The sequence below is a fragment of the Buteo buteo genome, chromosome 2 (assembly GCF_964188355.1).
Source record: "Buteo buteo chromosome 2, bButBut1.hap1.1, whole genome shotgun sequence".
Classification (NCBI taxonomy): domain Eukaryota; kingdom Metazoa; phylum Chordata; class Aves; order Accipitriformes; family Accipitridae; genus Buteo; species Buteo buteo.
Window position 1 is genome coordinate 4,883,804 of NC_134172.1, and position 72,089 is coordinate 4,955,892.

A 72,089-nucleotide genomic window follows, 5' to 3' on the forward strand; every position below is an offset into this window, starting at 1 on the left:
TCAGAGGCAGGGGAAAGGGAGATACTGTTCTAAGGTACATAGGCTGGTGTATTTCTGAAAGTAGCCAAGATGATAGAGAGGCAGATGATGGCAATGGGGAGTTACTGAGAAAGCTTGGAAAGAGGAACGGCTGGCTGCAGCCCTACCTACGGGGTCAGACGCAGCTCAATACCGTCCTGCTCGTCTGCAGACCAGTGAGAGACCTCCAGAATTTGGCACAAAATCCTGCCAAAGGTGTTACAGAGGAGGTGGAGGTTAGTCAGTTCTTTTAGTCACCTCATCAGAAAATTAGAGTTTTAAATTATTGCTTCTGTGTTCTGGGAAAGGGGTAGTTCCTTCCTGTGTGCTCTTTTTTCTCCCTTCTCCTTCTTCTGTCCTATCTGCCTTAAAGAGGTCTTGTTTTGTCAAGACAGTTGATTCATAATTTGGCAACAGAGCTCTTTAAGTACTCAGGGAGTTGGATTTAGCTTCCAGATTTCTGGAGAAGAGCTCAAGCTGGTATTTACAGAAAGCCCCTGGAAAATTAACTCAGTCATGCTGCTGCCAATGAAAAATTAAAGACTTACAAAAGGAGAGTCTGTTTACACCTAAATCCCAAACCAAGATTTACAAAGGCTTAAGGACAGAAAAGATCATAAGTTGGTCTCATTTGTCCACTTCCACTTAGCTCCGTAATTTCATTCAATCACTTTTCCAAGGGGCCAAAGAGCTTTTTGTGTCTTGGAATGGACTCTGCTTTGAAGAGTCTCTTTTCAAAACCTGGAGAAATTGCTGCCGTGTTCAGAGGGAAGCTGGGGTGAGGGAAGAGAATAGTTGACTCACAGATTATCTTCCCTCATGATTAAAACTTAACTTTATTGGAATTTACCTTTGTCTTCCTACTGTTGGCCAATGCTGGGCTATCCTTCACTAATACCTCGTTAGGATCACAGGTAGTTACTTTCATAAATCCTAATAGGTGTTATTTCTAACTCAACAAATCTAAACACCAATACAAACGTGACTCAACAGAAATATCTGCAAGAAAGTATACACATTTATTTTAGAATAAAAAACAACCTCGGGATAAATTTGAAGTGGTTTAATTGAGCTGTCCTCTCTTCCTGTCACGGATGGAGTGATGCATTTCACTCATAAAAGAGAAGTAGCAATATGTTTATTGATATAAACCAGTGATTTAACAAAGTTTGATAGTAAATGTGCCAGTGGTTTAACAAGATTCGATGGCAAGGTACACTTGATTATTGACTGCATAGAGGACAGGGTCAGACAAAACTGTCAGGGAGACCCTCCCGTTGAGTCAGGAGGTTCAGAAAGGACCCTCGTGCTTTCTGAACTCCTTCTCAGAGGGGAGTCTAGGTGCAGCTGGATCCACTCCTAGTCCCAGGCTTGGTCAACGGTTTATGCCTAAAGGATTATATACGCACAATCAATCCTTTATATCACTTAGCTAGGATTTCAAAGTTTAGCATGCTATTAATCACTTACTGAGAATCTGTTGCGGCAAGGAATCTCTCAGCCTCTAGGAGTAACCTGGAGAGACGTCCCTACTCAAGGGGAGACCCTGGCGTGCAGCCCGCTGCCGTGCAGTGGAGCTCAGCGGGCCCTGGGCTGTCCACTATTTATGGAGCAAGAGAATTGACTCATAGTCATATTTGCATACCGACTACAGGTGTTCACTTCTTCCAAATCTGGCTTGAGTCGGGCATTGACCAGCACCATGGTTAGGTGGGCGCATTGCTCAAATTAGCCCTTGGTTATTGAGTTGTTATCTGTCTCCCCAAATCCACTTTGAGCCGAATGCAGCCGTCACGACCAGACACATCCATTACAACCACCGCTGGGGGTTATCACCCGAGCAGGGTTACGGGAAATACAGGTCAGTTTGGGGTGGGGGGAGCACACCGACACACTTTACTCAATAGGCAAAAAGCAGCAGCTGAATTCTAAATGTGCCCTAAATCTTCCAAAAATGAAATCGGTCTTTGCCGTTCTCAGAGCAAGCTAAATCCTTCCTTTGTCTCCATTATTGCCCCTGTATCTACCAGATTGTCAGCAGATGTTTATGCCATTCACTGTGTAAACTGGGATCTTTCTCTCTTATGTACTGCTCAAGAACTGCCAACACCAAGCGAATATGACAGCCCTGTAGCTACTGCACAAAAAAAAGGGATGCCAATGACTGACTCAATGTCTATTTTAAGAACAGCAGACAAGATCTCAGTTTCTTTTATGCAGTCCTTACAATAATAATAATAATAGTCTATAGGTCTTTACATGTAGAAAGGCAGAAAGAAATCTACCAATGTGAATATATTAAAAAAAAAAAAAAGAGAGTCAACTTTTTAGGGTCTGCTAAGGCAGAAATACGTGTTGCAGAGATGCCATTGGGTACAGCGACCCATCCCAAAGAGCCATCCCACAATATGAGAGTTCCTTGTTACCCTTGCTCCTCCGGGACTGTGATATGGTCATGAGTCACAAATCTGAAACTCTTGCTGAGGTTCTAGTTTTATGCGTATGGACACCACTCATCAATTCATATATTAAATGAAACAATGAATATCATTACCAAATCATCTTAAGTAATATCCTGATCCTATTTCCTTGAATTTGGTGTGTATGTAGAAATTAAAAAAAATATTAATTGAAATTAGAGTAAGCCTTGACTAATTCAAAGTAAAAGCTGCCTGTGATGGAAGTCTAAGTTACTTATAGTTACATATGTATTTATCTTAAGAACTCCAGCTTTCAAAGAATCATTAACTAGTAGGACGAAACTTGCCAGAATTCTCTCTATCCACAGGTTTAAATCCCCAAATAATTTCAGAAAATACCCCTGTTCTTCTACAAATTAAAATATTAGATCCTGGCATGTTGAATTAGAAACAGACAAAAAGCAAGTGGATCCATTGCCAGAAGGAGCAGGAAAGAAATTTTAAGAAGTAAAATTTATGTATGCCTTTCCTTATATCCCTTTTTCTACCAAAGTGGGGACCTGTTGGTGGAAAATTAGTGTGGATTATCTCAGCAAACTCTTAGATATCTGATAAACTGCTTCATGGAGGAATGATCTGAGTCTGGGTGGCAGTTAAATTATCTGGTCAGTGATTGACTGCAATCCAGCTGCCACGTGATTATGTGAATGCAATTCAGAGTGAACCTTGTTTTAAAAAACTTTTCTTGGTCAAGTAGAGATCTGTCCCTTTCTTTCAAGCAATTGGGATCATTCTTGTTAATAACATATATGTTTGTTCATCCTCTGTATGCTAGGCATCCTAGGCACTTTCTGTTATGAGTTGAGTTATTCCTCCTCAGAGATGGATCTCATTTTGTAGACTAAACCACGTCAATTTAATTGTTTAAATATAGATATCTACATGTGTGCAAAGCATCTAAGTGTTTATTATGGCCAGTGAAGGTCTGATCAATACTGTGGAGCTTGAAGAGCTGTCCCACTCACCAGATGGAGGACAGTGCATTAGGACGTAGCTTCTAACACCTCTCACAGCAGGTTGGTTTGGGTTTTCTGTTGGTTGCTTGGGGCTACCAGTGAGTCACAGCGTGGATGACTCAGACATCCTAGGGCATCTCCAGTATCACTTGACACTTATCACAGCTGAATCAAGCTCTCCACTGACAGTAATGGAGGCCTGGACACAGAGTACACGTGTAGACAAGATGCTGTTTATATAGAGAGAGTCCAGAAGTACAGCCTGTCTGCTTTCAGCTGGGAAAATATTTGCAGACCATTAGCCTCTTTGGAGTTGAAATGAACAATTTCCTTCTCCACCACAACACAAAGAACAGGTCACTCTGATTTTGAGGTAATGGCTGCTGTTATCTACAAGAGGGATGCGATGTGAACGTTGAAGGTCTTGCTTTGGGTATTCCAGACCATACCCTTCAGATGGTACATTATTCTGAGAATCTATTACTGTGAGGGATACAAGATTTCTCTTCTCTCATGAGTAGTGAAGGAAGGCAGGCAATGTAATAGATGAAAAAATATTTGAGACAAATAAGATGCTTAGAGAACATTTGTCCTACTCTCCCAGCCACTTTCAGGTTTTCACTTTCTGGTTTTGGTGGCTTTCTTTTTGGCAACTGCTCCTGAAATCTTATACTTAGCACTAGCATCTAATTCTCATCTCACTTCATCCTGCCTCACTTTTTTACTCTGGAGAAACAACTAATCATACTGCCAGGGATTTACAATTCATTATGTCTCTGTATTACAACAGGATGACTCTCTGGACAACTGGGTTTGATTCTTGCCTCTGACATTGAACTGTGGCATGTTTTGGGGTAAACCCCCTTTTGATTACACCTTGGTTGGTTGAAAAGTTTCATTAAATTTAATTTACTTTGTGCCCATATTTCTCTTTCCACTCTTAGGTGAGATTTAGTTATGTAAGGCAGGTTACCTGTGAAAGCCTGAACTACTCATCCTTATCTTCACTGGAGAGAAATAAAAACTGCAATAGGATGATTTGTCTAAATCTAAGATAAAAATTAGCTCCTTAGATGCCTAGTTCTCTCCAGTGACTATAAAAAATGGGAGACTACCTTAAACTGAGAGATGTAACTCTTAAATATTTATAATTAGGTGAAGTGAAATGCATGTTTTATAAGTAGCACCTCAGGCAAAAATAGTTTAAGTATGTTGTTTATTTAAGTGGCCTGAATGGAGAGCTCTCATGGCAAAATTAATTGTGATCAATTAACATACCAACCTAAATCATTCTGTAAAGCTTGAGGAAGCATAATAAATGGTGGTTTGTATTTAGCAGCAAAACTGAGGAGAAACAGAAAAAAATACAAATGTGAAACTCTTATTTTTTGTCAGCTTTATTTTTCATCATTTATGCAGTCAATTTAAAAAAGAACAGCATAACACAGAAGTATTTTTATTTGGCGCCTTTTTTTTTTTTTTTTTTTTTTTTTTTGTGCCTCAGCTGTGCTGCTCTCTCTGGTGTTTGGAATTTTAATCTGTAGGATTTTCCAAATCTGTCTGTTATGTTCAGAGTAGGAAGCCTGTATAAAACAAAAGAAAGAATACTTACTCCCTTGCAATTACAATCCTCACACAACACTCTTTTAAAGATATAAAATGTGTCTGTCAAAAGGAAAGTTGTATGTTCATGTTTGCATCTACTGTGGCTGAAAGAAACAGACAAAAAGACTTAAATCTCAGCAAGAGGTTTTTCAGGTAATTATAAAGGCATTAGTTATAACGCAAGAAGTATCTCCAGACAGATTGCAATATTCTCCTTTCTGGATTTCATTAAGAGCAGACTTATAAGTACCTAAAATAATTCCTTAAGTAAGCAGGGCCTCCCTTGGAGAAAGAATATAGGCTAGGCAACACCTTGAGGCCTTTCCAGCTGTATTTTCAATGATCTTTTGGTTCTGTGCTTAGCTGCAATGAAAAACTAGAGAGCATGTCTATCAGGACATGGATTTCATTGAGAGAAAATTGAAGAAAATCAGGACACAGGCTGCACAGAGACCTTCAAAACAGAGCCAGCTGAATTACTTGTTATTGATACATGACTCAAAATGCACAATAATAATTTTGGAGGATTATTGCAGCTTGAAATTTCATGTTCATGTGAGCTACCAAACTCACGTTAATATTCTTCCGCTAGTCTCTTCGATTACTTAACAGCACAGAACAAATAAATTGGCTCTTTGTAGACTACTTGGAAGATGATTGACAGAGAAATGCTTGATTTACAGGAGCAGTACGTGCTATAGATAAACATGCATGTAAATGGCTCCTTTCTCTCATGAATTAATAGCAGAGGGAAAAGCTTTGCTGCCATTCCAGAATATGAACAATCACTGAGTTTTTCTTTCTGCTCTTTGGCCACCCTTACACTGAGAACTGTCTTCTTCCACAAAAGACATTCTTGAAGACAATTGGTCTAATAGGAGTGGCAGAAGTAAGGTGATAGAAAGGGTCCCTTCTGAGCAGAACTCCATCCACTTAATTAATGGGTGGAGAGATGATTTATGCAATATACTGACAGAAACAGCTGTTGGCAATGATATTTATTAGTGACTGCATCTGTAATTAAGTCCTGATCCCAATGAAGAATAGAGTGCTTATCTTTAACATGTAAAACCTTCTGGAGATGGGAAGACAGAGAGCATCTCTCCTATGCTTGGTTTCTGTTGTACTTCTTTGATTCAACTGTCCCTGATTCAGCTCATCTGAATGCTAATTACTTTCATTTTCATGCAACTTTCACTCTACAGAGAGGAAATAATACTGGGATCACCCATCAGGGAAAGGAAACTGCTGATGCTTAGCTGGTTTGAATATTTCTACATTTCTACTAGCCGAGAACATGTCTTACAAAGTAGTGACTATTAGATGATAAGTAGATAGATATTGCTATCTAGAAGATATTAATAGGTAGAAAAATAGACAGACAGGCAGGCAGATGAATAGATCTGCTGCTCCTTGATTGTTTCAGATGCCAAGATTGCAAGTCTAACAGACAGACTGATTGATTATCTTCTTCCTAGATACTTAATGGTTATAATAATAGCTGGGGTCAATCTGCCAGTGGTTGCTCATGAAAAGTAATTAATCTGGTTCATACCCTTACCCAGAGGAAAATAAATTATGTATGTATCTTCCTTTGGTTGTCCTTTGCAGGCAGAAATTCCCAGCTTCTAAAGCACTCTCAATCTAGATACAGAGGAAGGGTTTCTTTATTAAGAGCAATAGAAATTTAAGGTCTGTGAAGACTCAGAAGAAAAATGTCAATCAACTGAAGGTGAAAGCTACTCATAAACTTAAAGTCATCTGTTCATCTCTGCATTCATCCTCCCTGGTACGTAGAAGGAATCAGATTCTCTCTGTGTGCCACTCTCATGCACTATGAACTGCACATGTGGATGAACAATAATTTTTGGAAAAAACACCTTCTTGTTCTGGGCAGGCAGATGAAGCTGGGTTCATCTTATCTAAAAGCAAAGTGTCTTTTGTCCTGAGGTGGTGAGGCGGTAGGACTAGATGATTGTTGTAGGTCCCTTCCAATGGAAAATATTCTGTTCTATTCCATTTTTCAAGCTAAATTTGTAGGCAGTCAATGGAGACACCCAGACACTTCCAAATGTCAATTCGGTCTTCCTTAAGGTGTGAGTAGCAGAGGTTAGATTAATTAGAGGTGGAAAATTCTGGACTTCATTTCACTGGATTTCATTTTATTGACTATAGAGATGGTCAACACAGCCAGCTTAGATTTGATTTCTAACTTCTGAATAGCTAATAGAAGGTAAAAGAACTTCACCTGTTTGCTTGTTTTGTTTGGACTAATTTATTTTCATCACTCACTAAGTCTTTAATCTCTGTGAAGGCTTCCTGCACATACTCCTCCTGTTCCCATTTCCCACAGCCTCCCGTGAGGCAATGTCTAGAAGGTACAATGCAATCTAAATTGAGGATTTTAAGCTTGCCCACAGCAATTAGCCATGTAGGTTTAATTGCCATGTAGTCAGATTTATGCATCAAAATCTGTTACGCACCTTTGAAAAATCTCTCCCTCCACCTATGCAGTAATACACACAAAGACTATCTTTTGCTTTCAGGCCTTTTATCATCTAAGAGGACTAAACACTGTAGTGATGCTCTATGGGGCCATGAATTTTGATTAATTCTTCTGCAATTTGCATGCCTAATTAAACAACTTGCCTTCATGTCTGAGCACTGCCATCAGCATTTGGGATTATGTTCTGTTCTCTTTACAAAGCTGCATTTTCTTTGCATAAATTTTAAAAGAAATATTTCACAAAAGAAGATGCTGTTTCTTCAACTTGCCTTATCATATAGCATGGTTGGAGGTCAAAAACATCTACTTTGTCATAGAGCAAGGGTCAGTAGTCCCAGTCAGTACCCAGCCTCTCTTAGGGTACTGTTTTCAAAAGGAACCCGGACACCAAGTAAAACCTAATGCCTAAATTAGTGGAAATAATTATAATTATAGCTAAGTTTCAAGCTGAAGTCATTATGATCCACAGAATAAGTTACCACAAAATCCAGCAGCTCAAGAAACTTGTGCATTCGTCCTTCATCTTCCATCAAATTCTTACCGCACTATGCCTCTAGCAGTTGGTTCAGAAGGACACAGGTTTTCCATAGGACCTCAACCACATCTGCCACATTGAGTAATCCAAGGCATCTCAAACAATACAAGAGTCCTGAGTATGGACAACTGGATCAAGCCCTTGATATTAATATTCCCACTTTTAGCATGGAATTTAGCTTTAAATACAGGCACTTAAATATAAGTGTCTATGGTATATGTTAGTTACAATGCATGAGTCAGCTGTCTGTGGAAGTGAAGAATTTTTTAGATCTGTTTTAAGATGTCAGTTGTCTGACCTGGATCCCATCTGTCAGTCCCATACAACTGTCCTGGAAACCCTAAAGTAACTGAGAAGATGAGCGTTTCATATAAAGTTCATCGTAATAGATGACTGCGGGCAACAGAACAACATCTTACCACTACCTACTTAGCTCCTCCTATGAGATATACCTCCACTTGCCCTTCTTGTCACAAAGACACAGGTTTCATGCAGCTCCTACGTTATATTTGTCAGCATCATGTGGGCGTATAAGATATTTCAGGACATCTCAAACAGCAGTAGGCATTTGTGAACAATTGAATCTAGCTGGTTTTTACAAAGTTAGGTTTAGCTGGCACCAGTCCCATGTCTCAGTAATATCCAACACCTACACTCCTTTGTGAAGCTAGGTATAAGTACTAATAACAACATAGTATTATTAATTAATTAGTAAGAAGAAAATTATCTGCAGCTCTAGAATGCAGGACAGACTTTGTCTCCTTTAACATAATATTGAACGGCTGCTGTCTCAGTCTGACACAGGTGTCCTCTTGGTTGCCTTCATGGATTTAGAGAGAGAAAGGCATCACTAAAGGACAATTTATTTCATTTCAGGATACCGCACCTAAGGTCATGAGCACTGCTCACTGAAAGATGCCTACTTCTCTCCATCATATATCCAGGGAGCCTTGTTTCACTAGTGGAGATTTAGAATTCTGGTGTTAAGCTAAGTAAGTCCTACCCAAAGTATCTGAATTGCATATGGAAATTACTTGACTATGGGTCAATACAGTTCATACTTGAAATATATAGGAAAGTTGGTATGAAAAAAAGCTTGCCCTAAGGCAAGTTCAGTGTAGAGCATAACAGAAACCACAGAGCTGCAAATCTGACACTTTTTCAAGTCTTATTTCAAAACTGATCTCCTTAAGAAATAATAAAGCAGATTATAAGGTTTTTGTTTGATTGTTTGTTTGGGTTTTTTATGTAAAACTTCACTTCATGAACACTGACCAAGCAGAGTTGTATAGAAAAGCAGACAGGAAAAAACAATTCTAAGGACCATATTTCAGATCTATTTGATATTTTTAGGTTGCTTTCTGGAAAAAAATCAGAACATGAACCAGCAGGGTTCTCTTCTTCAAAGCCCTAACATCTGAGAAGTGAGGAATAAATTAAACATTTTACCTGTTGAAAGTATCCAGGGCTGTCTCCTGAGTTTCCTGCAGAGGACTGTGAAATAGAGAGGGGCAATTGAACAAGCTTTGACACTTCTCAGCAAGTTCAATTTGTTTCATCCGCTACGGAGCAATTGCCCTGACTTTTTGTCTAATGGATAGGAACTGTCCCTTCTGGTTTTCTTTTGTGGGCAGCTCCACTTACTTACCATCTTTTTTCACCTTCCTTGTCTCACAGAGCACCTCTGTTCTTCATTCTGCTTCTCCTTTAAATTTCCTTCTCAGTCTCAGTAACCTTCAAGCCTTTAGAAAGCAATGTGATATTAAAAAAGATTCAGCCCACTTTCAGCTGAAATTCAGTTAAAACCAGCATGCTTACAAATACATGTGACACACACCTTGGTTTGGATCAGATGAAATCCAGCCATAAGGAACAGTATTTCTGATCCAAGATGATTTTTTTTAAAGAATTATTATTAAAGGTTAACATAGTTTAGCCATTTTAGTTTAGTTTTACCAAAACATTGTCAAGAGAATCAGAAAAGGGAACGCATGAATCAGGAGACCTTAGATGATAAGTTTTAAACTTTATGCCCCTACAAAAGGAAGAATAGCGAGTATTTTTCAGCTACCTTATCAGGCTGACTTTTACCAGAAGGAGGTCAAGTTGCACTCTGCTTCTTAGGCTCAATCTCATTTATATTTCATCCATCGGCTCAAAGCTCAAACCTGAACCTTAGAGTTTAATTCGTGTGATTTCTGATGCACCTGTACTGAAAACGTGAAGGCAGTTTTCTTCAGACTTGGATTTCTTCCTAGAGGTTTTGGTGACAGATCTCAGACAGAATTTAACTTGATACAAGCCCACCTTGCAGAAAGGGAGCTCCTCACCACCACTAACCATTTTCCTTTGGCCAAATCCAGCCCATGTGCCTCCTCTGCCCAAATCCCTCTTGCTCCACCTCTGCAGCGGATCCCATACCTGCCCTCCAGCTGCGCATTTACAGCAAAACCATTCGTGACTACTCGCCGTGGTTGGCGATTTGGGCTGCCGTGTTGCACGCACCCCTAGCAATAGGCTCTCACTTTTTGTTTTTGCCCGGCACGTGTCAATTCCTGCTACTCCTTTACTTACAGGGTAAACACAGACCAGCCACAGAGGCCAGGTACCCCCCTGCTGCCTTTCCCTCTGCACATTTACCCGACGTGAAATCAGCTACTTGGTGTTTGTCCAATTTTGCTGCTAAAAGCCTTGGTTTTTTCTCAACAAAAAAAAAGCTTTTTAGCACTCTGAATCTCAAAAGCCTGTTAGAAGGGACATGTTTTTTATGAGAATCTTTTATCAGACTATATTCCCGTGTTGCTTGTATCCCCTCTTGCTGATGCCACACACTGGCGCAGACTCTGGTTACAATGTCTTTATTGAGATATTTCCAGTGGTTTCACTTCCCGGAGCTATTTTATAAGTGCCCAGGTAAACAGACATGCAGGGGAACAGTCATTTAGAAGAGGTGGAGCTGTATGAATACACAGGGAAAAAAACCATCTTTATATAGGGAAAAACAACATAGGTACTGAGCAAGATGATTCTGGGAAAGTGTGTATGTGTCTGTGTGTTTGTGTGTCTGTGTGTGTTCTGGAATACTTTTATATAGTGCTAATAAAAGATTTCCTTGAGGAAAAGGAAATTAAGAGTTTAACATTTCTCCAAAAGTCTTCTCCTTGTAATTACGCTGTAGATCAATGTTTTCAAATAGTTTCAATAGGTTAAGAATAGCCTGTCTTTGTGAATTGTCATTGTCATAAGCAAAAGCAATATTAAGCAAATGCCTATTCCAATAGCTCATAGGAGCCCTAAGGAAAATGCAAAAGTAAAACATTCTAAATTATTTCATGGAATTAAATTTATTGAAAAAGTCAGGTCTGATATTTGGGTCTGCCTTTACATTTTTCAGATAGATCAGACATTTCAGTGTGAATTTGATAATCAATAATCTATGCACAACATCTTGTTTTCATTGAGGAAGGATTTTTGACACACATACTAGCCTCCAAAACCAACCAAGAAATCATTAAAAGAATGTTCCAGCCAGCTGTAATGGAAACATTCTTCATTTTTCTTTCTGTGACTTTAATATATGATTGCTCAAATATGTGGCTATAAAGAAAGACAAGTGGAGTACTAATAGAAATATAGTATATGACCAAATGCTGAGCAGTCACCTGTGAAGCGAAAGAACAGAAAAATTAGAGGAATTTAGCTTCCTTTTGTCTCAATGTGTCATTATATGACTCACCAAATGTTCTTCTCCATCACATATCAGAAGTCAAAGTACCAATGTTCTGGCAGTTTTCTTGCTGGGTACAGAGGTAACCACATCCTGCTAAAAATTATTTTCAAATATCTGATAAATGTAAGTGCCAAAAGGAAAGTAGGGGGAAAAGAAAAAGGGGAAAAAACTAATAATAAAGGGAGAGAGAAACAGAAAGAACCCAGCATTTTAAATGTGAGCTGTGAATTAATCAAATCAAATTATATTCTCCACTGTGTCTCTGGGAGGGAAGAAAATTACTGGTGTTCCAATAGTTGCTACTTTATTAAAAGCCACTCTGTTTTTTTCCCAAAGCTTTTAAAGCAGAGTCAGACCGACATTAAAATACAACCGGTAGTTAAAAGCTACTTTCCTTTTGTTACTGAGCTTCTGAAAGGGCACTCAGGAAAACAGATGCATTAAATGCTGAAGGATGAGGACAGATAACACTTGCACCTTGTTGCTTTAATGTATTTTGTCCTATGCCCATGCAAATGCCAGAAATAGCAAAGCAAATGCCACACGCCAGCAAATTAGGTAAGCACCTGATTAACTTAAGTCCTGGAAAAAACTTTGGGATTTTCTCCATAGTTTAGTGAGAGAAATCAGGATATGAAAAGGCATTGGGTGTATTTATTCTGCTAATAAGCCTACAATTGCACTGGGGACCAAGGCTGGGCTATAATTTCTTTTTTAACATGGCCAGGAAACCTTCTCCAACACCAGGAGCAGACTAGAGAGAGAGCTGGGCTATCTCTTTGGTGATCCGTGACAAAATTGCCTGCCACAAGAGATGGTTCTTGAGCAGTCATGGACAGCTAGCAAGGGGAGTCTGCAGTGCGATTCATCTCGTCTTAAAACAGAATATCTAAACCAGATCGGGTAAATCACATCTCAAAATGATCTATTCCTCTCTTATGACTATAAAGTGAGCCTGAGTTGCCTGGCCCGAATTAAGGCACCTACCTCTTGGACAACAAAATAATGTCAGACGAATGCCATCTCTTTGCACCTGACCAGATGATCCCACTGGGACTGCATCCCTAATAGTAAAAGCTTTCTTTCTTTGTAACGGTCTCCCGTTATGAAGACGGTAAGACACGCAGTTCCTATGGCAGACACCTCTTCAGCAGGAAAAAAAAAGCTGGTCCACCAAAGGGAACCCCATGATACATTTCTTAGGTTGATAGGTAAGGTATTTTAATTTTTAACGGTGGTAATTGTCTGCATTTCCTGCTCAAAGATACTAGAGAAAATTTTACATCAACAAAGATTAAAAAAACCCCGTGCTTTGGATTAATAGAACCCTTGTTCCAGGAAGAGACTTAAGTATGTGTGCAGTTTTAACCATGTGAGTAGGTCAAGCTGGTTTCCACAGCAGCTGTGGACTTCTATCCAAGGATGCAACAACTCTTCAGAAACATTACAGAGATTGTAAAATCAGTATAAAAATGATCATTTGTCAATAAAACATTTAAATTTCCAAAATATTCCGTGTAGCCCTGGTTATGAAATGAATAGTAAGTTAATGTTTCCGATTCCTTCATTGTTGCAGCCTTTTCTTTCTCAGAAGGAAAGTGAAAAAGCTATTTTCAGTCAGAACTGGAATGGTATTTTTTAATCCCCTGCATAAAATATGTCAGCTCTGTAATCTGTGATGGTGGCGTGTGGAAAATAATTCTGTTAACATTCATCTATCCATAAAATTTTCTTTTTATTCATTCTTTCTCTTTTACCTATCCACAAACACTCAAAAAACATTTTTTTTTTTTAAATGAACCCTACAACTATACAACCACTGACCAGAATCAGAATCCATCTGCATTTCAGGTCTAGCCCTTTTATCAAAATTGATCCTCACAGAGGTCACTACAAGCTTACAGGGTTTTCATTCTAAAATCCATTAAAAAGTATTAAACCACCATAAATGCACTAGTAAAACAAAATAAAGACAGGGAACTACTGAGGTTTTGTCATAGTGCTAGAAAAAGGGACCTGACGTGATTTTTAGAGCTGACTTTGCAAACGCATCCATAACTGACACAACCAAGTGACCAAGCCACCATGGGGACACCCATGAATGAGTTTCCTACAACTATGAACAGCCAAGCAGCGTGGCACTAAGCCCACATCAGCTGATAATTTTTTTTTCCTTGGCATCTCAGGTGGATTTTAAAACTCGAATTGAGCTCTGCACAACCACAGCAGTACTGCTGCCTGTGCTCAAGGTGCGGGTTTTTGCACCGAATCCATGTTTGCTTCTTGATGGGGTATAGCCAAAGAGAACGCTGCTTCTGGCAGGAGTTGTTTTCACTCAAACACTAGTTCCGAGGCACTGATTAATACATCAAAATGATTCAGCCTTTGCTTTGTCAACTTTGCCATCTGCCTGCTTCTCCATCATCTGTCCGAATGGGAGGGGAGAGCCCTACAGAAGTCCATCTCCTCCCAGACGCTCCCACCAGTGCGGCTGTAAAAATGAAGTGATACATATTCCACTTAGCTGTCAGTCAACAGTGGCCTTGCAAACAGCTTGTAGGCTGCTCTCCAGTCGTGGTCGGTGGTCCGGGAAGCCTGTAGACCATGTTCAGGGATGAGTATGAGCTTCATCCATGCTTGAATCCACATTTACAGTCTCACAACCTAGGCAAAGCTTAACAGGTTGGTCTCAAGGGCACCTTGGGCTTGGTCTAAGGGACGTCCAGTGTAAACGCACGGCACTACCCTGCCGAGAGACCTCCACGTACCTTTATGATCGTTTCAGCAATCCAGGGCGAGCAGAAAGGAAAAGATGTAACGTCCCAGCTGTAGAATGGCTGGTGGATTCCATTGGTGCTGTACTGAATGCTGAGAGTCTCACTGGAAAGACGGTGAAATAATTCATCCATCCAATAGAACATCTTCATTGGTATGTGTCAAGGGAATCCGTCAAAAATATAATCCGGTCTCAGTGGGATGAGATCTCTGAAGATCCTGGCTGCCATCTAGTGGAGTCGTGATGTGTCTTTAGATTAAAATAAATATATAAATAGTACATATGGGAATAGCAGACAACTAACCTGTAATCTGTAGGTTAAATAGCCTCATTACTTGAGAACAAGTCATATAAAAGTAGAGTAGCCTAGACACCAATGCAACTGAGGACAGAACCACATCATAGTCACTGAAAATAGGGGATAAAGGAACGCTAAAGTTGTCTCACCCACTATTTCTGAAACAGTTTGTGTCTTCTCTCTCACCTCAATGGAAAACCACACAAGGGTTTTCGTTCCCAGCTAAAGAAATGTTGGGCTGTTTTCAGAGTAATTATATGGTATTTTAATTCCCCCCACCCCAGCTTGTTTTCTAGCATGTGCACTTTGCAACACAACTGTACCGTTTTTGCTAGAAAAGGCAGCAGATATAGATATTTTCACTGAAAGTTCACTTTACAACTTTCTGACCAGCAGTGTTTGTTCATCCTCCCAGCAGATCAGAACATACATCAGGTCTAGCCTGTACCTCGTCACCGATGGTGGCCAAAACTCACATCCAGGGACAGAGCAGGCAAATACTCTGCTTCCCTGAGAACCTCTTAAACTCCAACCCGCTTGTGGCTCTGGCATTTTTCAAATTTTCCATTCATATCTCCAACCTCGTCTTGAACCCACGCAAACTTTGCATGCTTGGCAAAGCTTTCAGTGTTGTGCAGGGGGTAAGGGAACTTTTCAAGGGAAAAACCTTTCACCACCACACTGACACTGCCATTTTCCTTTAACATGCTTTCATGCTCCCTTCTGAAATTTTACCTTGCTTCTGTAGACCCCACCAGATACAAAGGCACAGTTGGCATAATATAAACAGAATATCATGTGTTTTTTCCCATCAAGCTGATTTGGACTCAGTGTTCTGTTTTACACATTGTTATTATCTGTTCAGTGAGGAGACGGAGAAAATCCTTAACCTGTTAATGCACTCAGTGTGGATTAGGTGTGGATATTTCTCTAGTTTCTAAAATCAGAATTCAATACTAGTATCAAAAAAGCTGTTTCTACAATTTCTTGTGTGCTGGTAGCACTCTTGTAGACATAGTCCATTGGATCAAGGAACTTCGTCTGGCTGGAAACCAATCTGAGTTATTAAAATAAAGCTAGTACATGGGCAGAGCAGGGGAGGCACTACCTCACCCTCTCATCATTTCCTAACCTTGGCTTAGCTACAACAGCTAGAGGTGAATCCTATTCCTAATTTAATGATGTGGTCCTGGCTGTTTGTCCTGATCATGGGGAATCCACCTTAGTCATTTTGGCTTCATCTATTGTTACTGGAGAAAGGGAAAATGTTCATTTCAGGGTGCTTCTTCCCACCTCCCTAACACCCCTCTACCAAGTTTCAAGGTGAAATTTGGCTCAGTGAATATTTTCCACCTGTGGCGTAACAGGTAGCTGTTATAAGAAGGAAATAAGTTTTCTAGCATTTTAAACATGCAAAACCTGATGAGAGATCAGTCTGATTCATGTCAAATTTGGGAAAAGGAAATGGATAGCTATAGCCCTTCAATTTGGAAGTGGATTGACCAGAAGAAAGGGTTATATAAATAAGCTTGGAGCAAGGAATGTCATCGTCATCATCTAGACAGCTCTGCACATGACCAACTATGGTACAGATAAAATGGTCTGTCAAGACAAGTGAGCATGATAGGGGAAATAAAGAAACACAGATTTATTGCAGACATTTGTGTGTAACTGCAATGTTAAGGATTTATTGTATTTGTTCCTGTTCCTTTAAGAAAGGTATTTATTTGTCCACTTTGATACAGCAGTTTTGTTCAATCACATACAAAATGAGAGGAAAATGCTATTGCTACATAAAATTACAAATAATCTTTTCACTTTCTTGCCTCATATGCTAAAATATTTATATATGTTAAAAATTGATAACATTTGAACCAAAATATAGTAGAAATAAACATTTACAGTCATTGAATATTATGACATGAAATATGAACACGATTTATTTTTATTTGCAACTAAACAACATTGATGTTCTGCAAGCATAAAAATCATGAAATATTCATACAAACTGCAATTCTCTTCTTAAGCTCTTTAGGTATAAGATTTTCATAGTATGTTATAAATTCATTTTCACTAACCAAAAACCTCACCATCATTCTGACATATTTTGCAGTAGGCAAGATCTGATTAAAAGCTTTATTCTTTGTGGATAATTGCAAGACATTCACCTTAAGGATACCGTATTAATATCTTAATTCGATAACACGAGAGCACAATTCTAGCTAGACAGTGATTGTGTAGATGTAATTGTCTCTCTTGCTGATGTGGATTACGCGTGCCTGATCTCAGTTTCAATTTCCAGACCTCTCCCTGATCATCAGGGAACAGTATCATTATAATTAAAAGATGTTTCATGCTTGTTCCCAATCTATTATAGATAGACAGGGACATCTCCCTTTTCCTACAGATACATACAGGCAACACAGAAGATCTTGGATCTTAATACATGGAAAGATTTCAGGTACAAATTGGTTTAGATATCAAATTTTGCCAGTAGAGTTTTTATTAGAATAATCAGTTTAAAGCTTACTAAACCCTTTGGGCCACTTGTAATATTTTTGTGTTTTCTTTTCTCTACAGTGTCCCACAATAAGGTCAATGTCATTATCACTGTAGGACATCCCCTGGTAGAGGTACCTAGTGTTTACTGTGTTACAGGTTGAATCATAATTCAAATAAAGCAAAACACTGAAAAGCTGCCCTTGCTTCTCTCAAATCTGAAATTATTTTTTGGCATAAAAACAATAATAGTAACCTCGTCTTCATGTTAGATAAAGACAGAAGAACCACAAGTGTTCACTGTTAATCATTATATGATGCACCATTTCATTTTGTTAATATAAAATAGATACTGTTAGTAGGAGAGACTTTGCCATTGCTATTGATTGCCATTGAAGTTATTAAAAGTTATTATGTGTGGGGAAGCAATGTAAGGCACTAAGCTAGAAACCAAAAACAAAAACAACAAAATAAAAGTGTGATTGCCTGACAGAGAAATGATAAAAAATTGAGGACAAAACCAGTGGACAAGAGCCTAACAGAAAATGCTACCTGAATGTGTAATGTAGAAGAAACTAATCAAATAGTCTACAGTGAGATATTTCCATTGAAAAGAATAAATGGAAGATGGGGTCTTTAGTGATGCCATGTTGTCAAAAATATTATTTATTTTGGGGAATCTGGCAGGTGTCTTTGAGGGTAGAAGGAGAAAAGTTAATCAAAGTCATACAATTGTTCATGATGCAACATAAAAGCCAAGTCCAAGTGACTTAAGTTGCACCTAAGCTTGCAGAAACCTGTGCCTAAAACTGCTGGTCTTTTTTTTATTTCTGCAGCCTGCAGTGAGATCAGATCAGCCATCATGCCTGGAAGCTTTGTTTAACTTCTGTCTTTATTCATTGCAATGTAAACCCTGTAGCAATTTTTGTCTATCTTCAGGTCAACTTTCCATTGCTCTGGGCCTACTCCAAGCAAAAGTAAATCATACTTTGCAAAATTCATTCTTCAAAGGTTAAGGAGTTTCTGCTACTTACACTTTTCATACTTGTTTTATCAAACTTTGCATGTGACAGGCAAGAACTTGCAGAAACATAATCTTATGCGATAAGTGTGCACGTGCTCCTAAGCTAGTGTTAAGCTTGGTAAAAATTATCTAAATTCAATGCAATCCCCTTCCTGAAAAACTGAACTGCTTAAGGTTTAAAATTCTGCGTAACGATTTATATTCAAGATTGAATTTGCTAAAAATGCAATATAACCTTAATATCCATGCCATGCCTAGTCATAATTGATATTAATATTCTAATTAAATAGTTAGTCATGTCTTCTGATTTTAGCCACTTCGGTTTCCAGTTTCAGCTATCCCACAGGAAAATATTCCCCCTGTAGTAGCTATTTCTTTCAGGAAGGAATGAAATGCTCTCTGAAAATTCCTGCCTCTGTTCATATTAGAAAAAGCTGAAATGCCTAGAAAAGGACAAAGACCTACTGTTTGATAGCCCTATTTAGGTGAGAATGCATGCTGCAGATACTTTAATGCAGCCAAATAATTGTCCCTGTTATATAAGATACAAAGACAATGAAAATTATTTGGACAGACTGCCAGTATTCTCTATTCAGAGGGATTTGGTGCCAAGCCCTTAATGCAGGCTTCTGTAAAGCAGAGAACAAGAGCCCTGAGAAGTTCATGTATTCATGTGCCTTCATAACTGTTATTAACTTGTCCATTTAATGTCAGAGTCATCATGGTAACACCATTTCAGAATTGAAGGACTTAATTACAAGCCAGAAAATCCATTTGATACAGCCAAGACTTACAAGAGTCTTAATATGAGACGTTATATCACTGCTTGAGACATGGAGATAAGAGAATGCCATCATACATTCAGAAACCAGCTGAGCCAGACAATGGTTGATCTGTTCAGCAGAAGAAAGAATAATATTTATTTTTTTATCACCTCTTCTTTTATCTTCCAGTTATGGAGCATGATGGTCTTCAGAGTAAATTTGCCACTTCACATTTAATTATACAACAACAGAAATGCAGCAGCTATAGGAAAATGTCTATCTAAGCATGTTTGGGTAGAGATGGGTAAAATTTAGATGTCTTAGTTGAGCTAATACTCTGGGCTCCGTCCTAGCTGATAGAGACCATGTTCTTTTGGATCCTGAAAAACATCTAACTCCAGGAAAAAAGACTCATTCAACTGCCTCAGCACTCATGCTTACAGGTTATGCCACTTTTTCGCATTAGCTGGATGCTGTATGACACTGAAAGCCATGCAAACTCATCTCTCTCTTAGTCTTTTACTTTCAACAGATCGACATTCAACACATGCTTCCATCCAGCTGACCTTGAATCCTTCTGGATAAAGGAAAGAAACCAATAGAAACAATATCTTGGGCCCCACATTGTGACTTGTGTTCCAAGGAGTCACTGCAGAAATGGAAATAAACACCTTCCTCCCACTGCTCCCTCAGACTCTTCTCCCACCCTCAGATCTGAATTCAGCCACTGCTGTATTTTTCACAGACAGAAGAAAAACAAGGAGAAAAAAAATTTTTTTTTAATTGAAAGAGGAAGACACCTCCTTTATGTAACAGCAGTCAGCTTTTCCATAAAAAACTAGATGACATAACATTCCACTTCTTCACTTGTAATTACCTGGATACAGCAAAGGAAAAAGGAAGACAAGTCCACTTTTCTCTGTTATCACTTCTGTTGTTTAATCAGACTTGGCAGCTCACTGAAACATCCAGAAGAGCAGGGTAAAAGTGAATCAGTGTAATAGTCCTCACTGTTTGCTACAGTTTAGCTTTATTCACTCCTTTCCAAGTCCTGATTTTCCAATCAAAGAGGTTTATCAATCCATTAATCTACAAGTTACAACAACCATTGGGAAAAAGAACCCAAACCAAACCCCCTCAAGTACAAACACTGGGAATGCAAGTTTATTTTCAAGCTTCTGAATGTTTTACAACACTGGGGAGCAAAACCAGTCACACATAAGAAAATGCTTAGCAGTATTCCTAGCAGTCTCCTAGTCTGTCTCCCGTGGGTGTCATTCTCGTTCTGTGCAAAAGTTTGCTTTTCTTTTTAACTTACTTGCAAAGAGCAGTTAATCCTTAATGATTATCTTATGGAGCTTTATCCTTTCCAACACCTTGGCTTTTTGCTACTTGGCTATCTGAAATTTTCTAACCTGTAGCTACTGAAATAACATAAGAATATGAGAGTATATTGGGTTTTATTGTGAACTTTGAAACTTTTTGCTTCTAGAGACAATATAAAAAGACAATATAAGAGGACTTTTTAGTCATTGTGTTGCAGTTTAACAAGACATTTGGCTTTTTGTTTGCATGTCTACTTAATGAAAACAAGGAACAAAGCTTGAACAAGCTGGATAAACTCCAGCTCCCATTGCACGAGGATTGAATTCCAGTTTCCAGAGCTGGTCATCTATGGTGTCACTGATGGGTACTACTGGTGTGCACTCCCCAGACACTTTAAGTATATGGTTCATTAACGAAAATGTACAGGAAGTGAACCAAGAAAAGGTGATTTTTCTGTTTGCAGTGATGCATAGCATATCAATGAGAGGGTTGTTTTGTGTTTAGAAGACGAGCCAGTGTTTAATCTGTCACTGCAATGCTTGTCCTGCAAAAGACATCCAGTGGGCAGAACTGCTGTAGAAGTGGATCCTCCTCCAATTTGTTTAGTATAAACTGCAATCGTTATGTTTGATGGGTTTTTTGGTTTCTTTGTTGTTTGGATTTTTTCCTAATTAGGCTTCTATATGTGATTACTCCAGATCCTGAGGCCATCTTTAGCACACAGATGTGGTCATTTTTACTCCAGAACTAGATGGCACAGTCCATCTTGTCCTCCTCCACACTCTCATAAGTCCATATCTCTTACCGTGCCACCTCCGGCCAATTTCCGTTTGCACCTCAAAAGGAAAGGAGAATGCTATTTTGTGGTCAAATACTGCTTGGGAGTAGACCGGTGGGAAACAGGAAAGACAGAAATAGTGGCTAAAGAAGGGTAAAATTTAGACATCTCTGTCCAAGTTAGTTCCTCTGGACTCCCTTTCTGGCTGAAACAGAAAAGTAGGATATTCCAGAGAATATTTCATCTGGCCTGTCTCAGCATGCCCATCCCTCTGCACTGATGAAAACATCTAGTGTGGCTAGCACGGAGTTGGCTGCCCATGCTGAGAAGACTAAATGAGCCCCACTCTTCCTTCCAAGAAGTACGGACATACTTTATGTGAGTCCTCTCTTCCTACTTAATGACAATGGGCCCAACAATCCAAGTTTAGTATTAAAGCTGTCACAGTTAAGTAAACAAAAAAAGTCCCACTTTCATTTTTAACTTACCTGGTTTCAATTTCTACCTGGTCTTCCTCTGTCCACCTTCCTCTGCTGAACTGAAAGGTCTCAACACTAAGTAACTTTCTCCCATCAAAGTAGTTATACTTTAATATCTTTATGCATAGCCAAGTCACCTCAGTCTTCTTCTGAGAAATGAAACAGCTTGAGGTCTCAAACTTTAGCACTGTAAAACATTTTCTCCACCACTACAATATTTTATCAGCTTTTTTTAATATCTTTTTCCATTTTTTTTAAGTATTCTAGTAAAGATCTCACCAACATTGCCTACACAATTAAACACATTCGCTCCCCATCACTTGCTCTTCCTAAGTTGCTAAGGGATGTTGTCTTGTTTCCATCTGCTTCTAGAAAAGTATAATCTGCAGCAAGTTGCTTAATCAACATTCACCAGTTTGTGGCTAAGAAATAATACTACTTTGCTATTTAAGGCGGTGAGGGGAAAGCCATCAGCAATCAGGAGGCATTTGGTTTCTGTTGTTGACAGCTATGTGTACCATGCATTGGCATATTCACAGAAACACACAGTGGGTCCAGACCAGCCACTAAAGCCTGTTTTCACATCTGATTCTTATTAGAAATATGCCTTCCCAGATGTTTAATAGGAAGGAAATTTCTAAATTGATGTGCTGTATGTCTGGGACGTCAAGCTGAATGTAAAGCTATGGTCTACAGAAGACATTAGGATTATTAATAGACTAGTGAAGAGGACTGTTAACTAAATGCAAGCATCATTAGAGCAGTCAACAATTCGTAGCCATAAGCTCAACCAAAAGATTAAGAAGTGTTAATATATTTGAAGATATTTGTTTTACTATTTCAGAAATTTCTGACAAAATTAAGGAAGTGTGGACTGTGGCACATGTAGATAATTAAATACTGTTTGAAAGCTTAATTAGCCCTAGACTTTAATCTTGGAAAATGGAAATTTAGTCAATACACCCCATGGAGTCTAGAGAGGGTTAGCTAACTCTAACACAGACAGCTGTACTTGGTCCTTTGGATATTTCACTGACTGTGGTGATTAGGGACAGGATTGATCTCCTAAACACACCTTCGACACTCTAGGGGATGCCCGGTGGGGTGGTTTATATGAATCAGGACTCTCCCTTTTTAGGAGCTGCAGGTAGAAACCAGCTGACTCTTAGTTTAGTCTGACACTGAATCCCAGTCATACTCTAAAGTAGCTATCATCTCAGCTACCCTGCAGTCAGAAAAGGGGGAAATCCCAGGGTTTGAACCCATTCTAAAATATGAAGGATAAACTGTTATGTTTCCTATATAATTTATTTAAGATGCATTCTTATCACAACAACTAGATTGTATAAATTGACCTGGATACTAAGCTAAATGGAATGATTCCTGTCCTATCAACAGTAAAATTCTGACTTATCTATTCTAAATGGAAAAACAGACTTATGAACATGAAGATATACTGGAAAGCTTCATAAGCATATTAAAAGTACTATAAAACAATATTTCAGTATTGGGTAATCAGCATAAATTTAAATTCTTTCCAATTTAATCATAGACCTTTAGTAAATGGAGATCTCCCTTTAGTAAATGAAGATCTCTTTGCACCACTGCAGCAGCTTGTACTTTCAGGTCTGGACCTAGCATGGGTTTTCTGAGCCCTGCTATAGTACAAAAATGTACAGGAAGGATAAAAAATGCTTGATGGAATAGCAAAGTAGTAAAAGTTCATTTCTCCACTAGATGGCTTCATTCCCACGAAGATAATTGAAATGAAATTCAGCTTCATTGATCCCCATGTTAACAGACAATCCTAAGGAACTAAAAGATTTGATTATCTGCTTGTATGAAACTGATTATTAACTCTATATATCTGCCAGTGAAAGCAATATTGTAAAGGATATAGTTTCCTTACCTCTTGGTTCAGGAAACAGTAGAGAACTGCTACAATAAACCCCTAAAAAAGACCAAAAAAAAAAGTGTTGAGTGTTAGTACAATTTGAAAAAAAGCCACTCACTATCTGACTTCATGATGGTACTGTGTATGTGAATTAATGAGTATCACTATAGGTTGGAGGATTGTTATAAATTGGAAAATTCTTTATGTATCTCCAATAAAGCTGATCAGCCAGATAATCAACTAGTTAGTGGCATTTCACCAAAGTCAGTAACACGACATGAATTCACAAGAACAGATGATATGACAGCTGAAGTTCTCCCATATTATTGCTTACAAAAGTATGGTCCATTCTACAGCCAAACACACTGTGAGCTAATCCTTTACACAGTGTAAATCAGTGAGGAATCATAGACTTTGTAAGGAGATCCGTGTATGGAGCTCATACAGCTTTCCAGTCAACTTCTGTGTCTTTGCAGTGTATCAGATGAGATCAAATTCTGGCCTATTGAACATTTCTGTTAAGATTCTCAATTGAGATAAACCCAGGAAAATCCTAGAGGGGTCAATGGACCTGTGTGATCAGATACCATATAAACACCTCATCCTTTTATTCAGTTAACTTATTCCTTACATCGTTAATTAACTCAATGAAGGCCACCTCCAAGTAGGGCCAGGATTAAGATGTGCAGGGTTTACTGGGCAGGACTGACACAAAGGATTAAATCCTCAAGAGGACTAAACCAGCACAACTGCTGGATTTTTGGTGAGGCTCACTGACAAATGATGCCATGCAATCATTCAGAGGGGGGGATGCTCTCTTGGGAAGTTTGGTAGGATTGCCCACAGCTGCTTCTTGTCGTCTCTGAGGTGCAGCACAGGGAAAGGGAGGAAAGCAAAGGGCACCTGGGTGCTGCCTTGCACGTAACCCAGGTAGCAAAGCCACCTGGAGGGTATGTCAGAGCAGCCCCAGTGGCTGTTCTAGCTGGCACCAAGCTCCTCAAGCTGTCCATGCCCTGTGTCCCAACTCAGAGCAGCTGGGGACATCCATAGTACCCCAAATATTTTGCTTACCCAAGAGGGAAATGCATGTAGAATTCCTCAGGGCAGTGGTCTGTATGTGGCTGATATGTGCACCAGGCAGTATTCAATGTTTATACGTTTGCCTATCAATTTATTCTTTGCCAAAGAATTAGCAAGGGGGCTGCATCTATAGCTCGGATTGCCTCTGGATAACTTAATGTCAGCCCAAATCACCCTGATCTAGTCAGGGAAGGTATGTGGATTGCCACTGGTAGCAAAGAAGGTTTTCCATACTTGACTTTGACCCACCATCCAATTACACATGCATCTGAAAGCCTTGGCCTTGTATTTGCAAAATCTGCAAATATACAGACTAGCCTACAGCCAAGTAGGATGTAGGTCACATCTTCAGATATTGTAACTCGGCAAAGAACCATGAACTCTGTGAGGAGACACTAGCTTCAGGATCCAATGATTTTTTGTGCAATACTAGTTGTCATGTGGACACTAGATTAAATTAGAAAATCTGCTAAGAAGAAACTGAAGCCTCTGCAGTCATTTTACCTGAAAAGATCCAAAGCAAAGCTCTAAGTAAAGACGGACCCCCAGGCTGGTATATTCCGGAAGAAAGTTGAAGACAATATAATGGGTTCCAAATAACGGAATTAGAAGCAAAGTTGACCTTGAGAGACGTCTAGGACATGAGAAGAAGTACGGTAACATTATTTCCCTGAGTAAAGACTAATGCATGCAGTATGCCACAGTAATGAATAGAAGTTAAAAAGAGGATCTAAATATCTATATGTGAAGTTCATTTCTTGGGACTACAGTGGTGCGAAGAAAGCATGACGAGAAACTAGCTGGAGGTTTCTGATGCTTATTGCCTTACTGGCAATACTACGTTCATGGCTTTTCTTATGGTACTTTGGCGTTCTGTCTTTCTGAATGAGATTACAGTTCAGGAAAACACAAAAGAGTAGAACATATTTTGCCCCATCAGAGCCCTTGAAAATTTGACATTTACTTGTAACTAAATACAGAGAAAGTAATATGCAGTCTCCCTTTATAGTCCATGCACAGGAAAAGGCATCTATAAAGGGTAATTTATCCTGCCCTAAATCAGAGATCTAATGTGGATTCAGTGGATGGTTTCCTAGTCTCCCCATTGATTGTAAGTGGAAGGTAGGCATCCCAACTAATCTGAATACATCATGTTTAGATGGCCAATATTAGGTGAGATGAGTCTCATCCTTTTAATAGTTTTCTTGGGAAAGGGATAAAGTTGGGAATTTCTAAAATTTAATGCCAGCTAAACTGAGCCTCTCTGTGACATAGGACAAGTGCTTCCCTGTTTAGAAAAGATAATATAAGTTTTTATTATTAAAATACTTTATTTTTTTAATTATTATTCCATACACTACCTGTACTGAGAAGAGTTATTGAAGTTGATTTGTCTAGGGTCTAGTTTTTTCAGCAAAATTCTGATGATGTTGATAAATAGGACAAAATTGACCTGTTGACAATATTTGGGGGGAAAAAAAAAAAAAAAAGAAAGGTTACTTTCTAATGTAAAACTTTGCAATGAAAATCTGGGGATTTTTACTTCAGTTATTATGTAATTTGTGCAGTTGCAATGAGACCAGTGTAAGATTATTAATGTCATTCCTGTTGGCAGCATTCAAGCATCTAAACAGGTTGCATTCCCTCTTAAAGAAATAGCTGAAGATAAAAACTTGAGAATTTGACTTTGTTAAGGACACTATTTATGTCAATAGCTTGTCTGATTCTTTTAATTTTTGTAGCTCATACCATTTTGAATCTCTTTTGAGAAGGCTATTGCATTAATTTCTGCCTAATATCTTTAGAAATTATTAGTAGAATTCATCTGACTAAATATAGGTATCTACAAGAGATGCCTCCATCTGAGCTAATCACCCTGTTCTCCCCTTGTAGCCAATGGAGAGCCAGCCAGGACAGTCAACAGAGCCTCAGGTGGAGTTGGGGACGAGTCATCTCCTCCAAAGTTAGACATCTATTAAAAGTAAGTCAGATGAATCACATAGCAAAAGTGCATACTCCTCTTTGTTGACTCCAAAGAGAATTGAGCTCAGCTCCAAAGCTAGCTAGGGTCAGTCCTAACTTGCAAATCAAATTTTTTATAATTGCAATTTGGCACAGCTTTACCAAAGACTGTGAAGCTGCTCAGTTTTCCACAATCAGAGAGTTTCTCCCTACGCATTTTTGTGTATCCGTACACACCAGGTCTTCTTTAGGTGAGTCTGAATGCTTAATTTTGCCTAAGAAGACCAGCATTTTGCCAGACAGTCCAATCTCATTTTATCCATCAGTGATGCTTTAAGTACATTGCAGCAGAAAAATCATCACTGGAATCCCCTGAATTTCTTGACTTCAGATGTGGATTTCAGATGAGCAGTAGTAGAGAGGAAAATAATGGAGACAGAAGGAAATGTAATATTTTATTGAAACATGGCAAACTATGACCAGAATTCAACTTGAGATTCTTCATTCACATTGTTTGCCTATATATGCCTTATTTGTATGTATCTGTCCTCCAGTTAAATTAATCTTTTAATAGATGGTCTTAAGGTCATTTGTTAGCTACTTGCTCAAACACTGCTTGGGTTTAATGACATGTGGGAGTAATCATACATGATAATAATTTAAAGCCCATCAGTTTATTGAATAAATGTCAGGCTCAAGAGCTATTATCATAGTTATCACCTATGAACAGAAACCTATTGCCCTTGAAAGTTTGTATTAAAATTTATGGCTGATTCTGGACTCTTAGGCTAAAACTTTGTTTTCAAATATTATAAGGATGGTTTAGCTACTCACCTGCTATTATTTTCAACCAAACTGACAATTCTATGAAAGATTTAATTTGTTTGAAGTATGTTTTCTTTGGCAGGGTGGCAGTTCTCTGCCTCTTTTTAGTTTGCATTGGACGTAGGCAAGTTTACAGTAGAAATTCTACCATTCCTCTTCCTTACTTCAAACAACATTTCAGTAACCAGATTTTAATTTAAAAGTCTTTTTTCTTGTAATTAATACTGGCAAACTCAGAAGTACCTACCCCAACAGAAATTATAATAGGTCCTTTGATTAGCCACCAGTAAGGAGAGCCTTGATTAATATCCCAGCATCTGAGAAAATAGCAGTAAGTTTAGAAAATGACGTGTATGTAATCACTGCAATCAATTAAAAATACAACCCAAGAATATAGAATAAAGTAGGAAACAATTACTTACGCCGTGTCTTCAAAGTAGAATTTTGCTAATATCCATATAAGGGTGAAAAATGTTGGGAAACCTGCCAGACAGTTAAACAAAAACTGTGGTTGTCTCGTTTCATCAATTAATCCAAATCTTGTCACTGAAACTCTGCTGTGATGGTACAGATCACTCATATTCAGAACTGGAATTACCCTTTGTGGTATTGGTGTGTGGAATTGGAACTGTGGCCTGTTCATGTAGCAGGAATTGCTTTAAACTCACAGTATAAACGTAAAAAGAAATTTCCTAATACCCATGCTGGAATGAAACAAGTTATGGCATTGACTGGTGATCAACGCACCACTATGAAGATACAAAGGGACACAGAAGCTACTTTGCACATGATATAGTTCTGCCACAGAGGCCTGAACTGGCGACTTCTTACTAACATGAACACAATTCACCGCAAGGTGATCTCACCTTGCGTGCACTTCAAGTCTCCCTAAAACACAAAAAGCGATTCAGTTTGCTTAATTGTCAGGCGTGCCTTAACCTTTGGTGGCAGCATGCATGGATTGCCCCCCTGAACTGACCAAAAATTCCCCTGGGCAAGTGCGTTCACCTGCCATATAGGAGTGCTCTGCTTTTTCCTTTACACAGCAACTTTACGGGGCAGTCACTTAGTTTCTGATTTCTAAGTCACCGCAAAAGTCTGAACAATTAGATTTATTACAGACTATGACAAAAAGGAGTGGGGATGTTGCTGTCTCACGCGTGCACTGCTATTTAGTGGATAGAGCTCCTTTATTTTAACAATTGCCCAATGCAAAAGCTGAGCTATAACTATATCAGGACTACAAAAATGCCTGCTATGACTTCAGATGGACCCATTCTCAGAAGAAGACTGTGTAACTATATTCTGCATGAACAGGAGCAAACACCTAACTTTGGTGTTTGTGATAACTCCTTAGAGGTGTCTGTGTTTTCAATGGGGAGAAAAGGGTTAAGTGGACTAGATCTCTCTTTGGGGCTTCCCAAATGTACTAATTTTCCACTTATTTCATAGAGACTTTAACACCGTACTTTTAAAAACTTGATTACTCTTCACTAGTATGCATGTAAAAAATAAAATCACAGCAATGCCCAAGTTAGGCACTTCAGTTAGGCAGATTAGATTCCACATCCAGTACTTTTAATGGGATGGATAAAGCCTTGTTTAACATCTTGCTTTTTATTCATTTTATGTAAAAGCCTTACTTACCCCAGCCAAAAAGGACAAGCCACCAAAAATATCTTCTCCCGTGAGAAAGGGATGAGAGTAGTAGACAGTTTAGGTAAAGAGCCTCTACTAGCAGCCACATGAAATTGGTCATCATGAAGTAGTGACAGAAAACAACTGAGATCTTGCATTCGGTCTAGAGAACAGGGAAGTCTAGTTTAGGCATTACTTGTGGATACATGTGTGAGATTTGCAGATGTAGTAGGCATCTGTAATTCTGGCTGAGATCCACAAAGAACAAGGTCTCACAATTGCATGTATGCTTAAAGGGAAAGCTTCAAATGTAATATGGCTTTCTGAATAGTAAGGCTTTAACTGTCATACTACCTTGGAATCTCCACTGTATTTTGCTTTATATCTCTATGTTAGAAATATAGTTTGGTCTCCCAAGCATGTGATTTCTCCCACAAAAGCACTGCCTTCATGTACCTTATATGAGTAGAGTTAAATGTCCTTGGACAAATGTTCAAGGACCCACTTTCCTACTTATGCTCAGCTTTAACTTTTTGTGTGGCCATGAGCAATGCAGAAGAATCATCCCATAAACCTCTGTTTGAAAACCATTGCTGTGTTGCCAATATTTGTGGCTTGATCAAAGCTAAGTTGATTGCCTAGGACCTTGCGTGTCTTACAACTCGGAGCTTCCAGTCAGAACATGAAATCCAACATTTCCAGAAGAAACTTCTTTTAAAAGTTGTGTTATGAGGTACTCAGAGATCTTCAATTTTAAGCTTCAGAATATAGAAGCGTAACGGTGTAATGATGCTACTTTTTTCTATGGTAAAGGCTGTATCTGATTTAGAGTAATACAGGATCACAAACTGATGCATTCAGAACATAGAAGGGCATCAGGTACATGCTTATGGAGGTAAACCATACTGAATAAAAGAATTATATAATTTTCATTACAATATTAGAAGGAAAAAAGAAGTAAGTAGTAAAAAAAAAGCCATGAAAAGTGAAACCATATGCAGATGGTGTGCAAAATACATCAAGTAGGACAGTGTCCTGCTTTTCATGTGCTTACTGTAGAGAAGCTGCAATGATCAATGTCTTCCTCTTGGAAAAGGACAGCATCCTTAATGAAAATGGCAATAGCTTTTAAGATAAAAGTAAAAAAGAGTTGTACGTGGATATAATTTCTGGGACAGCGAAGCCTCCTGGAAGAAAAGAAGAGAGGTCCTTCTGAGGTAATTAACTGACTTAGGCTGGCAGTAATTAAAATATGCAATAAGCCCTTGTTTCATCTCAGGTACTTCCAGGCATGTATAGGAAGAACACTTGCACCCAGTGAGCTCTCTCTGCAGGCAGGCAGAGGTAGAAACCTACCTGAGATAAAGCAATTCACCCCCAGTCTACACCTTAATCTCCTTCCTTGTTAGGTGGTGCCCTGGTGATGTTTCTGGTCTGCCAAATTTCAGAAGTCTCGGGTTTAGTTTGTGTTCAGTATACCTGAGCCAGGCTTTTGGTTGGCATTATTTCTGGGCCAAGAGAAACCTGCATTTGAGGAATGATCTTTACCAATATAATTCTGATTATGGCTGAACCACTCTCAAGAGCAAGCATGCAGAGATATCCTGGCATAACTATACAGTTTTCTTAATGAACTTGGTAATGATTACTTAGCAAGACCTTTTATACCTTATGCCGTGGGTGAGTTAAATTGCATTAAACCCCTGTGTAGACAGCCTTATCCAAAATTAAAGAATTCTTCCTTAGTTTACCAAAATTACTCTTATGAATTAAATGAATGCAGATAAGAGCCTTAAAACAATTTGGCACATCTACTGTAGATTCTCAGAAAATACAGAATAATTTTTTATTGTTATTAAATACAGGTTATTGGAGGAGTTATACAGCTTCAACTTTTTTCAACTTTTAAACGCTGAATTCCATCCAGATCCAGTAATCTCAGGGTCACCTAATCTTAAAGCTCACTTGGAGTGTGCAGAATATTATTACTGAACTCAAGTGCTAACCCCATTGTTAACTATAACATTTTCCTCCCTATTGCTAAGTCTCTTTATGTCCATTGTTTCTTTCTTTCCCCTCATTTGGGCTGGTTTGTTTTCCTGAGGTCAGAGTGGATGTCAATAAACATATCTGTTGACTTCCAGACATGAGCTTGGAACCAACAGAGGTCAAGAAACTTTCCCCAGAGAAACCTGATTCTCACAGTATAATAATAAAAGTCTATTCTTTTTTGTCTTGCAGGAATACAAGAAATAAACAAAGATTAAAAAAATAAACCATACGTGGCAGCAACCATCAAATCTACATTAAATGAGAAACTAAATCATCAGTTTTACTCTAGGTACTCTAAATTATACCTGAAAATGCCTAATAGCAGGATAGTTCAGTAGGAAAGAAATCTTACCAAACATAGCCAAATTCAGAGCCTAACTTTCAAAACATGTCTTTAGTTGTAAATGTTTCAATAGTTGTATGTACATTGCCATAGGAACAATAATGATTCAGGATCCAGTTCTTTGTGTATATTCTTCTTATTAATATAAAATTCACTGAAGCCATAAAAGGCAAGCACACATAGTTTATAAAAACTTATCTTCATTCCAGCTAAAGGAAGTAAATTTATCTATTGGTTATTTAGGATCAAAGTGAGTTGCTGAGTTTTGCCAACAGACAGCCGGGATTTATTTCCTAAGTTCTGATTCTTCTCATGCCTGGCTCGCTCTGATCACTTTTCATCTCTAGCCTTAATTTAATATTATTAAACCAATATGGCTGGAAATTTTTATTTTTATTCTTCTGGATTTCTATCTATATTACTTTGTTATGCCTAATGTTGTCTTATACAGTCTGAGACACTAAGAACTGTTAAAAGAATCGAGTTTAGAGGATGACTTCACGTACCTGAATGCAATAAGAACTGTCACAGCGATGATGAGTGAGGTGATCGATACACTGTATCCTACAGTGTAGATGATCTTTATAGTAGAGAAGTAGGATTGCTATAAAAGAAGAGAATTATTTGTCACATAACTTGCAGCCAAATGACAGCTGTTTTATTGATTCTGGCAGTTTTGCTTTGTTTGTTTTCCAATCTGTTCACATCCCTGACTGCCTTTTTTTTCCCCCCTTTTAATCCCACAGCGAAATTCAACTGAAATCACTCATTATTGGTTTTTTTTTGTGAAGACCCATTCCATAGCTACAGGGATACAGCCCAGTCTGGTAAAGAAACATGTATTGATCAGAATGGTTTCAAGGTCATTCATAACACCAGAAAAAAAACAAGCCAGTCTTCCATGAAGGCATTGTAAAAACTCTAATGTATTTTTATGAGCACTGCCTTTTATACCGTGTTTTCTCCTCAGCAGGAGCAGGACAATCCTGCCAGCAGCTGGCTGCATGATGAATTCAGAATTCTGTCAGTCTTTCCCTATGTTTCTCCACTTTCCTTTGCCCTGCTTCCTTACTTACAATTTTGCCGTCTATTCTTCCTTTTCATTTTTATTGTGTTGTGGGTTTTGTTTTTGTTTTTTTCCCCCCTGGGGTTGTTTTTTTTCTCTTTTTTTCTTGCTGCCAAACTCAATTGTTACTCAGTCAGAATGTCAATCAAAATTCATTTCAATTTAAATGGCATCTCTGTCAGACATGATCTCTGAGTGAGCATAAGCTGACTTCAACTATCACACATGGAAGCAGAAAACAGAATGAAAAAGCTCTAGGCTGCAAATCTTTCCTTTCAATCTAATGTGGTGTGTCTCTTGGGTCCCATTTCAATGTTTTTATATCCTAAAATCTACACAGCTACGCAGTGCGTTGCTACAGTTCACTGTGGGGAAGGGCAGATGCTTGTTTCGAGCCTGAAGTATAACTTAAGGCATTATAGGGCTGACATTGGGTAGGATTTATTTCATTTATTTTAGAATTATTTAAAATTATTTTAAAAAATTAGCTGCCTAACTATGAGCAGCTGAGTCTATAGTAAAACAAGCAGTGCGAGAGCACGGCCACAGTACTGTACTGTTTAATTGTTAACACAATCCTGTTTCTCCTCATTCTGTTTCTTTCCTAGTTAATGAAGGGAAACCAGAAGACAATTCACCTCATTGTGAGATGAGACCTTATCACTTTCTGTTAGCAAGAAAAAGGATCTATCACTTACACCTGCCTTAACTAATGTAGGTCGATAGGTCTGGTTTAGTAGAGCAAAAACATTTGGTGCTGAGGACCCTACATCCATGTTGTGTGTATTTCTGACTAGCCATAGTCTAATCCCATGGGCTGAAGTTTTATTATGGGTCAGAGCATACTAGGTGCACCCTACGTTTGTCTTCCAGGATAGTTTCATCCGTAGGAAGCCAGATTATCCTTCCTGAGAGCACCCCTCCTTGTAAATGCAGTAAGTGGGGATAACCAAGAGATTTCCTTGAAAAGCTCACACCTGATCCCGATCAAAGCACTAATATAGACCCACTGTGTAGTGATTAGCTTAGACTTACACAATAATTTTTTGAGACTGATGAAGTTAAATGATGTGGAAACCATGTATAGTGGCCTTTTCTGTCTGATGGCTGAACTGTGAGCTGTGTACGATTACCCCCGTACCCAAAAATGCACAATTCCAGCCAGAGCTCAGGGAAGTCCCTCAGAGCTACAAAGCCACCCATAAGTCTGGAAGGGACCACTCCATAAGAAACGTGCCAAAGCTGGGCTAGGCTGACCTTCGTTGACAGCCTCCACTTACAAATCAGAGATGAAAGACACAGAAAACAATCAAGTCCTTGAGTGGATAAAACTACAACTGAGGACTTTACCTTGCGGTAAAATGTGGGCTACTACTAAAAAAAAAAAATTCCATAGACTCATTTAAGATTGTTTTTACACCAGAGATGTAAGGGAGCGATAAAAGAAGGAAAGAAAGAGAACTGCATTTCAGTGTGTTTATTTATGCAGAGCAGCAGGTACTGTGGCTTAGAGGCTGGAAAGGAAGTTTGAGATAAACAGCATGATAGTAGTCAGTACAAAAAGTAATGGGAAGACAAGAGAAATCTCCCCAGGATGATATAAACTAAATTCTCTCCAGCAAGTTGAATGGACTTCACCAACTACAGTATAAATGTTATTTTCATTCTCTCTATAGAGGACAAAAATGTATAGTATTCCCCTGACTTGTACAAATAAAGACAAAAGTGCAGTGTTTAGCCTGTACAAATGAAGGCCAGAGTTAGACTAGATAACTAATTTTTAATCATTTAAAGTGATTTCTACCTCCTTTCTATCAGTTTTATCTTAGTGGAGGTTTCTTCAGATTCCACAGTTACTCCTCATTTTCTCCACACTAGCAAATAAGACAGCAAAACCTGATCACAAAAGAGGCTTTATGTAACCACGATAATTTTCAGGATTGTGATATTTTTCATTAAAATATGATATAGTATTTTGGCTTGCCTCTTTTCTCTGGAAAAGGAGTTACGGGAATCTAAGCACATCTGTACAAGAGGTTTGTATCCTTATTATTTAGAGATCAAGCACTATATTTGCCCTGTATGTATAACCTCTAAATATCAGCAATTGTGCAAATCTAGCCGAAGAAATATGTCAAATTCTCATCTGTATTACAGAGATGTAGAGTTTGAAACTTTTTTTTTTTTCCTTATTAGATATTTTATGCTAGGCATAATGAGAAACCAGAAACCCCTCTTGTCCTTAGTTACTACTGAGTTTGGAATAGTGGTTTTATAACAGCATGTTTGCTGTACTGATGCTGTGATGCCACAAAATCATCTTGCTGACTGATATTACTGAAATGAACATGTCATGATATTTCTCTAGCTGTTATATCTGCGAGCAAGTTCAACAGAACTGCATGATTGTATGGCATTTGCAGCTGGCTTTATTTTTATTGCACTCTTACACCTGGATAATAAAACATCCTTAGTAATTCTCCAAAATAAGTGATGAGTAAAATTTGAATTGCATTCCATACTTGGTAAGAAATTTCAGCTTCAGCTGAGTTTCCCTCCCCAGTGGTCTTCAGGAATAGAAAGGAATCCTGTAACGTCAGCACACCACTCACATACTTATTTAATTAAACTTACTTCTTCAAGCGGAATCTCATCTTCTACTGGACAAGCAATATGGTAGGGAGGGAATGGGTCAGACCAGCCTTTCTTTGTGCAGTTCCTTTTTACTATTCCAGCTGAAACAGAAGCACTTATTTTTTTTCTGACTAAAAGCCACATAACAGAAAATAAAAACCACAAGACCTCTTGCTGATGCAAAGGTTATACCAGGAGAAGAGGATCATCTCCATCAGAATCTCACAGAGCTGCTAGGGCATTTTGCATGTGTACATTCAGGTAGTCAGATACAAAACTTTTTACTTCATCTGGATACAAACAATGGGAAGAAGGGAGAGTACCAAGGTGACAGAGGTAGAGGTGGGAAGGAGTAAAGAAGAAATCATATCAGGGACAAGGAAGTCCACTAAAGAAGATTGCGAAGCACTGCCTCGTTCAGCACTCACTCCTCTAATGTATCCTTCTCACTCCTACCTTCCTTGGGTCTTACTCTCTTTACAGATCAGAGGCTGGAATAAGCAGTTTGTTCTATGCGAATTGCACATTTCCTTAAAAAGATTTATGAGTCAGATGAAGGATAAGTAAGAGAATCCCAGGGCAGGAAATGAATCTGCACAGATGAAAGGGATTTTCCTTATCCCTCATTTATAACTAGCATGTGTTGGGTGAGGCAGAAGTTGGGCTTTACAGTTTCTTTTTCTTGTGGAACTGCCAGATCTAGGTCTTTTCTGGAAGGTCATTTCCTCCTTATAGGCTTTCAGTTTGTTCCCAGCCATATTCACCCAGAGAGTAAGCAGTCACAAAGGCATCAGTTTGCACAGTCTTTGACCCAACACATATGCTACTTCAATGACAAAACTCTGTTTTGTATCTCCAACCTTGGTCTCAATGAACAATCACATTATTCATTCCTCTGTCTTTCATTTCATCCCACACTAATCAGCATAAATCTTATAAAGCCCCATGCTTAAGTTCTGACCTAGACAACCCCCATACGAGCTCTGTAGGAAACTCACTCAACAAGCCTATCCCAAAGCCTATGGAAACCAATGGAAATCACTCTACTGATTTCATGTTCTTTGGTTCAGGGCTTCAGCACAGACTATGGGATTATATCCAGTTATGGATAACACTTAAAATATGAGAAGAACTGCTAAGCTCCCTCGAATCCTACTGAAATCTTTGCAGTAATACTCTGATCCAGCTAGAGAGCAGAAACTTTCAATATTCTGTCTTCACCCCCATTTTAAAAATGTTCTTGCCAGACATGCAACACAATTGGAGTACAACCATGATAGTATGTCACCTGGCTCCTTCATGAAGTGAAAAAGGATGTTCGGGCATGGTAAGGCAAGAGTGTCTCCAGCATCTGCCTCTGGCCAGCACAGTAATTTGTCCCAAGTTCTCTTGCAATCTCAGACAGAAAGCGAAATATGTTTTTAAGCATAATTGTATTTCAGCAAAATGAAAAAAACCCCTTTTTAAACTTTGCCACTCTACCCCTTACATATCTTATAAAAATAGTTTAGCCACAATTTTTATTCTATAGTGAGAAATAAACACCTCCAGAGGACTATTTAATCTGCTTTAGTTAGACCCCTTGTGTTAGATTGGGGTGGTTTTTCAGACGCGATGCAATAAATGAAAATGTATTGTGGAAATGGGAGGGAAAGTGCTGCTGGAAGAAAGACCAGGTTACAGTACTTGTTAAGGGGTTACCCTGTTTTTAAAGATCAGCACACCCTCACATAACAAGCATGATGCCATGATATCATGTACTTGGGGGAAGAATAGGACAAGGACACAAGGGTTCACTCAGATACATTGACTATCCATATCTGAATGTGAAAAAAAATATTGGAGAAAATAATTAAAAGGAATGGGAGTAGATGGAAGAAGAGCTGACCAGAGAACAGGGATGTGGGACAATAAGTAAGACACTCAAATGCGCACATTGGCAGCACGGCTATGTCCTGACTCTGGTAGGGTGTCAATTCTGTCTCACTCTTTTCATTCCTCACACAAGGATACCTGCTGGTGTTGCATTTCCACGCTCTTCTGCATCCTCCAGACATTCAGCCTCCTTTTTCTTCAGCTCTGTCATAAAATCACATTCTGGGTGGACATTCCCAGCAACCTGCAGGGAGAGGAGTTTCAGCTGATTAGTAAGAAAGGGCTGCGTATGATCTTACGAGCCATTAAGTCCAGACTCACTTTTGCAACCAACAAGGCTGTGTTAAGGACATAGAACACTAGCTTCGGGTTTAGCAGTTGCACCATTTTGGGCAGATGAACCCAGCTGAGCTCTGCCAAAGGCAGTTGAACTGTGCTACCTTACACCAGAGCAAGTCATTAGGCAGTGAAGATGCTAGTGACAGCTCCGTACTGGAAAGTTTATAAGAATTCTCTGGCTGTGTTCATAATGAAAGACCTCTTTGCCAGGGCCTGGGTTTGAGTGTAGGACCCATTTGCACCCTGACTTTAGCCCCTGCTAAATCTGAGCGCAGGGACACAGAGTGCGCTTGGGCAGGATCCTTTTCTTAACAGTGAAGGGCCCAGCACTGCAGGGCATGCTGTAAAGCCACCTGCTCCTCAGCATAGACATGCCCCTGTCAACCTCCGAACGAAGAAACATCTTGAAACCGCAGACAATTACTGCAGAACTGTCTTCTGAATGAGCTCTTCACTCCAAAAGGAATGAATCTGTTCTCTCCCTTCTGCCATCTGCCTTTCTTTACACAGGGTGGGAGGCAAAACTCCTTTCTTTGGAAAAAAACTCTGCAGTAAAGCATTTGTTGTTGGTATGCTGGTGTAAAAAAAAAAATAAAATAAAATAATTGGCACCCAGTGTTTTAACAGCAGGAACTTTTTAGTTGCTTTAGCCCTTATTTAGACTTGTGCTTACATAGATACCACAAGAGAATTAGAAGGCATCCAGAGTACCTTGGCCACCAAAGGACAAATTCTGTAGCAGGCTGTTGCACACCACAACTGCTGTGGGTGTACCCACTGTGCAGAAGTACCCACATCTATATTTCACAAAGAAAACAATATGTGCCTTGTCCAACCAGGCATTGTCTCTCAGCTCTATGCCCTGGCAACTGGTGCCAGTGTGCTCTGTATGTGTGAATATACATATAAAGACACAGATACACACAACAGAAAATAAACTCAGGATGAGATTTGCATGGTGAACAGGTGGCTGGCGTATGGCTCAGTTTTGTTCCACCCAGGGAAGATTAATATTCAGGGAATTTGGAAAATAAATAGCTGGCTTTCAGTTCATTCAGAGGGTAGATCTTATCTGTTCCAATAAGCTGGTGTTTCCCCTCCATGTTAATGTCCATATCTCATGCTGGTCTGCAGACCATTTGAACTGCATATTGGCTAACAACCTGAGGCTCTCAGGCTTCTGGAGAATACCAGATTAATTGCACAGCCTTTGCTCTTCTGTGGTTTGGAGCCTGGCAGTTGAAAATGGCACGTATCCACATGTATGCCCTTTAAGGAGATAGTCTGCTTCCCATTTACTGCACTTTTAGGAGGATGTGGTTTTCCTGTCAAACTGACAGACAACACTGCCATGGATCAGTTTAAGGCAGCAATGAAAAGTAGGGGCCCATACTCGAGGCTGAATGAAGTTTGGTGTATGTGAGAGGAAGGAAATTATGAATGGATGGTGCAGAGGCCAGCCATTGCCTTAACCCCAGGAGGTGGAGATCTGATATTCAGGATGCCTCAATGATGTCAGCCCTGATCAGTAAAAACAGGTAGTCTAGGGAGCCCCTCAGCTCCACTAAGTTATGCAAAGGTAGGCAGGATGACAGAAAACTGATGTCTGTCTTGAACATCTTTGCTCACTTGATACCTATTCTCATGTCAACATATATTCTTCCCCCCTTATACTCACCCTGGATGATGAAAGTAAGCTAGGCTGAAAAACTCCCTACCCATCATGTACAGCAGCTATTGCAAAAAGTGGCTTTATTAGTCAGTAGAAAAAACAGTCAACCCATTTACTGAAAAGATATTTTACAACATTATCCTGGTTTGGTGAACTGTGCTCAGAAAAATCTCAGTAGGCAGGAGATGTACCCATTTGCACCGTCCTAAATTACTTCTCCTGGCAAAAAAAAAGACTAGATTTTGCCTGTGAAAACTGTCTTTGCTGACTTAAATGGTCATGGAAAGAACAAAGCTTGTTTGGTTTATTCACCAGTCCAGGAAACCTTTTTTTTCTTTTTCTTTCTGTCTCCAGACTCCCGAGAACTCTTTACTACATGCATCTCAAATAAAAAGGTGAGGCTGATCAGGTGCCAGGTATTTAAATTATTACCTTTTCCTTCAAGAATACCTGACCTTAAGAGATGCTCTCACAGTTTATATTCAAGACAGTGCTAACCACTGCTTGAATAAACACTGAGTGCAAGATCTGCTATGACAGACACCCAGGTAAAATAAACTAAACAATTTATTCTACTCCCAGGCTGTGTTCTAGATATATTCATCCCCCTAGCGCATTTGACTACATCTAGCAGACCCTTATGCTTTCTGAAAGTCTCTGAATACTATTCCCAAACAAGGTGTAGAATCAGGTTCCAAACTACTTTGAAAACATCTATAGACTTACTTGTTTAATCTCATTTTCTACCTCCTTCCCTTCTGCCCACTTCTGGAAGCATCAAATAATAGGATAGGGGTATAAGCCATTCTTTAAGACAAGAATAAATGTCTGTGTATGTGATTCAGCTCCCTTTGGTGTCTACATCTACAGAGCCATCATTATCTGCTCTAGTCATCTTAGGTTCCTTTCATGAGGATAACAGAGAGAAGTTAGCATTTTTGTGCAGAGATCAGTTGAATTATTTTATACATTCACTTTTGGATGGAATGAGCTACGGTTTAGACTCAATTCAGTAGGATTCCCCTGACTGTTAAATCCATGGTTACTTTCTAAATTTGAGCTTCAGCACTGAGTTAGATGAATACTACTTACAGCTACTGACATTATGCAGGCTTGTGCGCAGATCATGACAGCAGAGCTATTTTGCCTGGCAGCGCAGCTGATAATAATGGTTTGTAGGATCCCTAAAGAAATGAAGCTCCATAAAATCTTTTAGTTTGCTACTTTGGCAATTCACTTGTCTTAGGATCCTCCCTAGAGAAACTCCCTCTGTAGTTCACAGATCACAGAATCACAGTGGTTGGGTCTAGCAGGAATCTCTGGGGATGATCTAATACGACTTCCCTGCTCAGCACAGGTTCAAGTAGAGCAGTTGCTCAGGGCTGAGTCCAGTCAGGTGTTGGATATCAACAAGGATGGGGACTCCACAACCTCTCTGGACAGCTTCTGTTTCTTGTGTTTAAATGGAATTTTCTGTATTTCAGTTTGTACCCATTGCCTCTTGTCTTTTCATTGCATACCACTGCCAGAGGACCATTCAGGTTCCCTAGGAATTGAGATGTCCTCAGGAGACATGCCTCTCTCAATGGACTAGAGGGAAAGTCCTGGATAACTGCCATCGTACTTTGGGGTCTTCAACAAAATGTTTAATATTACGGTGGATGAATGTGGGTCCTTCCACCACAGGCAGCCTCTTGTGTTGGGTACATGAGGCAAAACAGGAATCCAAACTCAGCTTGTTTCTTTTTCCGAATTCTGGTAATTAGTAGAGGAAACATGAAGCAGAGGTTCTAGCACTTTTCATGGTCATTTACATCCATGAAGATGGACAGATGTAAAGTACCACTTCCCTGATAGCCACTTACCATAGAGCAGGTGAGATCTGCAGGCATGCCTGTTCCGTAAACCTTCCTGAGTAGCTACAATGATTTCAAAAAGCTGAGCAGCATATGTGTCTCCTTTTAAAATGTGCCATCATCAGTTGAGTTGCTCACATTTTTAAGAGTCAATTGTTTAAAAATTTCATGTGGAGTGCAGTAAACCTAGATTTAATTCCCTGCCAAACCTGAGAAGTTTCAAGTTTTTGTTTCCCATTTTTTTGAGGGAACCAGCATCCCAATAAGGCTTGTTTAGGGAGAATGTTCCTAATCAGGCAGCATAAAACTATTCTGCATCTGCACATGCAACTTTCAAGTAAAAAAACGGGATGTGCTTTATGAATTTTGGTAACTGTTAGCAGAACTTGAAAGGAGAGGAAATGGAACAAGAAAACAGATGAACGGCAATTTTGGAATGCATCTTCCTAAGTCTGTGCCAATCAGAATATATCAATTTTGGACCAATCTTTTAACTGATAACGTGATAAATACTCTTTGGTGTTACCAATGGGCAAACAGGGCCTCTTAGTGGGCCCTGATTTTCCAACAGCTTTGCATTCCCAGAACATCCATCACAATTCACTAAGGCAGAGCAAATATGACAGCAAACTCACTGGCTACGAGATACCTTTAAAGGACTTCGACCTGTGGAAGTCAGCTACACCTTTGTGATGCTTCCACTACCGTGAGACAAAACACATGAATAATGGCTTAACTCCAAACTGAGTTGCTGTCAGGGTCCTGAGGGACCTTAGTGGCCATGGTCAGCCTGTCCTGGGGTCTCCCACTACTCTGCCATTGGCCCAGGACCCCTTTTCAGCTCAGTCTCTGCCCCCACGGTGCTGTAGGATGGTGGTTGCAAGATCCACCGCAGCCCTGCTCTGCCCAGCCATGGGTTCGTTGATGTCTCAGCTTGGCCTCAGCCCATCCTTGTCCCCGTGGCCGTGTCCAGTCAACCTGGGCTATGTCTGACCCTGAGTCCCCTCACCGGGCCTGATCCTGACCCTGATCCTGACAAGCTGGTATGCAACCCGGTCTGCCCTGCCCCTTCACTGGAGATGGTGGGATGGGCTCTGGCTGGCAAGGTTCTGCCCTGCTGGTCAGGTTATCACTTATAGAATAAGTATAGCTTAGAAAAAGTATAAGTGCTCTCCTTGTGGTCATATTTGTACCTCATTCGGAGTTAAGATAAGCAAACAGGTATTTCCCCAATGTTCTTTTTAGAAGGGCAAAAACGATAGGAATTGTGCAACAGGAGCCAAAACAGAAAATTTTTTTGAGAGGACCATAGCTAATATTTAAGGTTGTTCTCCTGAATAACTTTCGTACAAAAATCTTCTTGCGGATGAGGAAAACTAAACTAAAAATGAAATAAACACTGATATGTTCCAAATAGAATATGAATTTGCAGTTGCTATATCCATCAGTTAATGTATTACATGGAGCTGTGGGTTATAATAACTACCGAAAATCAAACAAATCTTTACCCTTGTCAGAAAGCCCCTGCTGAAAGTCTTGTTAATGAGATAAAAATAAAAAAAACCCAACAACAAAAGAAAACCATCTCCCAGATCAGGTTCTAAAGAGGGCCATGAAATGCAAATATAAGAAAGTAAACGTCTCTTTTTTTTAATTATTCTCAGTGTTTTCATAATGCTATGCAAGATTTGCTGCTTGAATGATGCTTTTCCTCTATTTTCTCTCATATACATCAGAATGGATCAATATTTGCATTATTTTCACATTACAGTAGACACCATACAAGCAATGATAGCAAAAAAATCTCAGTTTATGGCAGCTGAAAGTCAGCCTTTTAAGCATTTAAAACATCTCCAAAAGTTGAGTTCAGCTCTTCCAGGGAAAACATTCTAGGAATTTACACCAACAATGAAAACAGATAGCTGTTTTTCCATCATTTTCTACTCAAGTAAGAATTGTTTACCCATCCCCCAATATAATAAGATACGCAATACACGCTAGTAGATTTTTATTATACACTTATGCATAACCTTGGTTTTGATCAGTGCATAATTGTATTATAACCAATCCAACTTTATAGAAGAAAGTGCTATTTCTCTTGGGTAAATGGGACATGTTCTTACAGAGACCTTCAGAGATATTTTTAACTATTACTGTTGGAACCTGATATTCTACTTATGAGCATTCATACTTACCTGCTCCCACTACAGGGAAGCAGAGTTTGTCACACAGATGATACAAAAGAAACCATAGCTTCACATCAGTAAAAAGTCCTTCAGAGAAGAGATTCATGGAGAAGAGGAAAGGATATAGCAGAAGGATCACAAAAGGAAGATGCTGAAATTACTCTCAAAGGCAAAGAAAATATCCTTCCCCCTCTTTTCACAACCCTTTCCTCACATCTATGTGATCCTGAATGCTGGTTTACCAGTCATTGTCCAAAGCAAAATATCAGCAAGACCTCTAGGCTTTTTAATGCATTTGGATATTTCTAATTCTGTCGTAAGCATCCCTGCTGGTTCGACTCAGTTGTTACCTGTAGCATCTCAGCTGCTCCCATATTAAATAATATTAACGTTACCAACAAGGCAGATGAAATTGTAACTAATAAGACTGCGTAATCTGAAATTTAAGAAAACTCTGTCAAAACTCAGCTGCTCTGAAGTAACAGCTCTCATCAAGTTTCTTCTTCTTTGTCACTGTCTTTTAAAGCCTACACACAAAAACCAGGGGGTTCTGCCAATTATATTGTTTCTCCTTAGTGAGTATGTGGTAAGAAAGCAGCGAAATGCATTGAGATATAAATCCTACACGTCTCCCTTCTGCCTCTGTTCACACTTTTCATAGCGTCTTGCCTTGTTTAGCTGAAATCCAAAGCAAATAAAGAGACGAGAGGCTCACGCAAAAGTAAAACTGTATCTGACCATCTGCTCCAAGAAGAAAATGAACAATTATTGAAAAACAATTAAGTAAAAGCTTTTTTTCATGCAATTACTTACAAGCACTGCCAGACTCAGGGCGTACAAAGCAGAGTGGTATAAAGCACTACAGTTCATGTTCCAAAGCAAGAGTCAGACTTCACTTCTTTAGCCTTTCTTAGCATCTTTCACCTGCTTTTTAACTTCTCTTTCTCCTGTCAGCTGCTGAGTTGAAGCATTTATCTTTTTGCACAGAAGTGACGTAACAGTACAGTGAAGTGGGAAATAAATATTAACAACTCTCTAAGCTGTATTTACCAGCTTTCCACCTTTTTGACTTTGCTGCATGCTCAAAGACTGGACTGGATGGATTGAGTGATAGATCCAAAGATTATGGGAATCCTGTACCCCCTGGCAAGATCCCTGTTTCTTTCTTTAGAACACAAAATGATTTTAGGAGGGATGGACAGCTCTAAATGTTGCTAATCTGTATTAAAACAACATGGCTGGCATAAGAGAAACTGTCTCCTAATAGCCAATCTTAATGTCAATTTATTCTAATAAAAGACATTTCATAGTATGGCTTCAGAGTATCTGTGTGGGAGTGTGTTTGTATGGAGTATAAAGACCATGGTACTATATATTAAAATACAGGATCAACTACAGCTATGAGGAACTGAAGTTGTACTTATGGAGGGCTCAACTACGTTTGGAAACTTCTGTGGGGATGAAGTCTTCAGGGTTTTGTTGTAGGTTGGATCTGCGAGGGAACTGAGTATGTGCAATGCAAGAAGGTGTCTTTGGAGAGCTGAAGTTGGCAAGCTTTCCTTTCAGGGTGTGCATAAGGATTTATTTCATTTTTCCCCAAAGCCTTATACCTTGCCTAAATTAGGCAAGTTTTCACAGGGCTGTTTAAAACAAAATTAGAGCTGTGTTCCTGCCAATTTTCATCATCTAGTTCCAGAGGATGAAGTTCTAGACCTTGTAAATGAACACTTTTAAGTGTATTTATCATGGGCAAATTCTCATATTTTTCCTAACATCATTTCAGAAGCTACAGAATCTCGAGAACTGAAACAAATCCCTGCAGAGAGATATAGCATGGAAAAATTTCAGCTCATAGTGTTAAATTTACTTTTTCAGCTGTTAAAGTTATGAAAAAGGCTGGTAAGAGAACTTAAACCTGCAGAGTCTTAATTCATTCTGCCACATGCCTTCAAAACAATGTCTGAAAACAGTATTCAATTCTTACCAATCAGTGTTTTGCTGATTACCTCATATTACCATTTGAGCTAGACAGCCTGAATATCTACCCTACTCAAAGTTCTTTCAGTAGTAAGACTACAACAGGGAGTTTTAGCTGTCTTACAAATATTTAATATTGTTATATTCCTTGAAAATCTTATAAAACCATAGTGACTGGTGCTGTCATCACAAGCTCATGCTAGCAGAGGCTGTGTTACAGTGCTCGAACACATTCCCTCTCCTTTCCTTCCCAAAGAGATTCCAGATTAAAGAAAAATCTTTGGCTGAGCGTCCATCAGGTTTCCTGTAATGTATCAGTGCTATTGGGGTTAATAGTCTTTAGGCTACCCCACAAATATACTGTGATTCTATGATTCTATAAATGATCTAACAAATCACGCACCCTACAGTCATTTCTACTAATGTTTGAAAAAGAATCATAAACAGTCCTGTTTCAAATGAGTAACACCTCACATTTCATGGGGATGCACTTATTTGGTCCATGTATTAGAAAAATATGTTGCCTATGAGTAAGCTTTTGGTGCATGTATTAGAATTTTCCATTTCAGCCACCACATCTGAACCATTATATGTGTTTATTCAGTGCTGTTGAATTCATGCCTGTAAAAACTGCAGAAGGCATTGCTTACCACTTTTCAATGTACCGGAGCACAGAGAGCCCATGTAAGACATTTGAAAAGGCTTTCATCTTTCAGGGAGAGTGAGCATTGGTATAGAGGGGTCTCAGGCTGAAATCCACCACGTAAGAACTTTGAAGACCATAGGTCATTTTGGAAAACCTGGCTTTTTTGTATTTTCAGCCTTATTCTGCCAATCTGCAGCACAGACATTCCATTAAAATGAGTTCCTTCCTACTGTCGCTGTTCTGTGCAAATTTCCAGCTGTTTGTGGTTAAGGAGAAGGACATGTCTAAAAGAAAGTAATGGGCTTATGGGTCTTTTTTTTTTTTTCCTGAAAAATAACTATTTTTTCATTTAAACAAAAAAGTTTCCTCAATAACTTACAGAAATTTGAGCTTCTTAGTTTCACCATAAAAGCACATCTGAAGGACCAGTATTCCACAGGCACAAATTTATCACTTCCTACCACTTCTATCCAAGTTTTTCAGTCCTGAATACCACCACCCCTGCACGTCCGCTCCCACACTTCTCCTGAGCAGAGGCAAGCATTTGATAGATCACTAATTACTACATCTTCTCTCCACTCATCACCTCCATGATCAACACATTCCCTGTTGCATGCAGCTCCTTTTCCAAGTTGTTTCTAGTGGTGGCATCTTCCCTTCAGGATGGCAGAGCTGCAGAGGAGACGTTGAATATGCAGCAGAGGAGATGTGCTTCTCCCCATGGGCTCTCCTAAGTTGAAAGTCTGACATTTTGACAGCTTTCTCAAGGATTCTGCTTTTTGCAGAACGGTTTTAGCTTGTACCACCAACTGGCGTAGTTTGTAAGATACTGGCTGATTTCACAACAGCTTGTTGCCTCCTCCCAACCCTGCACTCTTCTCCCTACACATAGAAGAGCATCCCCAAACTTATCTAAAACTTCAGTATTTTCTGCCATTTTTTCTCTCTCTGTAAGATCCCCTCCATTATTGTAGCTACAAGGATGTTTACATGCAGATTAATCTTACGCAGTTGAAATGTGGCTATTTATTTTATTTTATCTAAACACTTTGTGAAAATGTCTATGGAAATCTGCATTGTTTGGACCCACTTAATCTGATTGGGTTGCTGGAGGTTATGATTCAGTGAAAAAGCACAAAAAGAATAAAAGCAAAGTACCAAAGATAGATGGCCTCACTGAACAGAGGCGTTAGATTTCTCCAGGCAACAAGAGCAAGAGTGTATTTATTTTAGACTGCCCTTGTCCTCTCTTCATAACCTCGAGAACTCAGTGCTCATATACACCTGATTTGCCTTAAGCAAGACTCAGGTTTATATTTTTTTTTTACATTAACCACCATGTTACTGCCATTACGTGTAAACAGATGAGAGTAAATTGTTTCTTCCTCCAACACACATGGCTAAACACTGTCTGCCTCCTAGAGCACAAGGTGTTGGGTGGTGGTAGGACTGAATTTCACCCATAGTATAAAACATTAACCAGCACAACATAGTTCAAAATTGACGAAGAACATTGCCACAGCAATTAGTAATATCTAGTCATCTTATGGTGATGGAAAGCTGGAGGAAACCTGTATTGGGTTTGTGTGGCAAGGTTTTGGTAGTGGGGGAGGTTACAGGGGTGGCTTCTGTAAGAAGCTGCTGGAAGCTTCCCCTGTGTCCCAGAGAGCCCATACCAGCCGGCTCTGAGACGGACCCGCTGCCGGCCAAGGCCGAGCCAATCAGCAATAGTGGTAACGCCTCTGTGATAACATTTTTAAGAAGGAAAAAAAAGTTGAGACGGAGAGAAATAGCCACCGGAGCAAGGAGTGAGAAGATGTGAGAGCACCAGCCTTGCAGACCCCCAGGTCAGTGCAGAAGGAGGGGAGGAGATGCTCCAGGTGCCGGAGCAGAGATTCCGCTGCAGCCCGTGGGGAAGACCACGGTGAGGCAGGCTGTCCCCCTGCAGCCCAGGGAGGTCCACAGGGGAGCAGATCTCCACCTGCAGCCCATGCAGGACCCCACACCAGAGCAGGTGGGTGCCCGCAGGAGGCTGTGACCCCGTGGGAAGCCCGCACTGGAGCAGGCTCCTGGCAGGACCTGTGGCCCCGTGAAGAGAGAAGCCCACACTGGAGCAGGTTTTCTGGCAGGACTTGTGACCCTGCGGGGGACCCACGCTGGAGCAGGCTGTGCCTGAAGGACTGCAGCCCTGGGGAGGGACCCACGCTGGAGCAGTTCGTGAAGAACTGCAGTCTGTGGGAAGGACCCACGCTGGAGAAGTTGGTGGAGGACTGTCTCCCATGGGAGGGACCCCACGCTGGAGCAGGGGAAGTTTGTGATGAGTCCTGCCCCTGAGGAGGATGAAGCGGCAGAAAATAACATGTGATGAACTGACCGTAAACCCCATTCCCCGTCCCCCTGTGCCGCTGGGGGGGTTGGTAGAGAATCCAGGAGTGAAGTTGTGCCCGGGAAGAAGGGAGGGGTGGAGGGAAGGTGTTCTGAGATTTGGTTTTATTTCCCATTATCCTACTCTGGTTGATTTGTAATAAATTGAATTAATTTTCCCCAAGTTGAGTCTGTTTTGCCCGTGACGGTAATTGGCGAGTGATGTCTCCTGTCCTTATCTCGACCCACAAGCCCTCTCTTATATTTTCTCTCCCCTGTCCAGCTGAGGAGGGGGAGTGATAGAACGGCTTATTGGGCACCTGGTGTCCAGCCAGGGGTAACCCTCCACAAAACCTTAATACTATAAATAAATATTTCACAATCCTACCATTTACCTAAAAAAGGCAGTAACAACAACCTATTTTATTGACATAAAAAACCCCAGGGAAATTCCAAAGTTAAAAGTAAGCAATTTGACTTAAATAGTCAAGGCTTCTGAGGTAACATTGCTACAGCTTCATATTTCCTAAGGATCATGCTCAGAACAAGGTATTAGAATTCAGCATTGAGAAAAGGGCTACAGTTAGCATTTTGTCTTGGACTTGTTAATCCAATCGGCAGGGTCAAAAGGGAAAATGGAGTCAGGACTGCTTCTGTAGTCTACCAAGGTCAGACCCACGGGCAGACACTGTCATGATGAAGTTTGTAATACTGAAGGCAAATCTACTGTGGAATAAAGGGAAATTTCAGTCTCTACCATTGTCTCTCAGAGCTCTTATTGCCATGACAATTCTTTAAAACTATTGAAATTTAGACGAAAGGTGTGGGAGGGGAGGGGGGAGGAAGGCTGGGTCTAAGTCGTTTAACCACAGCTCCAAGAATAGGCAATTCTGTTGTGCAGACGTGACAGATAAATGTTTAGTTTCTGAGGAAAAAGGGAATGTTTGAAACAGGGCAACTTTAGACACTCCAGAGCTTCAAAAAGTTTTATAAATGGGGCCTTGAATTATCATGTAAATACTGAAGATCAAAAATATGCAGTCATAATTATACAGTGGAATTAATTTTTTTTTGCACGCAGAGTAAAAGGGTGATCATTTTGCTCGCACCATGTATGAAATGAGCAGATGGATTTTAATTAAAGCTGTTTAAAAAGAGCGCAAAATGTAGAGCATTAACTCTTGATCACATTAAATTAAGTTAAATCTCTTTAAGCACTCGTATACTAGGGGTTTGCACCAGTGTGCTTGACTCATTTTGTTTCCACTGGGATGATTTTTCTAGCTTGGCAGTAAGGCTATGGCACAGTTACTTGACCACAGTGCTAGCTTCAGCACTTCTTTCCTTTCCCCCTACAACTTTCTTTGGGCTGCTTACTCCCTGCCAGAGCTATTTGTGGGCATAGCAGGGAACTGGAGCAGGGAGCTGACCCAGACTAGAAATAAACATTTTTTTTTTTCCCCCAGGAGAATCGGTTCCCCAGTCCAGCTCCCCATGTCCCGTAAATGCTGTCAGTGTAACGGAGAAGGCAGCCTCTGGTAGAAGAGCCGGGGCCAGTTTTAGGAGAGGGCAGGCGCCACCGAAACAAACCTGAAACCATGTCTTGCGGCTACCTAGGGCACATCAGGTGATGTTTTCAGACACGTGTCTTGTCATTTGAGTGCTGTATTTAAAACTTCTCTTAAGGGGGGGGAAAAAATGAAACGCTTTAGCATGCAGAAATAGGAAAACATAAACTCATGCACATGATCTGTACAAATGATCGAAATAGGCTGCTTAGCTTGCTTTTTTCAATGGCAGCCTGTTACTGAAAAACTATAGATTTAAGTGGATTCTCATGCACATTTACTGCTTTCATCTTTAGTATGGTCAAAGGTTTAATCGGTGATATTTGACTTGATTTCCTTATGTACAGGTAAAAACATTTCCTTTCCATCTGCTTGTTATGAATAGTTGAGGCTGTGATTCAATGGTAGGGCTGTTGTTAGTCTACATGCAGTTACGTAACAAGAAGTTTTTTATTCTGTCAGCTAGTCCACAAAAGTCCTCATTTATACAAGCACATTTCATAAAATTTATGTATCAGATATTTCTACAATCACCCAGAGCTATATTTTTTAATAGGGCCAATAGAAATATTGGAGGATGGTAGCTTTCTATTCCAGAGAAAAAGCAAAAGGGAAAGAAAAAAACCCAAAGCAAACAAAGAAAAAACTAAACCAAACTGAAAAAAAAAAAAAAACAAAAAACAAACAAAAAACAAGTTGAACATAAAATGAATTTTTTTTTTTAAATAGTAAAATCCCTGAACATAAACATAACCCAAAAACTTTAGGTTTTTTTCTAATGGTAAGTAAGAAAAATTAGCATATTGTTCAGCTTTAACAGGCTTATTTTGGATTTTGAGGTGGGAACACCATTCTCCTCTGAAACAGTTTTGAATGATCATTTGATTGACTTGTCCATTGATTAACTATTGTCTAATGTTCATCATTGCTTGTCCTTCATACCATAAAAATTGCCAAAAAGTTTAATTTAAATTCTAATAAAAAAAATAATTTTTATTGAAAAAAAGTCAATAAAAATGTTCTTTGAAGCATCTCCATGTATCTTATGAGTTTTACAGAAGATAATTTTCCAATTTCTGGTATAGTCCATGAGATATCTTATGTCTTGAATTGTTTTCTGATTTCTCTTGATTTCTGTTATTTGGGCTTGACATGAATAGATGAATGCAATAAACACTCATTTCCAAAGCTAGTTGTCATCTGGAATCAGTATAAAAGGCTCTGAAATTTTTCAGTTGAGGAAATTTTATTTCCTTTTTAAGTGAAATGTTGTCTCAGCCAAACAGAATGTTTGTTTCTAACACAAAGTAGATAGATTACTTTTTCCAGAAACATGATTACTGTGTGGTCCAAAATGGCTCTCTCTTAGTTCTCATTTAATCAGTTGCTCATTAACTCCTTGCAAGATCTAAAAATGGTCGTTACAGTCATCACGCATCATTATCTGCTGGTCACAGTCCACCAGTGCCTTATATCAGAGAAGGAAAGTAATCCACTTTTTACATTAATAATTTCAGGATATAGTATAACAGAAACAGCTGCAAAAAGGAATCCTGGGCTGGAAAAAGTCAAACACACAAACACAATCCATGAAGCTTCTGTTTACAGAGCAGGCCTCCAGAAAAGCATCTGAGGATCAAGGTGGCTAAATGAGGTGAGTAAATGATGTCAGTGATGTTACAGTACTGGAGAAAGACAAAATTATTGGGTGTATAAACAAGGGTATTACTTATTTCCTACATGAAGCAATACTTCGTGATGGTAAGCAGTCAAATTGCCAGAGCAATTTGCCCAGTCTATGATGAGGACTATTTTTGAAGTGTTTTTCAAGAAAGCTTTGGATCTACTGGAAATAATCGAGAGGCAAGCAGAGGGTTTAAGGAGAGGCCAGGAAACTGCAGCGTAAGGGGAAGAGTCAGAAGGAAAGCAATGGTTTTGCCAGAAAAGAAGATGAAGGGGATACACGATATGTCTTGTGTTATAAAAAGACCTTTGGAAAGGAGACTGGAATAATTTTGCCCATGTCGGATAGGACAAAAAGACACTGGGTAAGCAGCTAGAGGAAGATTGTGGATGGGATGTCAGGAGAAACCTTTCTAGCAGTAAAATTGGTAAAGCCTTTGATAAACAAAATGAAGAAAATGTGGAGTCTCCATCTTTGGAGGGTTTTTGAAAAAGATCAGACAAACATCCATGGGCGTGATGACTGAGACTGCCTTGGGGCTGGACAGTGGGTTGGTTGGTGTCTGGAAGTCTCTTCAAGTCCTGTTCCCCTGTACTTTGATGGACTTCCAGCAGTCACAGGAGATAGATCCTTGAAGCGCACTGCCAACAGAGTTGTCTTCAGGGGTGGGCAAAGTAAATGGCTTTTGAAACAAATGACAATTTGATGGGAGAAAACAGACAGTTTAAGTGTAATATTTTCTTTTCCATACCAGTAATTCATTTCCTGGTCAAATTGGCAAGAACAATGGATTTAATTCTTCTACTTTCTTCTTTCTTGTTGTTTTTTTGTTGTTGTTGTTGGTTTTTTTTAGAAGTTCAGAAGCTAATGGGAGAAAAAAGCAAATTTTCTTCCTTTTTTTTTCCCTAGAAAACAGATTAAAAGCTGCCACTACCTCCCATGCCTCTGAGATGAACTTCAGTATGAACTTTATTGTGCAGATGATTCTTATTTATAAGAATAAAGTATAAACGTGATACTATTCTAATTTAATGGAACAGTTCCTAGCAAAAAAAGCGCTGGTCAGGGGGAACAAGAATGTGAGTCATGCTCTTAGTAAGGAGCAAACCCATGTGTGCTTGATACACAATTAATCTGAAGAGCAGCACCCTGTCCTTAGCTATTCCCTCTCCCAGAGTTGTTCTCTCATATGGAGTCATCCAATCTCTTTGGTGTAGTGAATGTGTATAAGGGGACCTTGGCTGGAAAGGTTCAGTGGGACAATATTGCTAATGGACACAGAAGACAGCGATGTTCTTGGGGGATTTCTGCTTTTTGGCCATGATAACATGACTTTTCTGCATCCTAAGAGATCTTGTGGAAGCTCAGGTCGATATACTGACTGAGCTTGCCCCTAAACTCTTACACAGGGGACTCAGGCAGCTATCACAAATATCTGTGCCTCTGTTCTCCCTTTTAATAGTGAGAATAACAGTGAAAATGAAAAGTGTAGAGGAGGTACGATGTCACATTATGATAAAGAAATGTCTGTGTTAATATAAGCGGCTTATTGATTCTTTACATACATTACTAATAGAAAATGTGGAAAATAATAAGACAATTTCCATAGATTTAAGACAGATTCAGGAAAAATATAATTACATTAGGCTTTTTGGACTAATGTTAATACTAAATAATAGCAGAAGAGCGTGCAACAAAATATGTTCTATGTATTGTATGCTAAATAGGACAATTTATTAGTACAGTCACATACAATACAGAGAATCACATATAGCAGTAGGATATTCATAATACACAAAACATCCCCATAGAAACAGCTACTAGCTGCCTTTATACTTCATTGAATAGGCTAGTAGTGAAGTATTCTTTTCCTAACTATGCTCTAATAAACTGCTGCTGTCCTGACCAGACACTAAGCAAAAATCACTGATGAAGGAACATTTGCTTTTAATTAAGCAGGTGGATAGTTATTTCATTACCAGACTCTAATCACTATTAAATATTGTTATTACTTTTGTCCAGGAAGAAGTTTCAGCCATTAAAGCTACATTGAAAAGTATAACCTAAAGTATAACCCACTGTTTTACAAAATTACATTTATTTCTTTCGAGTCATTGCACAGCCTATTTTTACCTTGGGAAGGTTATTGACTGTTCTTTTGATTGTATCATTGGCCAAAGATTAAGATAAGTAAATCCTTGATCATCCTAATCATGGGAGAAGTTGAGAAAAAGTGGACCAATGACCAACACCTGGGAGGCTCATTTTTTTTGCCTTTTTTTTTTTCCCCTCCCTGACAAATGGCAGAACCTGAGTACTATACGTGCAAAAAAGGGATTTAGTTAACCATGGCTGCTAGGAAAGGCAGGACTCGGTGGTTGTCCTCTCTCTGCCCATTAATAAATCTTATTCTTTTTATTGCGAGCACACAGAGTACTGCTGTCTCATGATCTGGAGTGAACAGCAGTGTGATCGGACTCTGCCTATTAGGGATGGATGAATATCTTTCTCTTGGCAGTGACTTATTTTTTCCCTTCCTGATGGAAAATTGCCTCCTGACACACTGAAAAGGTCTCCATGGACTTTAATGAGTTCAGACATCTGGAACAGGATTCAGTTACCTGAACATATGTGGCTATTGATAGCCGAGATGTTTTGGTTCATCCTATTTAACTTCCACCTGGTCAGGAATAGTATAGGTGTTCCCTAGATCCATCAACATGGGTGTCTTCAGTACCTGAGGTTTCTCGAATGTCAATAGACATCATGTTAGGACAAGTAAATTAAGCACCTAGGCCACAAATTTCTTCCCCTGCATCCATGTATTTATATACTGAAAAGAAGGTGTCCAAATTTCAGTCTGGATCTTGTCCCTAACTCTATTGGGTCTGGCTGCGATGGAGTTAATTTTCCCCATGGCAGCCCTCCTAGTGCTGTGCTCCGTATCGGTAGCTAGAAAGGTGTTGATAACACACCAGTGGTTTGGCCAAAGCTGAGCAGTGCTCGCACAGCACCAAGGCTGTTTCTCCAACAGTTCTCACCAGGAGGCTGGGGGTGGACAAGATCTTGGGAGGGGACATAGGCAGGACAGCTGACCCAAACTCACCAAAGAAATATTCCACAACATATGACATCTGCTCAGCAATAAAAGCTAAAGGAAGAGAAGGGGGAGGGGGGGCATTCGTTATTACATTTGTGTTCCAGAGCAATCACTGCACGTACTGAAGCCCTACTTCTCGGGAAGTGTCTGGACATAGCCAGCTGATGCGAAGTAGAGAATAAATCTTTTGTTTTCCTTTACTTCTGCATGCAGCCTTTGCTTTTGCTTTTGCTTCATTAATCTCTATCTTCATTCACGAGCTTTTTCCCTTTGACTTTCTCCCTGCTCTGTCCTGCTGAGGAGGGGAGTGATAGAGCAGCTTGGTGGGCACCTGGAGTCCAGCCAAGGTCAACTCACCACAGTCCTTTTTGGCACCCAACGTGGAGCATGAGGAATTCAAGATAAGGATAGTAATTGGGAGAGGTGACAGGCAAAACATGGACTGAACACAGCTAGAGAGTGAAAAGTGGAATGATCACAGGGAATTTCTGCTGTAATTCTGAAGGGACAAGGTGGGTAAATTGTTCACTTTCATTCAGTGTTGTGATGACGTTATTTTGATTTTGGTGGGGGGAATTCTTTTCTGTTGGTGTGGGTGAAGTTTGTGAAGATCGTGTGATGAATGTGGATTTTAATGATAATTCTTAAATATATGATTCACAGAGGCAAGGGATGGAATGTATTGGGTTTGCGTGGCAAGGTTTTGGTAGTGGAGGGCTACAGGGGTGGCTTCTGTGAGAAGCTGCTAGAAGCTTCTCCCATGTCCAACAGAGTCAATGCCAGCAGGCTCCAGGACCGACCCGCTGCTGGCCAAAGCTGGGCTCATCAGCAACGGTGGTAGTGCCTCTTGGAGAACAGATTTAAGAAGGGGGGGAAAAGTTGCTGCATGACAGAAACTGCAGCTGGAGAGAGGAGTGAGAAGATGTGAGAGCACCAGCCCTGCAGACCCCCAGGTCAGTGCAGAAGGAGGGGAGGAGATGCTCCAGGTGCCGGAGCAGAGATTCCCCTGCAGCCCGTGGTGATGAAGACCACGGTGAGGCAGGCTGTCCCCCTGCAGCCCAGGGAGGTCCATGGAGGAGCAGATCTCCACCTGCAGCCCGGGGAGGACCCCACACCAGAGCAGGTGGGTGCTCGAAGGAGGTTGTGACCCCGTGGGAATCCCACGCTGGAGCAGGCTCCTGGCAGGACTTGTGACCCCGCGGAGGACCCACGCTGGAGCAGTCTGTGCCTGAAGGACTGCAGCCCGGGGAAGGGACCCACGCTGGAGCAGTTTGTGAAGAACTGCAGCCTGTGGGAAGGACCCACATTGGAGAAGTTGGTGGAGGACTGTCTCCTGTGGGAGGGACCCCATGCTGGAGCAGGGGAAGAGTGAGGAGTCCTGCCCCGAGGAGGAAGGAGCGGCAGAAAAATAACATGTCATGAACTGACCACAACCCCCATCCCCTGTTCCCCTGCCCTGCTGGTGGGGAGGAGGTAGAGAAAATCAGGAGTGGACTTGAGCTGGGAAGGAGGGAGGAGTGGAGGGAAGGTGTTTTTAACATTTGGTTTTATTTCTCATTATCCTACTCTGATTTGTTTGGCAATAAATTAAGTTAATTTTCCCCAAGTTGAGTCTGTTTTGCCCGTGATGGTAATTGGTGAGTGATCTCTCCCTGTCCTTATCTCAACCCATGAGCCTTTGATTATATTTTCTCTCCCCTGTCCAGCTGAGGAGGGGAGTGATAGAGCAGCTTTAGTGGGCACCTGGCATCCAGCCAGGGTCAACCCACCACACGAACTTAAAAGTCTACTTATGATATGCTGCGTCTAGAATAAATGGAAAGCAATTCACCTCCAGAAGAAGGGTCAAATTTGGGGTGGGTTCAATGACCTGTTCTGCTTACTCTGAGATTAGAAATTATTAGCTGTATTTATACAGTGCCTAGCAGAATGGAAGCTCAAACTGGAAGAAGAGTTATCCCTGAGCACAGACAAATAGTTAAGTCAGTGACACCCAAGTGGAGGTCATGGCATTGACTATGCCACGTTAGCAGTAGCACAAGCTGAGTTAAAAGTCAAGTGTTCACCCTTGGTGGCCCATGGACCATAGATAAGCCTGTGCCTGTGGTTATTCTGCAGATGGTTTAACACTGTAAAATGTTGGGCCAAAAAATAGTGGTTCTGGTTGCATTGGTTACAGTAGTAATGAGAAAATTATGAAACATATTATTATTTTGATTACACAGTAGTAACTGAGTAATTACACAACGTGGTAATTCAGGAATGACTAAAGAGAAAGGGGAACCATAATTAACTACTCAATCTTGCAACATAGACCCTTATTTGAGGAAATGACATAATAACATGGAAGTAATCTCTCCTTACAAACCTAAGTACTATAGAAATAGTTCTCAGCTCAGACAATTTGTTCAACTTAGGGAAGTACTGGCATAATAACTTTTGAAGGAAAACAACAAGAAATATATACATATGAAAGTATAGAGGAGTTTGTAAATGGGCTAAACTATGATGATTATGATACATTTTCAAGTTTTTTTTGAGAATAAATTCTGACTGACTGTTTTCCAACTAGCCATCAGATTCAATGTCTTTTCATGTACAGGTTTGAACTGCCTTTCTAGAAAGCTCAGAATTTTATTTTAATTTTGAATACTACATATTTAGAATCCTGGAACCATATTCAGGGCTCGGTAAAAAGACCAGAGATGAGATTAACCCAGTAAACAAAACCTTTGGTTTAGCCATTCCAGCCTCTTCAGAGAGTCCAGGGTATCTGTGATCCAATTGTTATACTGAGTCTGACCCCTGACTACCTCCATCATTTAAGCAGGACTCTACACAGACTCCAGGGTTTTCTTTGTAAGAAATTATTTTTTTCTACAAATTCTCTATTTTCCCAGTCTCTAGCACTATCTTTAAAAATCAGAATTGATCAACATTGGTTTTTTGCTTACTCCACAAAGTTTCCAGTACCTTCCAGGAGTATGTATCTTCCTGGACTAAAGCCCTGACTAAGGAAAAAAACCATCCATACTTGCAACAGAGAAGAAAGGAAGAGGCATCTGTCAAAATAGTGATACTTGTGAAACTAGCTCAAGAAATTTACCCATGGACAAGTTTTGAGCCTTGTGTTTTTCCCACAAAATTGAACCATCACATCTAAGAGAATCTCCTCAAAAAGAAGTTGTCCCACACCTGATGAATCTCTTTGAAGCAGCTCTTAGCGCGTTGCTATATCAGCCTTATAGATCCTAATTTTCTATCATCTCACATATATATCTTGTCTCTTAAAACAGTGCCAAACTGTGACCATTTGGACAATACTGGATGGTAACCACTGATAAACAGAGAAGGGACACCTCACCATGACATTTCTTTCCACTGTCATTTAGATTGACAAGGCATATCTGCACCTCTTTTCCTTACAAGGGAGTATCAGCTTACTTAGCTTACCAGCATACAAACAGATTTTGGAGCTTTACTGAAATTACCACAAGATATATTCTCAGCCTACCCCATTATATTTGCCATATTTTAATGACTTTTAATGATGGATAAATAGGAGGCAAAATAAAAAGTACCAGTAGTTTTATTACACAGTCCCTCATAGAAACACGGCATAACAAACAAACAAAACAAACAAACAAAAAAACCCCACCACAACAACAACAAAAAATCCCAGACAAACAAAAAAAAGCAGGTTTCTCTTGGATTATACATAACTACGAATACCAGTTATGCAAGACTCACTCTAGCTACAATAACTGAGGTATTTTAACCCTAATCTAACACTACAGCAATAAGGATTTAATTCTGTGACAGATGGCTGTTTAACCACAAAGATCTGCACTGATAGTGATTCACATTTTCCCTTGGCAACCAACTCCACAGCCTAGTTTTTCTTGTAGTTGTGAAGTTTTTCCTAATATTTGATCTAATTCCTCCCTGCTGTCTTGTAAACCCAATTCTTCTGCCCATAATGATGAGAAGGAATAACTGATGCTTGTCTCTTATGTAACATCTTTTTTAGCCATCCTCAGTTAATCACCAGTCTCCCTTTCACTCTGGAATCACACACCCAGTTCTTTAAGGTTTCTCACTGTACTTGCCCAGTTTCTTCATTCTAGCAGCTTTCTCTGAGCTCCTTCTGGTCCCTCTGTCTCATTTAATAGCAAACTTGCAGTGTTTATAAGCATATTGTGACAAAAAGAAAACATAACAGAATTTTAAAAATTCTTTTGAATGCCACGTAAAAGCCAATGCTATGTCAAAGTCTTCTCTTCCATTAAGACCTAAACGTGACCAAAAGGGCCATGGTACTTCATCCAAAGAGGGCCTAAAGAGAGTAAGAAACAACTTGGAGAATTTTACACGTTATTTCAGAATGCAAACTGCAGGTACAGCTCTGCCCAACAGACACAGAGCAGTTCATGCAAGGATTCAAGGTGTGCTGTGTATCAGTGCCTTCACTCATGCAGAGTCCCTGAACTTGAATCTGCAGTAGCTGAGGTGTCTCAAAAACTGACAGAGAAACATATGCTCGGGAAAGAGATCCAGCCTGTATTTATATTTCTTTTAATGTCGTGTTCTCTGCAGTAGCTATGCCAGCAGGGGCTTGGGATGTAGTTTAACTCCTCCAGGCAAGACGTGGATGAAGAGACCCTGCCTGGGCAGAATCGATCAGCTTCTATCCTCCACCTACAAGGATTTCTCTCATTTCATTCCCTAACACATCTGGGCTTTACAGCCAACAGACCTGCAGGTCGGTTGGCCATGCCCGCAGCACCATGGCCATCAGCTGACGAGCCTGCTGTTTTTCTGCAGCTCCCTGGGCCCTCCTGCTGACTGCAACGACCAGTTTTTGTAGAACTACAGGATTTCCAGATCAATGAGTTGTCTAGAAAGATTTGACATTTTTGTTGTAAAGAAAGTGACTCTACCATTATTTTCTCCTATCTGATCAAAAGCCTGCAGGAAGTTAAACTGCGGGCATTATCTTGATTTTGCGGTTTTCCGAGCTTTGTTTCTCATGAGGACAAAAGAAGAGGGTAGAGAATGACTGAACCATAGCACTGGGAATGGACAGTGTGACCAATTGACCTCTGAAATAGCAGAGGTCATCAAATTTCCCGTTTGTTCTCTGATCGGAAAGGGGGAAGTGTAGTAATTTCCCTCTCTCATTCCCTTCTTGCTATGTCAGGATACCCACATTCTGACAAAACACCCCTTCCATACCAGGGTGAGGGCAGAGACTTGTGCAGGAAGAAATCAACTGCAAACAAAGCAGAGTTGTAAACTTATCAAAGAAGTCTTGTCAGAAGCAGGAAACCATTTATTAATCTAGTCCACTTCTGGGAAGTTGGTGGTGTAAGATATAGAGATGGCAGAACTTGTGGCAGCAGTGATTGTCCTCTGGCATGTTCTCGGAGGATGAGCAAGGAGGCTCAAAAATTTCCTTATTTATCTGTGTCTTGCATGACACATAGCAATGAGGTGTAGTAATCAGCATGAACACACAGTAATTTAAAATTCAGCATTCGTTGTGTAATAAAAATAAACAACATTTTGAATGGCTGGCAGTTACAGTGAGAGGTATTACTTTGCCCTGATGAGTGCAGAGAAACACACATTTCCCCCTTATGTGAACAGTAAGAAAAAGCAGAAATCTGCCCTCCAGACTGATTCATCATTTCTGTTAATGACACTGCGTATCTCATTTCCTGGGAAGTTCCAAGTAGCGAAATCGTTCTTGACACCTTGCCCCTGCACAAGAACTATGTCTCATTTTCACACCAAAGTGACTACTTGATCTGAAGGGTAAGAGGGCAGAGTGTCAGGGACAGCTTGATTTGTGTGACACCGGGTGCTTGAATGTCTCAACTGGAACGAGCGTCTCCAGAACTATAGACTCCGGTGTTGACAGCAGGCATCTCACCGTGGTTATTAGATTGCTGCTTGCCTCTGATCACACACATTCACGTGGTGTTACTGATATTCTGAGCAACCATCAGCAGAGAAAGCAGTTGTCTCCAGGTGGTAAAATGGGCAATATAAATTTTGAGAACCTTCTAGATGAAGGATTTGGGTTTTGATTTTGGTGTTGGGTTGCTTCCCCATCACGATACACATATAATCAGTTTTAACTTTGGGGAAGTGGGGTGGTGTTTTTTGGTTTTGTGGGTTTTTTAAGGATTTTTTTTTTTCCTTTGGGTGTTACCATAATACACATTGGCCATACACCTTTATAAACCTTTTTTCCAAAGACTGTGTGACAATACTGATTTTTTTTTTCAAGTCTATATTCCACTTGCTATAGAATGAACAGCTTTTTTTTTTCTCTTTTGGAATATCATTTGCCCAAAAGGAAGCAAGGATTGAACTTTCAGCTGCTGCCCTGATAAATTACACTTCTTGCTTTCACATCACTTCATTGATAGAAAAGGGTGGAAATTTACTCTTAGGCCATATCACTGACCCTCAGCTCTATCTTAAGGCATTTCTTACCCTTTGAGTGAGAATACCTCAGAATACCCCAGTCATAGTGTTTTGCAATTTCTCACTAATCAGCTGGAGTCCAGTGGTTTTCAAGCAGAAAAGGTTCTCAGACTTCTGTTGTCATACCAAGGGGTGAAAAGTTCTTGTGTTCACTGACTTTTGTGCAAGATCCGGTCTGGTAGATGTGTTGTCCCCAGCTGTGAGTGCGAGGTAACTCACCCCTCAATGCATTCATCTTATTCAGATACATACATGGGCAATTACTAATGGTTGGGTCACAGATTTGCAGCCCTGCCAGTTTCCAAAGAAGATGTCTGATTCTGCATAAGTCCCTTACTACCGGATCTATATTCTAGGGATTTGAAAAGGTGAGAAGTTCATTCCGCTTGACTCAGGCAAAAAGGCAGACTTGTGATGGAAGACGGGAGTCTGAGCAATAATTCTCAAAAGGGTGAAGAGGAACAGCTGTGGAGGAAGAGAGCGAGCTGTTTATACAACATGGTTTATTGTAAAGCATTGGTGAGATCAGAGCTGTGCCAGCATGGTTGTAAAAGGGCACAAGTGAGTTGAAAACTGTGTTTAAAAAGAAAAAAAAATATAAGTAGTATCTTCATCTGCTCTGAAGCACTTGTAACGTTATGAAAGTGAGAGAGTTATTAATAAAATATTGAAAAGGCTCAAAGAGGGCTGAAGTACCTGATCACAGTGCTCTCAGAGAAAGTCAGGCATCTTAAATACTCAAATATATGATGTTTATTGGTGTTTATTTCTTTTCTATCCTTCCAGCTTGGACAAGGGAATTAGAGTAACACAGCTACATACTTCTTCACAGCAACTTTTTATTGTTTCTTCTGTTTTCTTCATTGATAATAGCTCTCAAGAGAAGAGTTGATACATTATTCAGCAAGTAACATGTTGTGGTCTTTGTCTACAGCCCCTACACAGAACACTTTTTGAGTAATGAAAAAGAAAAAATTATAGATGGGATATCTGAATTTTTTTTAAAAATGAGTTCTGCACAATATGAAGAAGAAGAAATCTCAGATCAAGTGGGACACCAGAGTATCCTTTTAATGAGTTACACACCATATTGCATGATGTAGATCTTGCTAAGGCATTGCCCTGATCTTTGCCATACCTTTTTATAATATTAAAAAACCCCTCAGAACTACAGTGCAAGAAGGACGATATTTAAACTCTCAAAACCAAAGAGATTAATATTAAGCTAGAAATACTGGCTATAACTTCATCCTGTGTAAATATGTCAATAAAATAATGATGATAAACATGATCTGAAAACTATACCTGAGTATTTGCAAGTCGGTAATTAAACTTCACAACACCTTTGTGAGGTAATAAAAAGTTACTTTTCAGGTTTAATATTAAAATATTCAGAGAGAGGTTGCTGCTAGTGTCGTAATTGCTGTATAAATATAGACAATTAATTTCCACACACATCCCTCTGTTTTGGCGTAGAAGTTCTGTCCAAGTCAGAGGGAGGGAAACTGAGGCAATGACATATTACGGGCAAGGTTTTCAGAAACATGACTGAATTAAGAGCAAAAGTCTCCAGAAAATAATGCTGAGATTTGAGTTGCTAATTCAGTCCAATGTCTTTGAAAATCTTACCTCAGGGGAAGAAAAATCAAACTTGGGTGTTGGTCTTCTACATCATGTTTAGGTGCATGTTACAGTGTGACACTAGAGTACTCCAAAGCTCTGCAAACATCCTCTGTTTTTTTTTGTACCCGCTCTAACTTGGACATTGCTTCTTTTTTCTTCAGGATAGCAAATATTGCCTAATGGGGTTTGTCCAAGACCAGAAATGGAATTGGTAGCTGGGCCAGAAGCAAAATCCAGGGCTCTTCCTCTGCCCCCATTTTCTAGACATTAGCTCATGTTCTTTGAAAACTACACGCTGCAACTTCGCCGCTATCACAGTCTGCATTAAGCTTTAGTTTAGGATGACTTGGCTTCTGTTGTGATTAAATTGAACTCTTATCATAACCCAAATACAAGTTCTCGTCGTGTGTTTTCCCAGAACACAACAATATTGGCTTAACACCAAGCTGGCACTCTGCACCCTAGACCTTGGCTAGGAAATTATATCTGTAGATACGTACACATTCAAACACTCCTATACACACATGCGCACACCCCCTTACATCCACACACTATTTCCAGCACTAAGATGTGACGGTGACAGAGGACACTAGAAAATCGCCAGAAGACATATAGAAGCCGCAAATTTATTTCAGATGTAAAAACCACCTTGATCCAGTTCGAAACACTAGTCCCCACTCTGGGTGACTGTGAGGCAACTGAAACCTTTCGGACACCAGCATTAAGTGAGTCCATATTAGAGAGTCCCTCCAAATCTTTAAATAAAATTTAAAAAAATCATTATTTTCCTTTTTATTTGACCACAACCCTGGTGGTACCCCTTCTTTCCCCAGCTCCTTTTTTTGCTGGCTAAATTTATTAAAGGCAGACAGCCCCATTTCCCAGCTCTTTGCGAGTAGGCATGGAGAAAACACGTTGAGCATCCCACCCATCTGAATATCCTGGCAAGTCACTTGGGTCTCACTGGCTCCTTGTTCTGCTTGTTTGCAGGACCTTTTTTTTTTTTTTTTTTTTTTTTAAAGAACAGAGCCCTTCAAACTGGTTGGTAACAAGCTGTGTCTCCGGATGCCAAAGGGACAACACAGAGCCGCTTTGTAAAGAAGGAGATTGGCCGTCCTCCCCGCTCAGAGGGAGAAGGGCCTAATGGAGAAATGCACTTGGATGGCGCTGAAAGCGATTTGTCAAGTCGTCAAAGGGTCTCTGCACCTCGTCGGAGCCAGCCTCGGGAGAGGGAGGAGGGAAATCTCCATCCCAAGACTGTCTCTGTCACACTGGGAGATTAAAAATTAGCCTTTGCCCTTGGTAAAAGTCAGGGAGGGGAGGGACGACTCCTGGGAGAAACCTCACTGTGTCCAACATGCTTAGGCCAACTTCATGGCAATTTACCTTGGCAAGCTCTACTGACCTTATCCCCTCCCCGTATCTTCAGGCTGCTCTTTGGTTGTCTTCAAAGGGCATTTCTCCTCTGCTGAATCACAGTATGTTTTGTTCATCCCTCTTTCCCAGACAGTAAAAAGGGTGCTTTGCAAGAAGCACCCAAAGGAACAAAATGTAATAAATCCCAATGATGCCGGAGAGCGATTGTCCTGACACACAGCACCTGCGAAGTCTGAATACAAGGCACTTCCCACTACAGTAAGCTTTTGCTTGGCAAAGCTTTTCCATCAAATGACTTATCTGCGTGGGCAGCAATATTTCCCTGCTGGTCTCATTCTTCCAGCCTCCCTCTCCCACCTCAACCACTTTCAGACCCAACTGCAACCCAGTCTAGCAGCTGTCATTTCTTTTGGCCCTTTTTCAGACAAAGACTGGTTTTAAGCTATCTGACAAAGCCGTACCAGGTTCATAAGGCCTTGAAAGGATTTAATTCAAGGAGAAAATGTGTGCAGATTACATTTGCTGGGGTAAATACTGGGTGTAGATTTCCAGCCCCTCTTTTAGCTCAGATGTGGAGGTGTGTTCCCCACGGACATAATTCCAGCAAGCAGCAGACTGAGTAATGTACCCACCGTACAGTTTGCCTTTCTGCTGTTCACACATTGCATCGGTAACAGTCTGCAAAAGCCTCACAGGCTTCGAGTCCTGCCCTGACAGATCGGGGATGTGTTTTTTTTTTCTCTTTGCGCCTGTTCAACACACATGTTCTGCAGAACTCCATCGTCAAAAGGATCACTTGCATATCCTTCACCAAGGCAATTTTATTGAATGTTTGTCACACGCTGAGCTTTGCCTTCAGGTCGTTAGGCCTGTGCTATGTCCTCATTTGTTTATCACCCTAATTTTCCTAAGCACTTCAATTTCTAATGATATGGCTGGGTAAAAGCAAGAAATGAAGCAGGATATCCACAGATTTTCAGCCAGCTGTGAGGCAGCTAGTAACTTCTACAGGGTGCTATGGAAAAGCCTTAGATAAAAATTAAGAAGGAAAACAGGTATATAAAATGCTTTAGGGCATCTTTTTCAAAACTGATATATTCAAGGAAAATTGTTTTCTTCTGTGGCAAAAGAAAATATAAAGAAAAACAAGATAAAGAGCATAATAGAAACAAAAAAAAAAAACCTCCATCATTTATGGTCCCAAATAAAGTTGTACATCAGGAATGCTACTGGATTTTTTTTTAGGAGCGAAAATGAGAGAGGAGGCTGATCCAGAATAAATAAATGTATAGCACCATCAAAAAAAGCCTACAACAAAGCAGAACCCAGACAGCAGTTACTTGTATTCACATGTATTGTGTGTTCTCTGGAACACTTAGGAACCAACAGATGAACGTCATAATTTTAAGCTTTCAGTTACTTGCTTCCTGCCTCTGAAGTGGGTTGTCTGTCTACTTTCCTCCTCTTAGTCATATCTTCCCCCATCTCCCCTGCATCTTGTATGTTTAGTAATTATATAGCAATTATAAGACTTTTTTTTTTTTTTCCAGGAGGCAGGGAGTAGGGGGAATTTATAGCACACAGTTATACCATGGTCCTAATAAATCAGCAAGGGAAAATATAGGGTGAAAGCATCTGCAATTTATATGGTAATAACTGGTGTTCCTCAAAGGACAGCATATGTTATTTGTATCAAAGCATAAATTAGCCTAACGGGACCAGACTGGATTCAAGACAGCTATTTGCAGCCTTACACCCCAGTTAGTCCCAGATGCTGCTCTTTCACACCTCAACAGAATCCAAACCTAGACTCTGCCTTTTCCATCTGCTGCTTGTCTCCCCTGATGAGTTCAACCTTTCATCCCCCATGACTCCTCAGGCCCTGATATTATTTCTTGTATCGCTTGTGGAGGTGATTAGTGAGAACTTGGAGTTGGGAACCTGCAAGTGCATTATATCCAGCAAATGATGAAACGTTAGAAGAATGAGCTTGGGAGAAGGGCAAAAAAACTGTATGTGTCTCTCAAAGTCAGGTTGTTCACCAACTGCCTAGAAATTATTATGTTAACCAGGCTGCCCCATGGAGGCTGGCTGTATTTCAGGCCAAGTCTCTTGAAGTGTTCATCATCCTTATCCTTCCTTTTGGTTTCTACCCCAATGTTTGACTCCTAATTTTCCCTACTCCCAAATGTGTCCTTTCAGCAGTCCAGGTTTAAATCCATCTCTATGCTCAAGTCCTTTGCTAAGTAGGAGTATGCTGGAATTACCAGTCTCAGTGATGATCTGAGATTTAATTTTTTATCTTGATTGGGGTCAAAAAAGCAGAGCAAGAGGGAGAAGATGCTTCCATTTGAGAAAGGTGTTTGGTGCAGGATGCAGTAAGTCCAGAGCGTACAGAGTGTGCAAAGGAGATACTATGTCCTGAAATACAGGAGGTGCCAGAATCCCTGTGAGAAGGGTGGGAAGCTGATGGCTTGGCTTGTGAGTTCCTCTTTGTACGGTGTGCTGATGGATGAAGAACATCTGCCCTGAAAGTCAATGAGAAAAGATGCCGCAGAGCTGGGAAAACAAATTCCTATTAAGGCAGTGATAAAGGTGTGAGATACATCATCATCAGGGCCAGGTACTAAGCAAAAAAGGGACTGGTCCAATGACATATTCCAGTATGAAGCAGAGAAGAGGCAAATCATATTGGGTAAATGTTAACAAAGAAGATCTGAAATGGAAAAGGATGGAAATATTATGAGGTGTGGGAAAAAGAAGAGATGCAAAAGGGTTGCAGCATTTTGACAAGGGATGTTCTTCGTAGTGCAGCAAACTCAGTGCCATCTCCAGTCTGCTTGGCTGAAAGGAAAAAAAGCAGAACAACCTTTCTGAAAGTGTCTGAAAAGAATCAGAGAACAGTTCCCGCTGTGGCTCATTTTTCAGTCTCCAGTTCAAACACACCACGGCCTGTTTGTTCCCACAGTGCAGGGCTGACCTTCAAATCTTTCACGAGCTTTTGCTAACTGCAGCCCAGCTGGTTGCAGCGTTCCAGCCATCTGCTTCTATGTTTAAAACCCCAGGTTGCAGACAGTTTTCTTTAGCTACCACTCCTCTGGGGATTGCCTTAAAGAGAACTGCGCAAAGCAGCAGGACCCCCTGTTAGCATCCCTGGGATCCTGAGGGTTTGAAATGCGGCAGAAAAGGAGGCATTCCTATGAAATCTCGACTCCAGAGGGGCTGGAACGCTTCACGCTTCAATATGTAGCCACCAGGCAGCAGTTAGGCCAAATGAGTGAACTATCAGCTGAATTTGAGTAAGGAAGAGGGGAAAAACGACACTTTTGTGTCACCTTCAGAGAAAGATTTCTTGGCTTTAGGTGGGTGTTGAAGATAGACATGGACAAAGCTGTTTATTCAGAAAGTTCACTTGCCCTCCTGTTAGAAACATGACTTTATATACCCCAGTTCAAGGTTTCTCTTATAGCCTAGCAGCCTACAGGCTGTCCTCCCTACTTACAGCTCCCTTAAAGCAGGTTTTGGCTCCGAGCATTCCCAGGGAACGCCTCAAGTTTGCCTTGGCTGTCCTGTCCCATGTCTCATAAAAGCCTGACATCTTGAAAATTGTTACAGAACAGTCAAACTTCTTCCACCAGCCTAAGGGACAGATTCATCAGACAACTATGTACTAAAGTGTTAGTGTTCTTCTGGATTTCTATTACAGTATAGGCAAAAAATTTCTGTCTAAATCTAGATGTGATTGGCAGGCAGTTGACACATTTGAATATAAAATCCTTCTTACTTACCAGACAGACGCTCTTGACAAGACTACATCAAATGTCTTCTTTGGTGCTTTGCATTCATGCTGGCAAGGAATTATATTTTATTTTTGATAATTTATATATTTGCCCTCTAGATGCCAAACTGAGCTATGAGTGCAAAACTGGAGTGTAAAGATCAACATCAAGTATTTCAAATGCTTTTATTCTTGATGAAAATTTTATGGGTTTTTTTATATTTTATATAAAACTACGGGTCCTGTCTTGGTGTTCTGTTTGTATATGTATGTACAAGTACATACAAGGGAGACAGGTCTTTATTAGAATCCATCAAGGCCTCAGCAATAGTTGGGGAAGTTTCTAGTTATCCATCTAACCCTAATTTTATCATCTGAATAGCTCTTCATGTTTCACTAACTGAATTCAGTAGATTTGCAGTGACTTTAATGGGCACTTAGAAAATTACCTCACATGTGGACTCCTACCTTGCCAACACCTAAATTTAGGTAGCTTGGCTTGTGAGTCCAAACACACCTTCTCTGGAATAACGGCATTACACTGCATCTCAATATTATTAAAAATAATAATCTGACCCAAAACTTTTGCAGAATACAGTATGAAAAGGTAATGTTTCCCTCCCCTAGCACAAGAATGAAAAAAACAAAACCAAACCCAAAACAAAACATTAAAACAGATCCATCCAAGTAATGCCTATAAATACAATATCAACTGCAATCTGAGTCTTCATCAAAACTCATCCAAGGACTGTGTTACATCTTCACTGGGATAACAGGAGTTGGAAAAGTGCATTCCACACAGACTCATTAGTAATTTTATATAACTCTGGCCCACATACATGCTTTTCCATATGTAAGACTACATGCATAAAAGTTTATACACCTACACATACACACTTTTTACTGAGTCACATGGAAGTCATACACTAGTCTGAGAATCTAGCTTGGCACAGTGCACCTACCACAACAGGGTGTGTGATCCCACTGTTTTCCATACCTCAGCTATCACTGTACCCCATATATTGCCAATTAATTATATCTGCAGCCCTTGCAGCTCTTCCATTTCTATTCCATTTTCTTTACGCATGCAAAACATTCAAGTGGATGTACTAAGCTAAGCTCATAGGACTGGGCACAATTTAAAGTATTTACGCTGATTTATATTTGGAATAAATGTGTACTGGTGAAACCCTACAGTTTTTCTGAGGCCATTATTAAAATTTAACAAAGATTTAAATGTTTGAATGGGCTCAGGAAACAGCTATTATTTATCAAGAAACCAAAGTCAAGGTTTCTTAACAATATTGGACAAAACTGACTAATTGGACAAACAATCCTTTAAGGAAAGAAAGAGGTTATTGTTCATACAGAGAAAATCTTAGCATAATAATTAACCACACTGAATGTTTTGACAAAAGGTCAGATGCAATAGAAGCACAAAGTGCTTGAAAAGTCATGTGAAAAGTCCTCACGTGACAAGACAAAGTACTTGAAAGAGGACATAAACAGAACTCAAATATATAAATCTGAAGTGCCTAAATCACTTAAATGTCTACACAGAGCCTAGGTTGTCTTCAAGTTCCATCAAAACCTAAAGTTCAAGTTCTGAACAGATGCACATCTTTATTCCTGCCAAAGCTCAGCCAGGAGTCAGAAGTCAGTAATTTCTCTAAGTTTTCTGAAAATAGGTTTTCCCAGATAGCACTTGATCCATAACAAGAGGACCAAGTCTCTTACCAAAGGTGTCATTCACCTTGTTTGATTTTAGTTTTCTAAAATCTCATTTCTGTGTACCCACTGGACAGAGAGTGGGTACTTACTGGGAGTAAGTAATTCCATCCTAAAAATGTCACCAAGACATATTCAGTTATTTCAGGATATGTTTGCATTAGTAAATAAAATTGTTCAGTGCCTGTCTCCTAGGCCCAAAAGCAAGTAGTGTGATATGATTTGCAACAATACAGCTAAACTCTCCTCCTCCCAGCGCAAGGTGGCTTCGTCCAAACTGCACATTTGGGACAACCCAGGCACATCCTACCCGCTGACCTGCACTGTACGGAACAGAGCCAAGGTGTGCCTGCTAGCAATTAAGAGTCTGGGCAGCAGCAGGACAATGTTAGAAAGCATGCATTGGTCTTTGTTAGCGTAGATGTAGTCTAAAAGAAGAGGTGTAGACCTCTAGGAGGAAGGGAGCACCTGGGGCTGTCCCAAGTTGGGTAAGAACGAGCTGGTGATGGGCAGCGTCTCTGTCTGGAAAGCTGCTTGCGATGCAGATGGTTCCAGCCTGAGTTCTGGCACATCCCCTGAGGCTGGTGAAGGAGAAGAGAAGGATCTAATGCAGGGCTCTGAGTGCCACATCTGGAGTAGTATGGTTTGGGTTTTTTTGTTTTGGTTTGGTTTAAGGAACAGCTTAGATGATAAAAAGCTTTTCTTCCGAGTACAATGCACTATGGTTGTCTTTGGCTAACACCCCCAGCAGCATATGGTAAGATTTTTCTTGACAATCACAAGAGCAGGTGTTTTCTTAATTTTTTTTTGGTAGTGAAGTACAACTTTCACATTCCTTTCAGTGTTTTACCTACAAGCCATGTAAATGGATATGTGAACCTAGATTCATGAAGCATTTTCTCTGCATTCATCAGGCAAAGGCTAATGCAAAAAGATGTAAATCTGTCAGCCTCAGCAATGACAAGAATGAAAACAAAATTTACCCTAGAGCCAAAAAACCCACCTGTGGCAAATAAATCTCAGTCAGTCAGTTCCTGTCTCCTTCATCAAGAACCTGCACAGAGAAAGACTCATTGAAGTACACTTTGAAGACTAACAGAAATGGACTAACATGGATCAGCAAGGAATAAGACATACAAAACCCAATCTCACTGCATAATGCACACTTCTAGCAGGACTTTCCAGGCTTCTCCAGGAGCAGCAGGCAGGTTAGTGCTGCTTGGACACAAAGGTAGTGTGTCGAATTGGCACATCGTAGATCTTTCTGGCTCTCAGAGATTGAAATAAGTGTTTGAGATTCACTCCCATGCCTGGCTAATGACCAACCAGGGTTGAAATCGGATCTCTTACAGCAGACATCAAAGTGCTAGTGTCCACTCCCCAGTATCACAAAAAACATTTTACACTACCATGACAACGCAAAACACTGTAAAGCCAGATAGGAATATAACGTAGCTCTTCTACTCACTTCTTGAACAATGCTAAAACATTTTTGAGTAAATCAGATCTGGCTCCAAGACAGAAAATACAGTCACAGTACAAGTGACCTCTCTTCCCACACAGCACTGATAGGATGTAAAATTGGGCAGGCCCATCATTTCCCCCTCTCCCCTTTAATTCATGCCAGGTTCTTCTTGATTAAGTAATTATGTGAAATGGTGAAACAAGAAGTTGGAGATCCCCAAGGGAAACCAAGTGTATGCTGCAGCTTGTCGTTTTTATAGTCACATCCGTCTTTTGGATAGATTACTACCTGCAAGTGTTCCATTTACTTTTCAGGAAAAAAAAAAAAAAAAAAAGAAAAAAGTATGACTGTTTCCAGCAATTGCATTTCACAGCCACTTTTTGCCAAGAGTTGCTGTTTGGCTACCATGCTTCCAGGGAACATTGGATTGTTTGTTTTCAATGGTAAAAAAAAAAAAAAAAAAGAATTAATAGAGTAAGGATACACCCTTTACTAAAAGGAACTAACCACAAGCTAAAGGGAGAAGAGATTAAATGGAGGGATCACCTTTAACTGTTAGTAGTCCTTCTCAGGAACTTGAACATGAAGTGTAAAGGAAAAAAAAGGAAAGGGGAAAGAAATCTCTAGAAATGCTACAAAAATGAGCAAATAGCATCACTATGTTGATCATTTTCCACAAGCTGCTTAATTCCTGCTCTAAGACAAGAATAGAAACAAAACAGAGGAAATGGCACAATGTGGGCAATTCATGGCAAATTTTAGAGTATAACAGATCAGGAAGTTCAGGAGATCATGAAAAGGGGAGTGTATTGAGTTTCTGGGGTTCTTTTTTATCAACATCTATAAATCTTAAAATGATTGAAAAAGTTGAAGACCTTTCGTTCAAATAGGTATGACTCAAGGACAGCAGGGTATATAGTTCAACCAAGGTGAAAGGAGAATGTATCCTTCTGAATGTTAATAAAATCCACAAATCAGTTGCTTTTTATGCAGTGTGCCACTTCCCTCCATCCATTCTCTGTTTCTGTGGTCATTTTGTGCTCAGCCTCTTTACCAAATTCTGAAGTATACAGTAATTTATCACAGTA

General features: G+C 39.9%; 1 protein-coding gene across 1 annotated transcript; it reads right to left on the minus strand.

The window, feature by feature from the left end:
• Positions 1 to 21,230: 21,230 nt before the first annotated feature.
• LOC142028587 (growth hormone-releasing hormone receptor-like) lies at positions 21,231 to 44,066 on the minus strand. The gene is made up of 13 exons (XM_075022435.1): positions 44,010 to 44,066; positions 37,282 to 37,387; positions 36,557 to 36,664; positions 35,269 to 35,369; positions 32,075 to 32,172; positions 30,228 to 30,360; positions 29,183 to 29,336; positions 27,958 to 28,018; positions 27,783 to 27,852; positions 26,110 to 26,201; positions 25,253 to 25,382; positions 23,684 to 23,725; positions 21,231 to 21,353 (listed from the first exon to the last, which is right to left on the minus strand). Exons 1-13 carry the CDS (start codon positions 44,064 to 44,066, stop codon positions 21,231 to 21,233), a joined length of 1,275 nt encoding a protein of 424 aa, XP_074878536.1.
• Between the last annotated feature and the right edge of the window lie 28,023 nt (positions 44,067 to 72,089).

What these genes read in the sequence shown, in the direction of transcription:
- LOC142028587 (XM_075022435.1), bottom strand. Translation starts at nt 44,066, where the DNA reads ATGAACTGTAGTGCTTTATACCACTCTGCTTTGTACGCCCTGAGTCTG. An exon ending in TGGAAATGCAACACCAGCAG is followed by an intron (nt 36,665 to 37,281) that starts GTATCCTTGTGT and finishes TTTCTGTCTGAG; the next exon opens with ATTGCAAGAGAACTTGGGAC. An exon ending in TCACTTCATGAAGGAGCCAG is followed by an intron (nt 35,370 to 36,556) that starts GTGACATACTAT and finishes CTTCTGTTTCAG; the next exon opens with CTGGAATAGTAAAAAGGAAC.